Source organism: Trichoplusia ni, chromosome 20 (assembly GCF_003590095.1).
Source record: "Trichoplusia ni isolate ovarian cell line Hi5 chromosome 20, tn1, whole genome shotgun sequence".
NCBI classification, from domain to species: Eukaryota; Metazoa; Arthropoda; class Insecta; order Lepidoptera; family Noctuidae; genus Trichoplusia; species Trichoplusia ni.
In genome coordinates this window covers 2,133,880-2,205,968 of record NC_039497.1, presented here as the reverse complement: position 1 = coordinate 2,205,968, position 72,089 = coordinate 2,133,880, and the positions used below count along the sequence as shown (strand labels likewise).

At 41.7% G+C, this 72,089-nt stretch overlaps 2 protein-coding genes across 2 annotated transcripts; both read right to left on the bottom strand.

Moving 5' to 3' along the window:
- Positions 1-4,238: 4,238 nt before the first annotated feature.
- LOC113503940 (piggyBac transposable element-derived protein 2-like) lies at positions 4,239-7,273 on the bottom strand. Its single transcript, XM_026886085.1, has 3 exons — positions 7,006-7,273; positions 5,759-6,582; positions 4,239-4,250 (listed from the first exon to the last, which is right to left on the bottom strand). Exons 1-3 carry the CDS (start codon positions 7,271-7,273, stop codon positions 4,239-4,241), a joined length of 1,104 nt encoding a protein of 367 aa, XP_026741886.1.
- A 35,396-nt stretch (positions 7,274-42,669) lies between these two features.
- LOC113503939 lies at positions 42,670-53,433 on the bottom strand. Its single transcript, XM_026886084.1, has 3 exons — positions 52,155-53,433; positions 44,073-45,401; positions 42,670-42,806 (listed from the first exon to the last, which is right to left on the bottom strand). The coding sequence occupies exons 1-3, from the start codon at positions 53,431-53,433 to the stop codon at positions 42,670-42,672; spliced, it is 2,745 nt and encodes a 914-aa protein (XP_026741885.1).
- Between the last annotated feature and the right edge of the window lie 18,656 nt (positions 53,434-72,089).

Genomic DNA, 72,089 nt, shown 5'->3' with positions numbered 1-72,089 from the left:
GTGATTGTGATCAAATCTGTTACAGATAGTCTTGTATTTGGAGCCTGAGAAAGGACATAGGCTACTTTTTAACTGAAAAAAGGGGTTTACGGAAGAAATGTTTCGATATGTAAGTGGCGGGCCTACGGGCATCATTGTTTTTGCGAGGAATAAGCAAAAATTGTCACCATAGCAACTGTCATAGTGTCGTTGTTATTACATTTTTAAGTTATGACTCAAATAGTTGAGTTGATTAGATTTTTTATTATTGATTATAAGAAGTTCCAATTAGGAATGTCCGGTGAAGGATTGGATATGTAACATATAATTCCGAGTTCGAGATATATATTCAGATCCCATATCCATATTATTCGCTAATTTATATCCGATATGTCCCAATCCGCTTTCACTGAAATCCATATCCGTCCATATCCGCGGAACGTTCGACTGACATGGCGATATTGATAATATAACAATTGATTTTCCTTCATGCTTTACAGGCTTAGGACTCTCTATCAAAATCATAATTTTGATAGGCGTCTTTAAATCAACTATTATTTACAATAATTTTTAAGTTCCTATTTTTTTTGTCCTTTTTTCGTTTTTTTATTTTATTTTATGTGCATATGACTTTATTTCATAATGCTGGCTATGAATAGCAGCTCAGCTAATTTTTTCGATAATCTTGATTCAGTGACCGTGATTCAGTCATAATTAGACCCGCCTTGGAAAATGTGCGCTCGCATGGCACGGAAGTTGCCACTAAATGTAACCTCTTTAAAATATAATTATACAATATCGGATACACATGTTTCTGCTCGTGCCGCCAGACAAGAGGGTCTTCGTTGCGATTTATCAGCGGCTCTTGTATATATTTATCAATTTCCACAATTCCAGCAGCAATAGGGTTAGTTGGAATAAGCGCAACCACCTCCTGGTCAAAATCCTGCTAAATGGATGACGATGGTGAGGGCGCGGGCGTCGTCGTAGAAGTGGATGGCTGCATTACTATCGGAACGATGTTTCCCACGTTGTTAAGGCCGACCTTCTTTTTAAGGGCCGACAGTGCTCTTTCATATTTATTTATGTCCATAAATCCTCTTTGCTTGAACCTAGGATCTAAAATACTCGCTTCAGCAAATAGCATATGAGCTTCGACATCTGTTTTCTCATAAAATCATTTGTATACCTGTTTTTTCAAAGTTTCGACTAAATTTTGTGTTTGTATAGTTAATGTGGTTGTGTCGCATTTATTAAGGTGCTGTCTGAGAAGTTTACAGTAAACAATTACCTTAGAAAGGCTCACTTGTTTTTCTGTTGAGATTTCCGTAGTTACTTCATAAAATGTTATGTGCTGTTGGAGCTATAAAACTAACATTATTTATTGATGTCCATGCAACTGTGGTCAGGCATATACCATGCGCCACATCGATTTGTTGCTCAACTTCGAGAAGCATTTTTGAATAAAGTTGAGGACCTGGCTTAAGGTTTTTCTAGTAGAAGGTGAATATCTAGGATTCAGTTTATTTATGACTTTTTTAAATTCGTCACCTTCAACCAAGCGGAAGGGATGGTACTCCTTTGCAATCATTTTCACTAATTGATTATCTAATTGCGCTGCTCTAATAGGTGGGAGTGGTGTTGTATTGTGTATAAAATCTGTCATTTGGGTCATAGATGAATACACACTAGCAATATGGTATTTGGGTCTAATTACGCTTCCGGGAAGTTATTGCCAAAGCTGTTGTTGGTATAGTAGGCATTTCTTTTGGATCTCCAGGTTCTGATTGAAGATCATGTGCTGCTGCAGCAGTATTTTCTGAAGTTATTTCTATTGGAGTGATTTCCCTTACTATGGGGTTGATTGGTACTGTAGGGTGCTGACGTTTCATATGTCGGGATAAATTACCTGTATTTCCAGCCGTAATCGCGCTTTCTATCGAACAGTAATTGCACTTTGCAGTCTTATTCATATTGTCTTGAGAAAAATGATTCCAAATTACAAGTTTATCTTTTAGTCGCCTTCGCAATGAAATTCTTCGCGATCAGTTTGTTACCAAAATATAGCACAGTTCGCACAATCACTTACAGAGTATTAATTATATTTACAATTACACTACTATTTATTACAAGTTAAAAGTATTTTTAACCGCGTACCGCAAACAATAACAAACCATATATACGATCCTATGGACAACTCGCGATTCGCGAGCCGGTTTCTGGTAGACCTTACTGGGTGTTCATTCTGCTTCAACTTCTTACATGTGCCGCAGCAATTGTGGCCGTTCTCTCCATATCTACCGCACGTCCACGTCTTTGCCCGGTAATACGTTTCCCTGTGGCCCATTTGCTGGCACTTGTTGCAGCAAGTTACCCCGTCATGGTCGCCCACCTTTATGATGCCGCGTCCAATGAACACCGTTCCCTGAGCTGAGGATCTCCTCCCTAATTTCCGGGGTGACCTCGCATATCAATGTGGACCTGTTTCCTTTCGTGGTAGGTTCCCTCTGGTAAAGTTTTCTAAAGCTGCTTTCAATTTTGGTGGGGGTTCATTTCTCATTCCCATCTAGATTCTGCATTTAATCGCATATACAAACATGCACTCCACTAACATAATTTGTCGGAGTTTTGGTACTTTTTACGTATAACGCATTGCATAACGGTGTCCGAGATACCAAATTTTATTGCAATCCATAATGTACAATTACAGGTGGTAAAGATGAAATAAAATTTAGAAACACTTGTTGACCCTGTCGGGCACAGCAAAGTTTAAGTAATTGAAGAGAGGAAGAGCGCATTATTAATTTCTAATTATTTCCATTTATTTAATGTTTGTATTTTACTCTTCCATTCATTGTTTATATATTTATAATTCATTCGACATTTTTCATAACATGGTTCTGATAACTGCTTTTCTTGTACTTGTTTTCCTACGTGATAAATTTTTTTCCCTGATTTTTTTGAATCTGCTCGCTTGTTTACCAGCCTTTTTTTATGTATGAGACTTTTCTCGCCTTTATCAGTTTTAAAAGTAGACTGGCGACTTAGCTTAGTAGAAGTGGGAGTATTAACAGTTGAAAAGGAAGTCGCAGAATGTGTTGTTAGGTTTCCATGTATGTAAGTCAGTGTTGGTGCCACATTTTTTGAAACTGTGTACTCACTTTGAGAATACGTAGCAATGAAGGCGTCATTGCTATTTTCATGAGAAGATAATGATGGTTTTGATATTTTGTCGTGGTTAACAGCAACATTACTTTCAGTAGGAATTTGTACCTAAACTATAGGTTAATTAAGTATCTTCTCCTTCCGGACTAGCATCTTTCATTTAATTTTATTCTCTTATTTTGGGAACCACTTGGTAATGGAGCTATGTGAGATAATAGGATTTGGCTGGATTGTGATCCCTGGATTTTGTCTAGGAAAATCAGGAGCAAGTACTTTAGTTTCCATGACATGTTTCCTAAACAGTTTCCACCTCTGAAATTAAATTAAACAAAGTCTTTAAAATTCTTAGAGGATGAGATTATACTCACTGTACATATTCTAGGCTTATTTTGATTGATAGTAATGAATAATAAATCAAGATAGAAATTTGCACTGATTACTTACCGATATGGTCCGAGTCCAAAGTATCTTGTGTTTCTACGAAGCGCGCGGTAGAAATCTCGGCTATATCCGGGTTGATTTCAGTATCAGGGCATGAACCACCACAACCAGTGGCCATTTTGTGTTGACACTTTCTTGTTAGGGCATTTCTTTGACAGGTCATCAAATTTTGCCAAAGGCGCCTTAATTGTTCTTCTGATGCCTCTATAATTGAGATATAATAAATTAAATGAGCGATAGTAGCTTATATTGACTGCTTAGAACTTTTACTTTTTTTTGTTCATTATTTAGATACTTGTAAAACTGAAATTAAATCATAACCGTAAGTGGAGGTAATAAAAAAAAAGGATTAAAATATAAAAAGATATTTACAGACTCATTTATCATAGATGAGGCATTAAATTTCTCCGCAATATGCGTCTAAGCAGCCTTTTTCTTCGCTGCGCTTACGCCATCTGTTTTTTTCCACTATATATTTGAACTGTTTGAGTATTTCTGTTAATAGTTCTAGCACACTACATTTTTCTTCCTCCCTACATTTTTTTCTGCTCCCGGCAAGAAGATATGTATTCTCTGCTTGAGATGCGATTTGAATCTTGATTCTCTACTACTTCTCTTTGATTGATTCTCTACTCGATTCAGCTGAGTAAAGATTAAATGATGTTCTGAAATAAGAACGAGATTAGGTGATTTAACATCAAAATGGACCTAAGTTGACCTAAGAGTACTTTCTAGTTAAAAATAAAAAAAATGAACTACAACTACCTTAAGCTATTTCCAAAAATCCTTATTCGTTCTTTTTATAATTATTGGTTTTTGATTCCAGCCAAATCCTTTACAAATATGTATGTATATGTATATTTTTTTTACAAATTTTCCTTATAGCTTTCGTTGCCTATATCCAAATACTCGAACTCAGTTTCCTGAGATTGAATTTTGTCGAGAGTTTCAGCAAAAAAGCTCTACTTTTTCTTGGCGTCTAACTTAGGCCTTTATGCACTTAGCAAAGGATCCAAAGTAACAACAAGCATATTTAAAAAATACCATTCTACAATAACACACATCGTACGTACAGTTCTGTTTTTTGCGGGCATAATTTCAAAATTTTATTATCTCTGCTCCTGACCTGCTCTCCAGATTTAATAAATTGCTTTCAAAATTACAGCAAATCTCAGGTTTCATCCAAACCGGTTATAGTTGTGGTTTTATTAGGAAACTCAAAGGATTTTACCGTTCTTTGGTGGTTTTAGAGTTGAGTAGAACACGCCATATGAATGAGTTTGTATGAGTAACTCATTTCGGATTGTGAGGTGGAACTAGTGCTGCCAACTCTAAAATCTATTGGATGGTCTTCAAAAACACGATAGATTTTCCAAAATTATGTGGTAATTTATATTTACCTTGCCCGTTCAGTACTAGTGAAGGATTAGAGTTAAAATAAAACTCACATACAATATATTTATTTATGTTTCTCAATCATATCTTTAGTGGAATTATTAAAGTCAATACATTTTTTCCGTTTCGCTGTATGGCCTGCTGCGATAAAAGGTCTCCCTTGATGGTTTTCGTAAGTTTATTCGTATTTTCGTTTTAACCCTTAAATGGACGATTTTTTTTTACGTTTTAAAAAAATATATTTGTGTAATAGACATGTATTACTGTCTAGGAAAAATGAGTAAAAAAATCTAGACATGAATTTACTAATTTTTTTTTGCAATAATGTGAGTGTTGTTTATAAACTACATTGCGCATCCAATGACATTTTGCAAGTATGGCTAAAATAAGAGTGGATATTGTTTTTAAATGTGTTTATTTATTCTAAATTATGATATTTATAAAAACAATTGCTTTTTTTCGTATCACATAAAGATACACGACATTTTTGGCACATTTTGAACGTAAATCCTGAACATTTCGGGAATTTGCACCTCTGCTGCTTATCCAGCCAAACTGCCCAATGACATGTCTGATCCAATCTGACGTCTTTCAAAGGAATTGCTTGAGCTGGTCCTCGGAACTTCTTCATTACAAGTTCTCTTTGTATTGTGCTCCCACTAGGTCGACCACGTTTAGCGCCATTTGCAGGTAGACCGAATTTGCATAGGGTTTCGGCAAGTTCTAGTCTAAATGTACCCAAATTGAGAAGTTGATCATTTCCTTTTATATTATTTACCTTCTTGAACATAACCCATGAATTTATAACTGCGAGGTCCAGGAAATGATAAAATAAGCGCATGGTCCACTTGCGGCTCTTCATTGTGATGTGATAACGACCTATAAATGAATCTAATAAGTCCACGCCCCCCATGTGAGCATTGTACTCCTTGATGACTTTGGGGCATGGAATAGCAACTCTCTCTTTCTTCGATTTATCAAAGCGCGTGACTGTGGTTGCTGGTTCTGCTCCTACGTAAGTGGAAAGAAGGTTAACGGGCTTGTTATCTTTCCACACAACAGCACTTACGTCAATATCATCCACAGTCGCCACGTTTTCCTCATAGAATCCTCTGGGTACGTTCTTTTTCATTATAGTGTTTTTGTCAGGCAATTTGCAGTTTCTCAATCGGTTTACTCTTACTGTTCCCAGTGAGAAAATTCCTTCCTTAGCTAAATAGGTGACGAGAGGCACAGAAGTATAGAAGTTGTCGAAGTATATAATGTGATTCACATTGCGTGGTACCATTCTAGCTAACCTGACGACTGTATTTCCAGACTCTCCCAAATCTGGCTCACCAGGTAAGATGTTATTTTTGGAGCCCCCTCCACTGTAAACCTCAAATCTATGAGCATATCCTTGTAGACTGCAGATGAGATATAATTTGAACCCCCACTTGTGGGGTTTATTGGGCATGTATTGTTTTATGTAATGGCTCATTTTGGTTGCACACATCTGCTCGTCTATGGAAAGCCTTTGGTCTAAGGGAACCTTTCCAAACTGGCAGTTGAGCATTTCCTCAAGAGGTCTTATTTTGAATAGCCTGTCATAGTCTGGATGATCTTTGGGTAAGCATAGCGTATTGTCGGCAAAATGGAGAGTGGATCTTATTTTTTCAAATTTTTTTAACGGCATCGTATTTTTTATGTGATCATAACCAAATTTATCACTCCAGTAAGCCCTGGTGTTTGGAAATTTTATGACTGAGGTGTAAATCAGAATGCCTAGGAATTTATTTAGGATATTTTCATTTATTATTTCAGGATTGGATATTTGTTTCTGGGCCGCGTATAAGTTACTTTGTTCTACAATTTGCTTTTTTAGATCTGATGTAAAAAAAAATGAAAAAAAATCATACGGCGTGTTACAAGACATCAATGCTTCCGTTATCTGAGTTTCTCCCCTAAAAATAAGGCTGTCTTCAGCAGTAACAAGATTCCGTTTTCGCCAAACCAGAGGTCGCTTAGAAATCCCTTGTGATCTACTCTGGGGTACTGCTTCTCCGGCTTCCAAAATAGGAGGGTCTGGCATATTTTGATCGTTGTCAATTACGAGAGGAGGATCAGCATCCACTTCATCAGACTGGGCATTCTCACCTTCATCACTATTTTCAAGGTCCCGAAGAACATCTCGAGCTGTTTGATAATAGTGACCTTCATCCTCTACTTCGGAGTCCGAGCCGTCTAAGCCATCTTTTGAATCTTCAAGAGTTTCTAAATACTTTGTAATTTCGCTTTCTAGTAATCGCGGCATGCTGAAAAGCAAAATAAAAACCCTTCACCAAACATGCATTTATTTAGCAGGCAATGCGCATTGTAGTTTTCCTACAACATACCAGATTTCGCGTAATTCGACAGTAGCATCAAGTAATTTTCAATGTTTTACAACATGAACATGTAATTGAAGATATAATCAAGCAAATAAAAATATGTTATATTCTTTCATTATATTTTATTAAAGTCCGAACACAGCTTCAAAACTTAGTTTCGCGCCACTAGAAAAGTTTTCTTCAAAGTGACATTTGACATTCATTTATTTTTAATGCATAAAAATATTGGATAGTGCCAACATTAAAAAAAGTACAAAATTCGTTCAGAAATAAGAACTAGTTGTCAAAATTAACAAAAAAATAAAATAAAGATAATTTTATCTGTGATGTTTAGTATATTGTTTAAAAACAACATTGTCCATTTAAGGGTTAATGTCGTTCACTCTGCTAGACTCTTTCGCACTCGGCATTCGAGATACCTACAATAGCTAACATAAACTTTCACAACTGTTTGAAATAGGCATACTCTTCACTAACCCGTAGTTGTTCTACCTGGAAAAAATATATGATTAGGGTCTGGTTGCTATAATAATATAAACTAAGATTACTTGGAAACTTACCTGGTGCCAAAACATGTCAGGAGGTTGACTTAAATCCAAATCTTTGTGGTACTTCCGCTACTCAAGTCGACCTTAGATTTGGGGTAATTCTAGGTAGTAATGGAAATAACGTTGAAAGTGATTCTTCCTTCTCATTGGAAATCATTCTTTTTTTTAATCAAATTTTGCTATTTCTAACATAATTTCGTCGTTAGCAGAGTATGGTTTACAAACGCCTACACAAAGACAACCATCTGGTTCGTGCTAGTTTAAGAATTGTATTACATGCACATTGCACATCCGCCTCAGCAAAATACTGGAACTTTTAAACTCACTCTGTCTTTTACTACTGAATTTAAAGGAGTTGTAAATATTTCGAGCCGTATTTGCACAATTATAAGGAAGTTTTACATGTGTCACTAGCGCAAAGATGTGGGGAATGGCAAATGTATTTGATCACAATTATACCTGGACAATTGTGACAAAATCTATTTGACACTGAGTTATTTCTTCCCATCATTGTGTTGCATCCATCAGAACCGAAACATATTATATTTTCTATATTTATGTCATAATTTAAATAGAATCAATGAAAGTATGACAACGTTTTTCGGCGTTGGCAACATGTTGGCAAAACGGAGGTATCAATTTTATTCCTTGGATCGAAATACCTAACCACTACAGCTATTTTCGTTTATCAAATTTAAATCACTGATCAGGTTTTCTTTTTCAGTTTTTCCAATACAGCTATTTCTAATTCCAATATCTTTGCCTATCTTAGAATCTGGTCTAACCAAGGGGTATCGTGTTGCCCAGGTAACTGGGTTGAGGAGGTCAGATAGGCATTCGCTCCTTGTAAAACACTGGTACTTAGCTGAAACCGGTTGGATTGGTAGCCGACCCCAACATAGTTGGGAAAAGGCTAGGCCGATGATGATCTTAGAATCTGGAAACTACTTAGATAAAAAATCTGCTAAGTGATCCATGACATGAAATATTTATGCTCAGCAACGAGAGCAACGAATTTTATTTCAGAATTCTTTGAGTCGTTGGCATGAATTTAATTGCACTTACTGTAGACTGTTGTTTTTTGGCTGTCGAGGCGCTACATCTTGTTGGTGGAATTTTATAACACTCACGCGATACGGTATAACACTTACGGCGATCCAAAAGAAATGATAATCAATATAAAATAATGGATATTGGACTACAAAACTCTAGATAGTGTATTTGTTAGTTAGTCAATGCATTCAGTCCATATCTAAGCCCATAATTCCTCTAGAAAAAATATTTTTCTTGATCCTCCAGAAACGCCTCTACGGCAGTCATCACCTCGCTATCGTCCTCATTTATTTTGCTTCTAGTTTTTGGAGCTAGATCTAGCGAACAGGGTGGGTGCTCAAGCAATTCGAATCCCGTTTCTTGACTGGCAGCCATCTCAAAGGTGGCTTTGTGAGCCTGTCCTTCAGTCACTTGTCACTTGTTTGGAGTTTGGCTCGTTATTTTTATTTGATGACCTCCCGCAGTCTTTTTATTTGGTTGCGTAATAACAGCCCGTAACAGAGGCTCCCTTTTCTAGGTATTCCACAAAATTCCTTCAGCGTCCCAACAAACGGACGCCAGACCTTTCTTACTGAACTTGACACATTCAATTTCTTCGGCCTCGGTGAAGAGGCTCGTTTCCAAATGTTATTTGGTTTCCGAATCAATTGGTGGATTCAGTACCCTTACCATGAGTTTTTAGTAACCGAGCTCACTAGAGTCTGCGTAAAAAATATCCATGACAAAATATACAGCTCCCCTAGCAGTCACTTGTTAAACTAAAATCGGTAGTATGAGTTAACAATTAAAACCTATCGAGACATTCAAAACAACAAAGTAGTAACTCAAAAATATTTTGGAAAATATAAACACAACAAAGCGCTAATTATTATTTATTATCGCTGATAAAATAAAATGACATAATAATATGATGACAATAAATTTGTATGACAGAACTAACGTCAAATGGGCTTTTAATAGTACAAAGTAGCTGTTGCCCGCGAGCTTTGTCTGCGTGATTTTCAAGATGTGAAAAACTATGAAGTTTAATAATAACGATAGACGATAATTTCGTCTGTCTGTCACCTGGCTGTATCTCAGGAAGGGTGATAGCCAGACAGTTGTAATTTTCACAGTAATTTGATATTAAGAAGATGTCAAATTATTTTTGTGGACGGTACTGCTGAAGTGAGAGTTGGGATCGGTAACTGGATTTTTTATATAGTGTCATAAGACATAAGGTGTTGAAAAATTGGGCCCAGATATCTGAGGACACGGCAGTGCCCCAGACAAGTCTCGAGCAAAAGGGTCACGGCCGTAACATTCATTTCTCGAAGCGTTTCGCGGCTATTTCACCCCCCCTGTATCAGTAACACGGACAAAGCTAAGGGTTTTGATTTTCGATGACCTAGAGTAAGTATTAACACAACCTCAAAATAACATGACATTTGAACCAATAGTTTACGAGTTATAAGCGGTCAAAGTTACACCATTTTGTCACTCACTGATTCACTCACTGACCGATCATCAAAAAGCTAAGGTACTTCTAGCAAACTTAGAACCATCAAATTTGGCACCATGGTAGGTTTTTAGCTATATGTATAGGAAAAATTATAAAAACGGTAATTATTTATTTACCTTAGAAAACAAATTTATTTTGCGGTTTTACAAGAACATGGTGTATGAATTTTGAATGTATTGTTAATTTTGTTGTTTGTTTATGTACAAAAAGTTTTATTTAAGTGTATACGTTGTAAATTCGTTTTTTTTTTTTGACAGTTCACACCAATAAACGCGACATTACAGTAGAACAATATTTTGAAATAAGAATAGATAGTTTCTTGGAGGGTAACGCCCACTTAGAGTTGTGCCATTCGTAACGAATAGAATCAACACATATAATAAATATATGTATGATTGTGATGATATATTAAACCGGAATCATTTGAAATAAATATACATAAAAATACTAATGAAAACAGTTAACCGTTGCATAGCTATTATTAGGATCGAATGTATTTGCTGCAAATTAATGTATATGAATAAAGGTATACGGTATGAGCCAGTTTATGATTTCAACTTTTTTTTTGGCTTGCCGAGAGTGATTGGGCGCATTATCTATAAATATTATTGATGGCTCTTCGAGTGATAATAACATTTTACGAAACCATTTCTCATATACTTCGGAATTCATTTCCTCATGCAATGCATGTAGCAAAAAATAAAATGCGATTAAAATATGTATTAAATTGATTAAAACTTGTTCACAAGATGTTTGTTACAAAAAAATCTTTTCGAAAACGCATCATGCCATCACTATTTGATTCAGAACTCGAGGTGTCAAAAATAAAATAAACGAATGGAAACAGTATAAGTACGATTATTAATTCGAATAAGGTAAATGACATTTCAGTGATGCAGGGTTTTAGTCCCGAAAAAAATAGTGATGTGTTAGAATCGACTTTTTACAATCAAAAGTTAGTCGAGATTACATTTTTTTATTCAGTATCAAATTGCCTTAATATAAATAAAAATATTTATTTTAAGATATTAATTCAGAAGACATATACAGAAAGTAATTATATAATATTATTTGTAAAAAAAAAAAACAAACATTAAAAAATTAAAGCTAAATGCGGTGCTGGTATCAAATAAGGCATTCAAGAAAAGTCGAGCGTATCCCTACTATACGTATCTAACGGGGAAGGCTTACATTATTTAGTGGTTAGATGAAAAAGATATTCAATATCATGTGGTTTCTTAGGTTTACGCGAATGTTAGACATTGAAATAAAACTACTTTTACGGATTTTGTCACGGTTTAATTTTAGATTTTATTTCCCGACGTTTCGACACCTTTGCAGGTACTATGGTCAGGGGCAGACTGAGATGACGTTCGTCTTGACAGAAGATGTTGCTCGTTCTACCTTCATATTTAAACTAATTATTTGTGGTCCGACCTACGCAGTATTGTTAGACAACTGGCGATCAATCATTGATGTATAAAGTTTATAAGTTTGAATTTTCAAATACATATAGCTAAATGTCAGCATGTCATATTGTGACGTCCATACGTAGTTGTACACCTCAAAAGGTAAAACATATTGGGTCTGAAAAATATTGAAACATCATCATATATACACACACATGTTTCCTCAAATAAACTTTATCTTTCATATCACCATGGACTAAACATACGCGAAAGTGCATGTGCAGTTCACATTTGGATGATACCGACGTCGGTTAAGGTGTCCTGATATTATTTATTTATTATTTGAACTCCTCCAAGTAAATAATAAATAAATAGTTTTATATTTGTATCTTTTTGTGTCATGGCCAGATCAATGTTATTCTAACGTGAACAAAACTAATATATTTTTTTGGTGGGATAAAGATTATCTTTTAAAAAGTATTATCACCAAGCTATTATTTGTTTTTTGTTATGACAAATAAGTTTCCGCCGTTTTTTACAAAAAAAACCACTACCTTTTTCCATCTTTCTGGCAGCATTCGAATACCACGTCTTTTTAGCTATCCACGAATAGACCCAACTATTAGTATCTTCAAATGATGTAAAAGACTGGTCAGACAAGCCATGTTCCATCTACCGGAATAGATTATAATCAGACGGTTCCATGTCTGCTGACTGAGGCAGGCGAGGAAGCAGTTCCCAATTAAGTGTTTTAAAATAATTCTTGACCGGCACTGCTACATGCTGCTACATGTCTAGAATAGTAGTAGGCGCGTTTTTCTTTGAGTGCTCGGCTCAATCTCATTAACGGTGTCGTACGTGCGTCCTCTTCTTGTGTTTGGCTCGAATCTTCCATCAGTAGATAATTGTCTTCCACGTCAAAGTCACAGGTTTTTAACTTTTGAAACCACATACGACAACTTCTCTCGCTCAAAGCAGCTTCTACAAGTAATCGATGTACTATGGCGATATTGCTCCTGGACGAGCACAAGATCCAGCCCTATGGTTCCGGCAACCACTGGGAACTCGGTTGTGGCTGTTGATGATCCCTGGAGATTTAACTGCCCAATACGAAGCGTTGAGGGCTAGCCATACTGGGTCTCGTTGATGGCCGTCGTCTTGCCGGGTAAGTCAGCGCTGCCGTCCTGTGGTCCATCGCCTCTGGTCGCTTGAACCGCTTGCAGGTCGCGCAGCACTGAAAGCCCACTGGCATTCGGATGACTTGTGTCTGTTCTCTTCGCACTGCCCGCAAGCCATAAACTTGGTAATCGCTGATCTCTGCCCAGTCCCCTCCGATGTAGGCCTCGTCGAGCCCTACAAGATTGTCCCGGAGCTGATGGGTACACTCAAGTACCACTGTGGTTCGTCCCGAGTCTCTCCTGCCCTTCTTAAAGGCTAGCCTGCACTGCGCTAGCTTTTTAGCTAGCTTTTCCTTTGGCCATTCTAGATCATCTGCAAGGTTCACCCTATGCAGATCATGCAACAGCTCTTCCACTCTTGCTTCAGGTTCCTGATGGCAATCAGGGGCAGTCTGCCATTAGGACCTGCAGCCTTCAGGGTCGGTGGTGCAGCCGCCTTGAATTTTCGGGCCGCTTCCTCTGTGGCCGTCTGCACGACCACATCAGCGTTCCCAAACCGACTTACAGCCTGCACCTGGATGCCTTGTGTCGCCGCCTTTACCTTTACCTGCAGCTCCTTTTTGGTCTGTTCCGAGACTTAATGCTCTCGGAATTGGGGTAAAACAATTAAAAAAGTGGTGGTGCCGCCCCTCTGCTCAGCTCCTTGACCTGGAACTCGGCGGCGGCTAACCGCAGAGTAAGGTGCGCCACCACGGCGCTCAGCCTCTCCGTGTGCGCACCTATAGCCGCCACTTCGTCCTTGTTCAGGCGGGAGGTCTTCGACTTTACCACCTCCATGATGCCGCGCGTGGACGCTGTCGCTAGCCCCGCCAGTTCCTCAACTGGCGCTCCGGTAATCGGGTCCATCTCTTGACTCCTCTCCTGCGCTGCTGCTGTGGCCGCCGGCGAGGCCACCTGTTTTCGTGTCGGTTCCTGTGACAAGATGCCTCCAATCGGCGGCACTTCGCTCCTCGCCCCTTTCCGCGCCTGCACCTTGCGGCGCAGGGCCTCTTGCACCTCTTCAGGCGACGACAACGTTCTTTTACCGATCTGCTGTGACGGCTTCGGTACAGGTGTATCCATGAGGTCCATGACCTGAGGGGCAGCACTAAGTCTTTGGGGAGGCGTGCGCGCGAGTGCCAAACCCTGATTCTCGGCGCAGCTCCTCCAGCAGCTCCATTTCCTCCTCCCGCTGGCGCATGGCCTGCTCTAACAGAGCCGCCTCCGCCACCAACATCAGCCGCCAAACTGTCTCTCCGGTACCGTTCGTGTAATAAGCTCTTAAAATTTAAGAATCACTTACTTGAGCTATCACCGCCTGCGGGTTCCAACACTCGCGGCTAACTCGTGAAATTCACGGAGGCCACCACGGGGTGGGTAAATATCTCGTCAGCACACTTCGTAAACCAACCAACCACTGTCACTGTCAACGTCAATGTCAATGTCAAGGAGCCACCCCAAACGTCAGATGCAAAACACCAAACGTCAGGAGTGACAGCGTCATACACACGTCAACGTCAAAGTCTTGTCAACCCACGCCTTCTCACTCAGATTTCAATATGGCCGCGGTGCCTGACGACACTCGCCGGCCACGTCAAAACCCCACTGTACTCTATCTCACTCGTATTCCAAGATGGCCGCGGCCTCTTATGGCAAACTCCCTGGCAACGACCAATCAAAATTTGCGAAAATAAAATGAACGAGCGCACGCAACACACGCCAGTCCTCGACCGTTGTCGAGCACGAAGTAGATAGGGACAATCCCACCAACCTTCCCATGGCCCCACCGACGCTTTCGTCGAAGCCGTCGACCGAATCATGAGACGACTGCGGACTTTAGCGCTCTTGGCTTCTTGTTTCGTCCGCAGGCGATTCTTGACTTTACAAATTCTTTATTCTGTCCCTTCTTGTGCACTCTCCCCATTCTGGGACTGCTGTACCAGCGCTGGAGAGCTGCTGCTTAGCCTTCCAGACATAACAATTACGGCTTCGCCTCCCGCCCTTTGCCGATCCTCTTGCTCGAGCCCGCTCCTGATCCTGAACCAGCCGTCCGCGAAGCGACCCAGCCGCCGGAAGTTAGCTTCCGAGCTGACGAGATCGCAGTAGTAAATCGGTCCCTCCTCTTCGCGTTCGATCCCGTCCATCATCTCTCGCTTCAAGTCCGCATATATCGGGCAAGTCTATAGCACATGGTCCAAGTTTTCGTCACCTTCACCGCAGTAACATTCACTCGTCTCTTGCAGCTTCATGTCATACAGTCTCTTTCTAAAACTACCATGCCCCGTCAGGATCTGTGAGGTTTGGTAGTCCGGCTCGACCCAGGTTGCCCTGAGCCTTGCCGTCACATCCGGGAAGAATCAGTAGAGCTCGCGGCCCTTGGTCTCAGCGTCCCAGCGACGCTGCCAGTCCGCGACCGCACCCTTCCATGCCTCTGTCTTACCCTCGCGGAGTTCCTGCCGAGGCAGACCCCGCATCTCGTCGATTCTGCCAGCACGGGCAACCTCGAGGTCCGCCGGTAACACCCCTGTTAACACTGGCAGGGCCGCGGTACTTGTGGACCTATAAGCCTTCGTCAGCAGAATCAGAGCCGGCCGTTGCGCTCTCAGCAAAGCGGTGCGGACCACGTATGTGGAGACACGCCGCCACCAGCATCAGTCAGTCATGCGTGACATTTTCCCGATGCCGACCCGATGCCGACACCGATGCTACGTGCGTGTTCACTGAATGACAGACTCGCGTCGATCACCACCCCCATAACTTTGGTTGACCGCACACTTCTGACTGAGACCCCATTGAGACGTCGAGAATGACTTCGAGGGTGAGAAGCCCAGCCGATTCCGCTCACTCCATCCAGAGATGAGTCCCAGGGCGCATGAGGCCGAAGCCTCGATGCCAGCTCTTGAATTAGACTCAATGAGGATCGTAACATCATCAGCATACGCCACCAGTTTTACTCCGTTCGGGAATGGCAACCGAAGCAAGTCGTCCATCAGCAGGTTCCATAAATACGGACCCAGTACCGACCCCTGAGGACAGCCCATGGTAGCAGTCTTCGACACGACCCCCCCGCCGACAAAGAGCCCGACGCGTCGGTTGCAGAAGTACGCCGCCAGCATCCGATAGACGTTTGGCGGGCATCCCGCACCCTTTGAAACGTCCAGAAAGACAGCCTGGACGTACCGGGCCGTGGTTCCGCCGACGGTGTCCAGAATATAATTAAGCGCTGTTAACATCGACTTACCCCGAAAAAACCCGTGCTGACTCGACGACACCGCCCGCTGGAGTGCGGGGGCGCACCGCAGCATGACCCGCTCTAAAACTTTCCCAAGCACTGGTAGCAACGTCACCGGACTCACGGTACGCTTTGGGATCGGAGAGCACCCTTTTTTTTTTTTTTTTTTTTTTTTTCGGGGGGAAATCCTCATGGACTTCCTCCACCAGGGGAGAGGCGGAGGGGTGTGCCGGACTCTTACCGGCTAAAACCCCCCGGTGTGTCTCCTCGCACGTGGGCACGCGGGGCCGCGGGAGTCCAAATTCCTCCGCAGCCCCGCACTAGTGCTGGCCCGGTCAGTCCGGGCCTCGCCTCGTGCACGGGGTAGTGAGGTGTTTGCCTACCCCGTGCACCGCCTCAGAGGCGCGCGCCGACACTCGCTCGCGCCTCCGCCTCGGGTCCATGGAATAGGGGGCGGGGGGCTTCCCCGAGTCCCGCGCCCCTGAACCCATTCATGGGGGCTGGAAGAGGGCGTTGTCCGCCCTCCTCCTACGCATCGGAGAGCACCCTGTCATTACCTTTCGGCAGAATAACGAGCCTCCCATCCTTCCAAGTGTCCGGAAACGTGCCCTCTTCCACACACTCGTCAGTTCTGGGCCGGACGCACGCCAAGCGTGCTTAACCAACCATACAAGCCGTGCATCCTTACCCGACGGAACGCATGCAGCTGCCACCCTCACCGTTCGGTGGTAGGCCGATTACCGCGACGGATCATCGTCCGGGCACAAAGCCCCCACCAGGCCGAGCATGGCCCCGCGCACGTCCGGCGTGTGTCCATCTGGAAGCCTCAACCCCGCGATTAGGTTTGGAGGGGCACGGAATCTCCCACTGGCTGCACGGTAGGCCAGGCCCCATGGGTCCTCATTGCCGGACTCGGCAAGCCTCCGGAAGAACTGCAGTTGCGCCCTCTCCATCTCCCTTCTGTACTTACTGCGGCTTTCACTGAATCTCTTGCGCAAATCCTCTACCTGTGATCCTTTCACCCTCCTTGCCTTTTGCCATTCTTTCCTCGCCTTATTTTTTGAGCAAGGAATCCAGTTTTGGAGACCAGCATTCATACCCTTTCGCTTTCTTGCCGTGTCCTCTTGTTCCCAGGCACTCTTCAGCTGTACGAGTAATGATCTCTGTAAACTGCTTGCATACATCTGATGCAGGCCTCTCCCATTTGATGCTCCCCACTCGCTCGTGGATCTCAGCTTCAAAGCGTTCCCACGGAACGAACGTTCCCACGGAGCGTCCCCTCGGCGCCCCCGACGGAACGGGCTCATTATTTTCACCGCTACAAGCTTGAAATGTAATTAGCCGGTGGTCGCTGCTGCTGGCGTCGGCGTGGACCTCCTACTGGAACATCCGTACGCGCCCCGACGAAAAGGTGACATCGATGTTTGACTCCCCGTTGGCGGTGCTGAAAGTTGCTGGTTGTCCCGCCGTGTTGTGTAGTTTAATGTTCCTCGCCAACAGGAAGTCCTCCATGTGCTGCAGCCTTGCCGATACCTCCGGACCCCGCGACACATAATTCTGCAGCTCACAGTGCCACATTGGAGAGTGCGCGTTGGAGTCAGCGCCCACCAAAACCGCACGACCCCTCAGCGCGTTGAGGACTGTATCCAATTGCGCGAAGTGCACTTGGATGTCGTGCGAATACTGGAAGTAGGCGCTGACCAAGTAGATGCTGGCGCCCCCCCAGGACACGTGGCATACGGCGCAGTGGTCCATCGACAGGTGCGGCAACAGGCTGCACTGCACATCTAGTCGGGGCACGTATATGGCCGCCTTCGCGCCCGGGCCCGTCCACACGAGATAGTTGGCGCTGGCTTGCTGGACGTCATTGTATGGTTCCTGTATTAGGATGACGTCCAGTTGCCATTCCCGTGCCAACGCTGGCAACTCTCGAGTGGCCACTGCCGACCCCTGCGGTCATTAATTTGCCCTATCTTGAAGGACTTATTCATAATTGATCATTTGGACGGCCCGGGCCTCTGCATGCTGTCGGGCAGGGCACTCACTAGAGATGGAAATGATTGGTATTTAGAAATCAAGATCATATGATCATATGATTTTTTTAATCACAGTGAAATCACCTGCTAGTTTCACACCGGCTATTTTTCTCGTTGAATGATTTTCTGCTATTTATCATTGAAAATAACGAAATGAAATGACATAGTAATTGAATAATGAATATGATGTAACAGGACACGTTTGTTGTTACATTAAACTGGTGTAAAATCAACTTGTGTATTATTAGTCAATGAAATTCCCTTCATACTTTAACAGGCTTAGGACTGACAATGTAAAAACTTAAAATCCTTAGGAGGAGAATACTATTAAAAAATAAAAGCTTTTGGACTTTACATTGGCGTATTTAGAAGTTCATTGATTAATTATTATCTATATACAGCCTTCTAATCAAATATTATTTACATTGGTTTTGTACATATTTACATTTGTTACATTTTTTATTTACAATGGTCATAATTACTATTTAGAAAAACCAATTGTGAAGCACGTTTTCTACTTAGACGTGTTCTTCGATCTGACAGCATATATCCTGCTTTCGAAAACTCTCTTTCACATTGAACTGATGTGACTACAATGTGGCAATGTTCTGTAAAAATTTCTAACAAATTGGGATACACTAATGCATGTGTTTTCCACCAAGTAAGAGGACAAGACTGGCGGCTAATGACGTCTTCATTGAGATACATTTCAAGCTCGTGTTTGGCTTTGGCGACATCGTCACTTGATGGTGTGATTGCAGCAAGTGTTTTATCAATTTTTCCCCAAATTGAAAGTCTCTTCATTGCTTGTACTAGCCTAATACATCGTGAGCTGGAGGAAATGCATCCTTTTTTCTCTCCTGTATTTTTGATCGGAGTAGAGCTAAAATGTGTTCTTTAATTAGATATGCACGCCTGGATCTTTCACACTCCTCATCGTTTGGGGCCACAGATGTACCAGAATCATTTTCTAGAAATGCATGAATTTTGAAACGCGGATCTAAAAATGTACAGGTTCCCAAAAGTAGGTTGTCGTCAATGGCGCTTTTTGGGAAATAGATGGAAATATTTACTTCTAAAATGTCCAGCATTGTTTTTGCTACGCCATAAAAATCTTTTGTTTTTAATAATTTTATAACATTTCTTAAACCATAGGTTAGTACAATAGCGAGCCCGGCGGTCAAATATTTCGATCCACTCATAACTTTGGTTACCTCTTCAAATGGTTGAAGAATCATGCAGATCTGTTTGATTGCATCCTACATTTCTCCAGTAACAATCGGTAAATCAACTCTTAAATTGGGTATCACGGCCTGAAGAGCCACTTGGAGCTGTAAAAAGCGGTTCAACATATAGAACACGGAGTTCCATCGTGTGGGAACGGATTGTACCAAACGTAGTGCCTGTGCTTTTTTTTTCAAAATCTGTTTGGTACTTACTGAGGGCTTCCGTGGCAATATGACTTTTTTTAAAGTGAGCAACAATTTTATTACTGTAAATACTGGTGTGCGAACCGCTAAATGCTCGCAGTGCAATAGAATAGATTTTAGTTTGATGTCTACTATAAAATGGGCCGTAACAGCTAAATATGCGTCCATTGTAGAAGATGTCCAACAGTCTGTCGTAACGCAAAACTTTTTACCTTTTTGTATTAGCTCACCTATAGCAGTTTTACATTCTTGGTATCGGCTAGGTATCAAAGTGGATGATATTAATTTTCGATTCGGCAAATCATACCTAGGATTAAGTGCCTTGACAAATTCTCGAAACCTCTATCCTGTACTATAGAAAATGGTTGAAAATCTAAAGCTATCATTTTAACCAAATTTTCGTCAATTTTTTTTACCCGCTGGTCCAATTTTCGAGGAACATAGACGGTAATTGGCCGTTGCCTTTTTGTTACATGGTGTAATGGTGATGCTGATGATGTTGATGGATCAGTAACTGCTGGGGCAAGACTGTCTTCTGTCGGCTGACGAGCCAGCGCTGTAATTACAGCAGGAGCAGACCTTGAAGCATCTTCTAAATTTTGTTCAGTAACTGGTGGCCGTAGTTCTTCATTTTGAACCGGTCTTCTTGCAGTTGAACCGCTGGTATCCAGCAAATTTGTGTAAGCACTAATATGTTTTGCTTGAAAATGTCTTTTTAAATTAGTAATGGATGTTTTATATGATTTTTTTTTCCAAATCCAATTATTTACACAATACACAACCCACCACCACGTTAATCCTAAACAAAAAATCCTTAAGAAACTTAATTAATGCCTACAAAATAGTAATAATAGTAATAAATAAAAACTTTCAAAAATATCGCAAAATACGCCGCGAGTCGCAATATATGTCATACGACAACAGGCACGCGCTTCTGATATATTAAGACTGAGGATGTCCGCCCGCACAGGTGAAATGTCATTTTATTTCGTTTGTTCCTTCCGCTAAAAATCATATGAAAGGTTAAATAAAATTGAAATTCAATCACGACCTTATAATAATCGACTTAATGTATAATTTTGAATGTAAACATTGATTGCGACGCGGGTCGCAGGTCAATCGGACGCACTATTCGCACGCAGGGATAATGCGTCGGCCGTCCCGCTCACTCCTCGTTGCTCGCGCTCGTAGATTGTCGTGCATCATCGGTGCGCCGCGATCGCTCCGCGCGATTTCATTCGCATATTGGTGACAAATCATTATCGCTGTGATTTCAAATGACAATAGCAGTGATGACATATGAAAACTAAATCATATGATTTTTCACTGCTTCAGCTTCTTGCATGTGGCACAGCAACGCTCCACGGCTTGGCACTCTCCAGATTTGTGGCCATCTTCGCCGCATTTGCCGCACGTCCATGCCTTTGCCCGACAGTACTTTTCTGGGTGCCCCATCTGCTGACATCTGTTGCAGCAGGTGACTCCAACGTGGTCCTACACTTCTATAATGTCCCAGCCTATGGAAAGGGTTCCAAGGCTGAGAAGCTCCTTTCTTACGCCTGGGGTCACCTCGCAGATCCAGGTGGACCTGTCCCCTTTCTTCCAGGTCTTCTGGAACAGTTTCCGTATGCTGCCCTCTATTTTTGTGGGCGTCCATATCTCGCTCCCTTCTAAGCTTCCATAATGCCCCTAAAGTCTGATTTTTAATTAGACGATATTGACTGACGTTAACTGTGTTGTCAGTTTTTGATGAAATAAAAATAGTGTTGTAACAAAGTGAATGATTGAAAAACCTCTTGAGTGAATGAAATTGCTTCGACTGTCTGTTTTTAACATTAATGAAAACATTGCGAGGAAAATTGTAAGACAGTCCTATTTTCAATACATCGTGTTGTAGAAACTATACATGTATGAAATATGTCAATTATAGGTAGGTTGAAATGAAACATAGGTGTGAAAATAAAAAAAACATCGCTTATTAAATAATTTGTGTTTATTCAGAATCAGAAAAACATGAATCACTGTCACTTTCAGTGACATTAATTATAAATCTGTCAGAAACACTGTCGATCAAGTGGTCGAGACCAAACATTTTATCTTCTTCTTTAATTATATGAGACACGCAGCTACTCCATTTTTCGGGGGTGATACGTTGAAGTCCTTCTTCAAAGATTTTTTTTACTTCTGTCTTTTTGAATGTTTTGTTTTTACTTGCAACGTATCCTTTAGCCTGCGCCCATACCAACTCAATGGGATTGAGCTCGCAGTGGTATGGGGGCAGACGTAAAACAGTTATCCCATGCTGCGCTGCCATCTCGTCCAGAACATACATATCTATTAGAGGAGCTTTAACCATTGTTGCTTCGAAAGAAATATTTTTTCTCGTTAGCCACTCTTGTATTCTATGTTTAGACCAAGACATTGTAGGCAGCGATTCTAATTTATTGGAGTGGTAGGGGGCATTATCCATTTTTACTACTGAATTCGGTTTTAGCTTAGGCAAGACCCCCCTAAACCACTTCTCGAAAGAATCAGCATTCATCTCTTGATGGTAATCTTTATTTTTTTTTTCGATTCAAATATTAATAGGCTGTCTTCTACGAAGCCTTCTGTCCCGCCTATAAGGCCGATTATTAACCTTTTGCCCTTCCCTGAAGGCTGTTTAAGGCCAGTGGTCAAGCCATCTAGAAAGGCCTGGCGGGACGACAGCACTGTCTAGTCAACCCATGCCTTTTTCGGTACATGACCTTCAAAATAGTGAAAAATATCAATTAATTATTGAAAGTACAATATAATGTGAAGAAAACAGAAAATTGTAATTACCTTCGTTGATCCAGGATTCATCTTGGTAATAAATATACCTTTCTTCGTTTCGATACTCTTTTATTTTTTGAAGGTATCGCTGGCGCCATAAAATGATGTCTTGTCTATCAATTAAGATACTTTTTCTTGATTTTGTCACATATTTGAAATTTAAATGTTTCATGACATTTCTTAACGTAGTCCAAGAAAAATTGGGCAAATCTGGGTCTTCATTGACAAGCTTAAGAATCTGTATTGTAATAAAAAAAAACGTTTTTGAGTAAGGAAATGTAATACTTTGGTTTAACAAAGAACATTATCGTGGACACAATCAAGTTTAAGTTACCTTTTTAATGATGGATGGCTCATTCGCATAAAAAAGATGTTGTACTTTTCGCCTTATAGCGGCAAAAGTAAAATCATCTAATTTATCTTTAAAACTGTGTTTCGGTCCACGTTTCTCGGGAGACTTAAATCGTTCATTTTCTTTGTATTCTTTCAATACACTGTATACTGAGGTCACACTAATTCCTAAAATATCAGCTGTTGTAGAAACACATTCTTTTTTTTCGGGAGCCTCAATAGGTAAAAGCGATTCAGCTTTCTCCTCAAATACATGCTTGTAGACGTTTTGTACCATTAGCTTTTCGGTAACGCTTAAAGCAATCCGTGGCCTCTTTTGTCTTGGAGACAAGCTTTTTCTTGACGTGCTTTGTTGAGGATCCATATCGTTTACACAAAACAATATTGCAACAAAAAACACCACAATAACCACAAACACAACGTAACAAAAACAATAACTAAACAGCGTGAGCGCAGAAAAAACATTCGGGCTATCAGACCGGAGGTTAGAAGCCGAATGACAAACAAAATGGAGACCGACGCGCGCGGCTTTGATCTGCTTTGGCATTAGTTGCCGCGCGCCGCGCTTAGTAATAACCCGTCAAAAACTGATTGTTAAAACATTAAACAACAATAACATACAACTAGTAACTTATATCACAGCACTTTTATGTAAAATATAAATATAATAATATTACTTTATAGTATGAATTGATTAAGTATTCACACACATTGTTCATTCATCTGATTGACCGAGAACTGAACGCATCACTATTACTTTAAATATGGCAACATTATTTTACCAAGGGACATTAGCTACTGTCAGTCAGTCAGTATCGTCTAATTAAAAATCCGACTGTAGTATAGCTCGTTGCCAACCCCGCCAGCCTGCTCGGGGTGGTGTCATCTTCCAATTTCAGGGTCGGGAGATTCTGCTCTACCTTTTCCTTTTCTTGCCCATCCTCCACCTGTGCCCGTCGCGCTTGCACCCGTCTTCACACGGCCTCCTGCACTTCCTCCGGTGATGATAGTACTCTCTTTGCCGTCGTTTGTGTCTCTGCCGGAGGCTCGTCCCTCGAGGCAGGTCCTGCGCTGAAACGGCTTTGCGGAGTCCTTGCCAGTGGTCTTCTAGGAGCGAAGCCCGTCGTGAACTCCTCCTTTCTTCGCATCTCCTCCTCGAGTAGTTCCACGGTCGGATCCACGTCCTGCTCCATTGCTCCGTCCATTCTCCCAGTCAGGTCCGTCACAACAGGTATCTGTTCGTGTATTAATAACCTAGAGTATGCAAGGAAGGCTACTTACCGGTGTTAGCCAATGGCAACACACAACACGCACACTCAGATTAAAAACTAGGCGTCCAAATCGCAAGTGTCACTGTCACTATCACGTCTACGAGCTGCCAACGTCAGCTGGCCGATGGGCGGGGGGGTCTATGACACGTACGCTTCGCCTACACTCGCGCTGTTCGTCCGTCCTCGACCGTTGTCGAGCGCGAAGTAGATAGGGACAAACCCACCTCCACCTCATGGTCCTTCCTACCCTCCTGGGCATACGGACCGAATCACGGAGTCGCTACCCCGGTACTTGCCACTGGCTCTTTCCCTGGGTGCAGTTCCTGACTCCTACAAATTCTCTATTTCCGTCCCTTCTCAGTATCACTTCTCCCCATTCTGGGGCGTGTAACGAACAAACCACAGCTCTTCGCGCTCGAACAGTTCCTTTTTTATGTTTCCAGTTCCTTTCGCTTCTTAAGCCATTTATGAGCGAATGCGCTTAGCCTTCTATAGCCTTCCTTGCTGGTCACCATCTCTTGATGGTAAACTGGTCCAACCTCTTTTCTGCACCAGTCATTGAGCATCTGCCTCCTCTCCTCTGCGTAAAGCTCGCAGTGCCACAGCACGTGATCCCTGGTCTCCTCCGGACTTCCACAGTAACATGTCACATAGTGACATCGCGTGGAGTCTTTTTCGGAAACAACCATATCCGTTCAAGTTTGGCCGGTAAAATTAGCATGCTGCACGTTCTAGCTAGCATCGTCAATGATGACCCCTAAAAGTCTGGTGTGCGTGACATGCGCGATCGAAGCAGCCTCCATGCGAACTGTCGGGGGACGTTTAAACTTACCCTTCATGGTAAGGGTCTGAGACTTAGCCGGTGAAAAGCTAAGGCGGTTCCGCCTTCCCCAAGCGGAAACCGCGTCCAGGGTCGACTGAGAATTTCTCTCAATCGCTGCCCGTGATGGGGCTTCAATAATAATCGTGATGTCGTCAGCGTATGCTACCATACTGACGCCTAGTGGCATCGGTAGTCTGAGGATGTCATCCAGCAGGAGGTTCCAGAGCGTCGGGCCAAGTACGGATCCCTGGGGGCATCCCACAGTGGAAATCTTCCACACCGCCTTTTCGCCCATGAACATTTCAGTACGTCTGTTGGTAAAGTAACTAAGGCATCCGCCTTGCTTAGCCTTGACCAGAATCATGGGCCACCACGCGTTGTCGAAGGCCTAACTTGTCGAAGGTCTAACAATACTAACTGAACATAATTCTCCGCGGTGCTCGTAACTCGGTCCAGTATCGCATTAAGCGCCGTGACTGTCGATTTCCCACGCGAAAACACGTTCGAACACCATGCTGTGCTGATGAGATGTTCCTATACAAGCAAGGAGCGCACGATATAATTATGCGTACCAGAATCTTCCCCAAAATTGGGAGTAGCGTAACCGGTCTATACGCCTTGGGGTCCGAGAGCGGTCTGTCCTTGCCCTTTGGCAATACTACTAGCCTCCCTATCTTCCAAACATCCGGAAACACGCCTTCACTCAAACATGCGCTGTACATAAACAGCATCTCTCTTCCGCTGACCTTCCACGCATGTTTGATGATTCGGGCAGTGAGTCCATCCAGTCCCGGTGCAGTGTTCGGCAATGTCCTAATTATCCACTCCAGCGCCTCGCGGCTGGGTGCCTCCGAGTCCCTGCCTGTAGGGGCGAGCGCCGCTGCTATTCTGACCTGCCGGTGGTATGCAGAATCCTTGGTGAGGTCATCGTCGGGGCACAGAGTCCTGAGGAGTCCAATCCTGGTCTCCTCTCCGGTGCAGGTGAATCCCTCCCTGAGCTCCACGCCGTGCATTACGTTGCGAGGGTATTCTTCCTGATGCGGCTCTATACGCCAGCCCCCATGGGTCGTCGTTACCTGACTCTGCGATCTTCCGATAGTGGGCGAGTTAGGTTTCTTTCATGACCGACTTATAAGTTCCGGCGTTCCTCCTCGACGTCTCCACCCAGTCTCCTTGACTGTTGCCAGGCACGACGAGCGTTGTAGACGGCACGACGTAGCGCTTCTAAATCTCGTGACCACCACTCATATCCACCGGCGTCTCTCTGACAGCGTTCGCCTTAACAATCCTCCGCAGTACGAGTGAGAATATTTGTGTACTCGTTACAGATGACTGATGCAGGCTTCCAAGTCCTCAGTTTTCCCATCCTTTGATGCAATACGTTCCTGAACCTTTTCCAGTCCACCCCACGTTCGCGGTAGGACACTCTAGTAGTGCATTGTTCCTGAGCATTGCCTCCTGTCCACGCATTGCTATCGCCAATCTCGAAGGTGATCAACTGGTGGTCGCTGATGCTAGCACCTTCGTGAACTCTCCATTCGGTTACTGGTACTCCACGTGTAGTCAGCGTCAAATCAACGTTGGAATATCCGTTCGGTCCATGAAACGTCGGCGGTTGAGCTTCTACATTCTGGATTATAAGTCCGCGACCCAGTATAAGGCTTTCCATCTGGGTCTTCCTGTATTCAGTGTCGGGGCCCCTACCAACGTATTGTCGACGTCGACATACCATCCCTATTTTTACTGCATAACTCTGTCTCCTAACTAAATAGTCTGTTGTGTTGCGATCGTGTGTTGTGACACCCTGGTTACTGGTGTTGGGTTCCCTTATCAGCACGTAGGTTCCAAGATAGTGCGCTGTGCGTCGGTTGATTTTGGGAGGCTGTGGGTCCAGGCATTCCAACTCCCTCTAGAAGCGCAGAAATCTCCTACGATGTTCGCAGGCTTCTGTTATGGAGCTTGGTGTACCGGGGATCCCTGCCCGGTAGTCTGCGACCTGCTCTGCAGGAGTACGAGAGCCGCTAATCCATATAGCAGACAGCCCCTACATAGTGGACTACCTACATTGATTTTGAAAAGGTGTTTGTTGAGTGTAATGTGCCCGGTCAGCGAGCCCACCACCTGCAAACACTTGCTCTAGTTTATCACATGTTTCTTCTAAAATTATAATCACTATTACAAACAATATAATTTAACCATACTGGTACAAATTGTGATAAATAGTTGATAATAGATGTCCTAGGTACCTAGGGGTTGTATATGAACACTCTTTGTCTGGATCTGGAACATTATATTTTAAAGATATGTTATGCAACACACAACACGGTATAATAATTTGTGCACATTTTTCTGGCTGATACTATAATGTCACACATTGCCTAAAAGTATTTTCTATCCAACTCTTGCAGTAGTGTGTAGTGTATTGAAGGCTTCTTCAGTAGATCTGTGGGCTGGGTTAGAATAAGGTGTCATCAACCATGGCTTTTTAGGATAACCAGAGTAACCTGTCAAATAATAATATCGTGTATTTTAAGCTATTGCATAGCTTCTATCGCAGGCCGTGAGCGCGGGGACTAAATCCAAAAATTCCGTAACGAAAAAACCTCACGCTCCCCACTCCGACGGGCACGGAGGTGTGGCTTGAAGGCCGTGCATCGTCTAACGTCGTGTCAGTTCGGCAGTCTTCGACACGGTTAATATTTTGTTATTAACATTTTGACGTCTGACGTCTAACTAAACTATAGCACTGTTTTAAATACACTGTTTAATATTGTTTAAAATATTTTTTATTATTTTACAATACATGTGGGTTTTATTATCTTACAGTAGCTGTTGCTTATTCAGGAATATTTATCATTGAAACTATAGGTTTATGATAACTAAAATAAGAAACATAAGTTTGTGACTTAAAATCCTCTAAATACCTAGAAAATACTGCGTCAATGGTGGTCCCATATTTCGTTGTGGATTATTATTCATTTTTAAATTCAATGTTTTTGATAAAAAAGTGTAACTTGAATTAATATCAAAGAAAAAGAAATATTGTATGAATAAAATAAAAATAAAAAATAAATAATTATAATTGCATAAGTTGATACAGAATGCTATTCAATAGCTTTACCGCGGCAGTCCCCGAGTGCCACACGTATTTTTTATTAATTCTTGCACTAAATCCAGGCGTCTGAACTAAAAGCTTTTCAATTTCATTATGCCTGTGTAAAGATTGTACATAATTGCTAATGCTACTATTTTCCCAAATAAAAGAATCGTGGGTTGCACTCCAAACTTATTATTAACTGATAAAATTTAACAGCTCACAATAAATGTCTAAACAACTTTTTCCTTTGCAGATTTTTAAAATATAGGATCTTGAAACCATAATCATATTTATCGCTAAGAGCAAAAACGGAACGTCAAGTTCACAATAGATATCTATGATTTGAAATAAACTATATGCTCAACTTTTCTTTTCTATATACCTTTGTTTAATAGCATCTCTTTTTTGTTTTCTTGTTGGAAACTTAATAAACGTTTTTTAAATGTTGAGATGGTTTAATGCTCTTGTAACTTCTTCAATATAAACACCAATAGCTTCCTGTGAAAAATTACATGCTTTGCCTGTAAGTCGCTGATAACCACCGCATGCACATGCATATAATAGTAACGAATTATAAATGCAGTAGATGTGATTCTATTCGTATTATGTTCTATAGAATTCCAATTACACTTACCTTGGATTCCAATGACACTCTATGTCTGGATTTCAAATCAATGTAATTCTGTAAAAAAACACAAATTCTCAAAAGCCTCTTTATTCAGCCTCATATCAGCATTTCGCTTTTATGTGTTCAAGAGGATTTCCAAATTTCTTCCTCTTGTCAGCTTGAAACATTCCATGTTCCGCTCGTTCATCTTGATAAGCAGCCGCCGTTAAAACATTCCATGATAAATAATTTCTTGCCTTCCTAATTCTCACAAGAAATACTCAAAACTAAACAATTGCTTTAAACCTTTCAACTTTAGGTAATCGAATTTAAATATAAATAATACTAGCTGTTTCCCGCGACTTCGTCCACGTGATCGATTGTACCTTCGCTCCTATTAGTCGCACCGCGGCAGCGTGATGTTATATAGCCTATAGCCTTCCTTGATAAAAGGTCTATTCAACACAAAAATATTTTTTTAATTCGAACCAGTAGATCCTGGGATTAGCGCGTTCAAACAAACAAACAAACTCTTCAGCTTTATATATAAGTACTAGTAGTTCCTAAGATTAGCGTGTTCAAACAAACAAACAAACAAACTCTTCAGCTTTATACATATATTAGTATAGATATGATAGATAGATTTATTATATCGTCATAGTAGTCGACTTCATGATAATGGGGTAAAGGCCTTGCAAAATCATTGTTGCTAAAAAAACTTATCATTTCGTCCTTATTTGCAGAAAACTGTTAAAACGAGAATGCGGAGTTACATTGCTTTGGCCTCGCAGCAAAGCAATCTTTTGTTCTGAGTACCTGTTGGTCTCCTTACAAAGTTGGTCAATGAAGGTCATGTTGAACATCTAGTCAAATATGTCAAGGGCTCGAGTGTAGTCTCTCACGTCAAAAGTAGGTTCTGAAAGTCCATGATGGCGAAAGCGTAACAATCATCGGGCATACAATGTCGCGAATTCCAAGGTCATTAGACTCATCCTCCCTTTGTAACTATTCCACTTAATATGGTGTCAAGTCACTGTCACATATGGGTTTTATCGCAGCATTACGGTCGTGAACAGTCTGGAGGAGACAATCGTTGTATTCAATACGTATGTCGTCATCGCTGTCACAAATCTCTTCCCATCGTCGTCTCGTCAGTTGCAACCACTTAGTCATCATCTTTTCGAATTTTTCTTCTACAAAACCTAGAATAAAAATGTATGACACATATTTTATGACTAGCTGTTGCCCGCGACTTCGTCCCCGTGGGCAGAAGATATAAGTTATGATTTATACCTATATATATATTTATAACTTTGTGAATCTCTTAAAGATTAGATACTTACCTGTAAAGATAGTTTTAAGTTGGTGAACTAAAAAAAAAAAAAAAAAATTTTATGGTGCCCACAAAGCTAGATAGCACCAATAGTAGAAAATGGGAGGAATTCAAGAATGGGTTACTACTTTAGAGCAATTCAATGATTTCTTGCGTAACAGGGCAGATGTCTTGGAAACAACACAGGCCCAAACTTTAAATAAAAATGATAATTTTAAACCACATGGTTCTAGAGAACAAAGGTATCCGAATGCTAAATCTTTTGCTAGTTCTATGAGTAGCAAAAATACTTTCAAAAAGTCATGTGATATTTGCAATGAAAATCATCATTTGTATACCTGTTCAAGGTTTAATGATATGTCATATGAAGATAGGTACGATACAGCCTTAAAGTTAAAATTATGTCTCAACTGTCTGCGTAGTGGACATACTGCCAAACATTGCTTTCTAAAAGGTTCCTGTAAATATTGCCATAAGAAACATAATAGTTTGTTACATAAAGATGCTACTGTAGGATGTAGTACTAGTAGTTCTACAAATAAGAATAACTCAACATCAAATACATTGTCCGCAACACTTTCAGCTGTTACCACAAGTCAAGTATTATTGTGTACAGCAATGGTTGAAATTGTTAATCCTGTAAATAATCTTTCTTACCATGCTCGAGCTCTCTTAGATACAAGTAGCCAATTATCATTTATTACAAAGCAATTAAAATTTAAATTAGGATTAAAGGCAGAATATACAGAACCAATACACATTGCTGGTATAGGTAATGTGAAGTGTGACATTTCTGAGCGTTATAATTTAAAATTATTATCTTTTACTAATAAACCTATATAGATAACTAGTAGTTTACCAACACTAAATGTTGATGCGGAAAGCTTGGGGCTGCCGGCTAACATAACACTTGCAGACCCTGGGTTCCATAGTCCCTCTGACATAGACATATTGTTAGGGGCAGACGTTTTTTGGGAAATAATGGGTACCCAACAAATAAGGTTAGGTAAGCATAAGCCTATATTACAAAACTCCAAGCTAGGCTGGCTGGTGTCTGGACCTATAGGCATAATAGGACAGTCTAATTTGTCACACTCATATGTACTCATATGAACCCTAATATTAAAAAACAATATGTAGAATTTATTAAAGAATATTTAGATTTAGGTCATTTGCAAGAAATAGAGCGCCCAAAGTTCGGGAATTACTTACCCCATCATGCAGTATTGCGTGAAAAAAGTGAAACAACTAAGCTTAGGGTAGTTTTTGATGCCTCTGTGAAGACAACCTCTGGAGAATCACTAAATGATATCCAGATAGTAGGGCCAGTAATGCAAAATGATTTATTTAATATTATGGTAAGATTTCGCACTCATAAATTTGTTTTAACTGAAGATGTATAGACAAATTTCCCTTGATGAGTCACAACGCCATTTACAGTTAATTTTGTGGAGGGAAGACACATCTCTACCACTCAAGGTTTTGCAATTAAACACTTTGACATATGGCACAGCGTCAGCACCTTTTCTAAGTACTAGATGTCTTATGCAATTAGCTGAAGAATGTTCAGATGTGTCTATTGCTAATATAATGAAAAATGATTTCTATTATGATGACCTAAGTACTGGAGCATCTTCAGAAAAAGAATTATTCAAAATCTTTAAGTCAGTGACTGAAATATTAAGTTCAGCATCATTCCCATTGCGTAAAATACGCACTAATTGTCCTAATATATTTGAAAATGATGTTAATAATGATACATTAAATTTAACAAAACAGTCTTGTGTTCTAGGTTTAAATTGGTCACCTACAGATGATTTGTTTACATTTCCAATCGATATAAAAATTGATACATTAAATATAACAAAGCGAACAATAATATCAACAACTTGTAAAATTTTTGACCCTTTAGGTGTTTTATGTGCCTGTATTATTATTGCAAAAATAATATTGCAACAATTATGGAGTGCTAATCTAGACTGGGATGATCAAGTACCTGATAATATTAAGAATTCATGGCTAAAATTTACAAGAAACCTTGCCGAAATGTCAAACATAAACTTAGATAGAAATGTTATCTGTGATTCACCAATATCAATAGAGTTGCATTGTTTTGTAGATGCGTCACAAAATGCGTATAGTGCTTGCGTTTATTTAAGGACAACTAATCATAATAAATAAAATTACATTTAAGCTTCTGTGTGCTAAGGCTCGCGTGGCACCATTGAAGCCAACCACCATACCTCGTTTGGAGCTCTATGGTGCCTTACTCGGAGCCAGACTATGTGTGAAGGTATTACAGTCACTATATTGTAACATTAGCAGTAAAACTATATGGACAGATTCAATGGTAGTTCTTGGTTGGCTCAAAACTCAATATAAACAACTCAATCCTTTTGTACGAAACAGGGTAAATGAAATTAATGAATGTACAGCAGACTATTCGTGGCGTGGGAGGGACCTTCATTTCTTAGAAGGGATCCAAGTGAGTGGCCTCAGCCTGGTGTACAAAATTTAGAATTACCAGAGTTAAATGTAGTAGTTACTTGCATAGAAACTAATTTCTTAAATTTTAGAAGTTATTCGAATTTTACTAAACCAAAAAGAATTTTAGCCTATGTTCATAGATTTGTTAATAATTTCATTTGTAAATATGGTAAAAATAAAACTCATAATAGACTAACAGGATATCTTAGCACAGATGAGATTTGCAATGCATTAAAAACATTGGTTAGGTGTTGCCAAGTGCAATCGTTTTCAAGTGAAATTAACACAATAAAAATGAATAAAGAGCTTCATCATAAGTCCAAATTGATGCCACTCAATCCATTTCTAGACTCAGAAGTAATACTTAGAGTGGGTGGTCGCATACAAAATACTAATTTCAGTTTTGATAAAAGGCACCCTATTATACTTGATGCCAAACATAATTTTACTAAGCTACTAATGAGACATGAACATATAAGACTAATCCATGCCGGACCACAATTACTTTTATCTTCTATTAGAGAAGAATATTGGCCTATATGTGGTAGGAACTTAGCTCGTAGTATATTAAAAAAGTATAGTATGTATACGTTTTAGGGGAAAAACATTACAACCTAACGGGTAACCTTCCTAATGTAAGGACAAGTGTTACTTTTCCTTTTATTCGTGTGGAACAGATTTTGCAGGTCCATTCATGATTGCAAGTAAAAAAGGTAGAGGCAATCGTGTAACAAAATGTTACCTATGTCTATTTGTATGTCTTTCAACGAAAGCTGTTCATTTGGAACTTGTTAGTGACCTTACTACTGAAGCTTTTTTAATGTGTCTAAGGAGATTCGTTTCAAGAAGGGGAAGGCCTTATGAAATTTACTCAGATAATGGAAAAAACATTTGTAGGGGCTAACAATGAATTGGGTAGAGTAATTAAGTCCAGTCGCGAAGCTGTGACAGAGTATGGCAGCACTGAAGGCATTCAATTTAAATTTATTCCTACATATTCGCCGCATTTTGGGGGTATTTGGGAAGCTGGGGTAAAATCCGCTAAACATCACCTTAAAAGAGTAGCTGGCAACGCCGCCCTAACATTTGAGGAACTCGCTACGTTGTTCACGCAGATAGAAGCGATACTTAATTCACGTCCCCTATCTCCCCTATCTTCAGACCCTTCCGATTTCCTTCCTCTTACTCCTGGGCACTTCCTGATTGGGCGGCCGCTTACATCGGTGCCGACCCTACCTATTAACAAGATGAGAACCAACAGATACGAGCGCATAGAGCTGCTGCGGCAGCATTTTTGGGAGCGATGGCGCCGCGAATATTTAGCAGAGCTCCAACAAAGGACCAAGTGGCGGAGACCTGATCAAGACCTGAAGGTTGGCGATTTGGTAATAGTCAAGGAAGATAACTTGCCACCATTATGTTGGAGATTAGGTCGTATATCACAACTCCATCAAGGAGAAGATGTCGTCAGCAGAGTGGCTGACATCCTTACACCAAAGGGGACCATCAAGAGGGCGGTCCACAAATTTTGCGCCATACCGGACGACGACTGAGGCTGCAACTGTTGATAGCTGCGCTATCAAGGCGCAGGAGGATGTTGACGCGCACACCGTTTGTGCGCGTTTCCGAACGCAGCAATTTGAAGGGGCGCGTGAAGGACGACATCGCCGCGCGCGCCGCCATCGACCCTTTTCGCCACGACACCGACGCGACCACACGTCTTACTATTAAGCATTTTTGTATAATTGTGTTAAAGAATACACGCCTAATTTTGTACTACAGTCTCGTTTTATTCACAGGGCTCTATTTTCGATTGCGTGAAACCTAGACGCAGCATCTCTCGGTCAAATTCTGTAAACCAAGCATTCGAAGCTTGCTTGAGACCATACAACGACCTATTTAATTTGCATACCTTAGCCTCCTGACCTTTGGTGATGTACCTACAGGTTGCACATCATATAAATATCTTCCTTTAGTTTGCCGTAAAGGAAAGCAGTCGTCACGTCCCAATGATCTATGTCCCAATCATTATTCTACAGCTATAATGAGAATAAAAATCGCAAAGTCGAGCTCCTAACCACAGGGGAATAAGTTCTCTAACTTACACGCCCACAATTGACCTACCATACCTCACGCGCTGACTTTCCATTATAGAGGTGAGCGAAGCACGAAGGCTCTAATAGGAGACAGATGGTAGTTCGTGCCTTTCGGCCGGCTTCTTTGAGATCTGGCGTGACCACCTCGGCTTCTACCAGCCACCCACCAGATTTTGCATTCTAAGTAATTTTAAACTTGGAATTTCCAAACCTGTAGCACCTTCAAGTTTTTTTGATTCCGCAAATGGAACCTGAAGCCGAGTTTTGTTCGTCTGCAATCATTGAAATTTTCTACCTTCTTTTTACTAATCGAACACTTTTACAGGGATTCTGGGTCCATAACCTATTGGTAAACGCTGTGAGTGCCGATTATATTATAATAATATCGCAACAACGAAAACACATCCGTCCGTCACAGACATTTATTTGGAACAACTTCATATATAAAATACTAGCTGTTGCCCGCGACTTCGTCTGCGTGGTTAGAAGATATAAGTTATGACTTTTTCTTCGCTCCTATTGGTCGCAGCGTGATGAAACCTTCCTCGATGAATGGTCTATTCAACACAAAAATATTTTTTCAATTTGAACCAGTAGTTCCTGAGATTAGCGCGTTCAAACAAACAACCAAACAAACAAACCTTTCAGCTTTATATATTAGTAAGTTGTTGCCCGCGACTTCGTCTGCGTGGTTAGAAGATATAAGTTATGACTTTTTCTTCGCTCCTATTGGTCGCAGCGTGATGATATATAGCCTAAAACCTCTCTCGATGAATGGTCTATTCAACACAAAAATATTTTTTCAATTTGAACCAGTAGTTCCTGAGATTAGCGCGTTCAAACAAACAAACAAACAAACTCTTCAGCTTTATATATTAGTATATAGATGCCAACCAGTGGCGTGCACAGAGATTTGAGTCAGGGTAGGCAAAAAGAAACGGCCAAGTGCGATTCTGATTCGCGACTCTCATAGTTGGTACAAAATGTAAAAAAAGGTTACCCATCAAATTCACGACCGTAACAAATGATGCTTAACCTCGATTTCTTGGTGATCTATGAAACTGTTTACTCTCTAAATAACTATCAACGTTCATGCCTACAGCCGAAAGACAGACGGACAGAAGGCCAGCCGGATTTAAAATGTTGTGCGGTAAACTTTGTAGTTACCTACCTAGTGTACCTAGCCAACGTATTTGAATATTAAACTTTTACAGCTATCTTTTCGTCAGATCATTTATCATTGAATCGCAGGTAGTCAATAACGTATACATTTCTTTAAACTTTTTTCTATTGACAACATACCTATCGTAATATTGTAACCACGTACGTAAACACGAAAATAACCTTTTCGTTGAAGTAGGTACCAAGCGGGAATCTTACCAAGAAATCGTGTCAAAGGTACTAAATAGATATATTTCTGGCTTTTTTTTGCAAATAAGTTTAGATAAGTGAAGTAAATCTAAGTATAGTTTAAAATAAATGGGTAGGGAAACAGAACAAGCGATTTCTCTGTATCTACGAGCAACTCGTTAGATTTAAATCATTATGTTTTCTACGTATTGTTTTGAACGATTGACTCACCTTTCTTAATTTATTAGATGTCTTGCGTAGTTTTATCTATTTCAAACACTTGTTTTTATGTCTTGCGTAGTTTTATCTATTTCAAACACTTGTTTTTATCACAGAAAAATAGATTTAAAATCGCACTTTTTGTGTTATGAGCACACGCCGCTTGAAAGTTCACAATTATTAATAAATTTTTCACTCTTTTATCGACTTACATCAAATAACTTAAAAACCAACGACCCAGAAAACGAATTATGACAAATGAAAACAAAAATGCATCGAAAAATATTGCGGCTCACTTTACGATAATCACTGTCAAAACATAACCACAGATAACCGCTCATGTCATCCGCTGTCTTTGTCGTGCAAAGGCAGTGTCTATTTTATCACACACACTAACAAAACGCAGACTATTTTGACATTGTGTGACAAATATGTATAGGAAAACAGACATAGACACATTGTCATGACTACGAGTCTGTCACACGCACACATGCTTAAAGTACCTACGTCACTGAGACATCGAGTTGAAGTGTCTTTCCAACGGGAAAACGGTGCCAGCGGCGGCGCACTTCGGCAAAAAAGTGTACTAATTTTGAAATATTGATAATCCTCCCTTGATAGATTATGTTACAACGTGTAATAGATAGATGGCGCTGATACGTAACGTACTACGTACGTAGTAATTACGTACCTATAATATCTGAATTTCTCAGGGTAGGCAGTGTCTTTTTGTCTCTATCTTCGCTACGTTTCATCGATTTTTAATTTCTCGCGCGGAGATTTTAATATTACGATAACTCATTACCTATTCACTTTTTTGGTGTAGTGTAAAAGGCAATTTTGTTCTATATTACATGTATAATATATCTAACTTATTTATTTGGATAAGGATTAATACTGTATTGTTAAAAATAGGTTCGTAAATAACCCATAATTTTACTGTATTAAGAAAACACATAAAAATGGTTATTGTGGGTTATCCTTGGAAGATAGACATATACCACCGCGGACTTTTTTGTAGATTTATTAAAGAGGTACAAACCCGCCATACATAGTTTTGTTGTAACTCAAAAGGTTTTGGCAGCGTTCTCGAGGAAAGCTCTCGAATGGCTTAATTTTTTCCGACATGTTTAACTAATATCGTTGTAATATTGTCAGTTTACACAAAACCTAAACTTATTATACACTAAAACCTTCCTCAAGAATTGCTCTATCTATTGTTGAAAACTGCATCAAAATCCGTTGCGTAGTTTTAAAGATTTAAGCGTTCATAGGGACATACAACATGACACATGACAGAAAAAGCGACTTTGTTTTATACTATGTAGTGATGATTTTACGTCATCATGTGACAGATTACAAACAACGGCCAGTAAGAGCCTATAAGTATTATGCGACCTCCAACAATAAGCGATCGTTTTCGACATGTAAACATGGCTAGCTACTTATTCTATTCTACAGTATCAAACGCCGTGGCGTTAACGTTTGTAGAAATCTATTCTATACGAAACTCATCTAGAACTGCTAGGCCTGCAGGGACCTCCTTCGGGGATCGATAAAATCACGGCCTACATGGTTAAGCGTGTGGTTGAGGCATTGGCAAGTGTGTGGAAGAGTGTACGTTTTCAAACACATGGCAGGCTCGTTGTTTTGCGGAAGGGAATGACAGGGAGCTTTCCTGAAGCGTACCGTCTGGTGACCTTGCTACCAGTGCTAGGGAAAATATTAGACTCGGTCATGCTGCGGTGCGCACCCGCGCTCCAGCGGGTGGTGTCATCTAGACTGCTCGGGTTTTCTCGAGGTAGGTCGACGCAAACAGCTCTCAATCTCAGCAACACCCTGGACATCGTCGGCGGAACTAAGGCACGGTACGTCTAGTCTGTCTTCTGGCTGATGGCGTATGATGAGGAAGTTACTATACTCATTGAAGCCAACTCAAGATAGAAAACAAGAATGAAAAAGTGTTTTATTGCGACCTTGAACGCATACATAACACAACAGACTAATATAACATAAAAAAAAGATATAACAAAAAAGAAAAAAATATATGTATATAAAAAACAAACATGAGGGGGTAGTATGCGTAACAATCTCGCAATACGGCCCTCGCTCAGCATAATGCTGCGACCTAATGCGGAAAAAGTCACAGCGCTGATTTTCAGCGATAGCCTAAACTAACAGTGTGACGTCAAAAGGGTACAAACATAAATAAATAAAATACATATGTAGTCAAATTCTATGTACGCCGGAGGACGTTTTAAAAATACAAGTTTTGATTAAAGAACGTTTATTCCCGAACACTGATCAGCTAAGACTAACTTAATTCTACTTAAAATCTAATACATTCAACTGTCCAGGCTGGTGGTCCGTTCTCGCAACCCACCATTTAACATGATCCAAACACATGAAACTAATGTATGTCTTAATGCGAACTGAATATATAAAAATAATGTGCATTGTAACTGATCCCCACATAATGCATTAAAATACTGATGTTTGTACTTTATTGTGGGAACCTCTATGCATTACTCCTCCGTCCTTAAGAGCGAAGTTCTCTTCGATTGACGGAGATGAACTTCGATTACATAATGTTATAATCATAAAGCGATATTTATATAAAACAATGCATGACACAATTAAGAGTATGGCGTAAAGTACTATTGTCCATATTCCAACACTTTTCACTAAGGTAATTTGGCTTTCATTTTCACTATTTTCACTAATTTCACTATTTACACTTTTCTTCAGAATAAACGATAATAACTTCAAATCTGTCAAGTCCACTCCTTCCAGGTTTGTGGGTTTTACGTGTGGTAATTCTGGTAAAGTTACCGTCGGTAAGTTGATTATTGGTAACTTGGAATAGACGACGTTCTCTCTAGTCATTTGATGTTGTTTAAGTTAAATGTTCTGTATCCTTATTTCACACGTATCATCTAAGGTAAGTATATAGGTGCCTTGAATCTTTTGATGAAACATTTCACCACCGCACTGTCTTGTAAGTAAAGTTTCCTGTTTGCTGTAGATAATCCATCTGTTTAGTTGTATTGGTATAGCCTTAACGTTTTCTATCTGTATAGAAAGTTGTTCACACGATGTTATGTTGTCTCTATACGTTATTAACTCTGTGATGCAAGTATCTTCCACCGAATAAGGTGTGTTATCTTCAATGCATAGATACTATTCTCGTCGATCTCCTGACACGGACTGGTAAGCAATCTGATCTTCAACCCTTTCGCTAATAGGTAAGGATATTTAGGTAAAATGACAAAGGTGTGGTTTTGGTGTAATATAGGTAGGGTATAAAGTTTATAATAGATATAAGTGTCTTTCTTAACTAACGGTATTTCTAAAAGATAAGTGATTTGATTTCCTTTAATGTAATAGTTCGCTCTATCTTAACTAAATTCTCTAAACTAGGGAAGTATACTAACCTTTCAATTTTATTTATATCTAGTAATAATGGTAATAATCTATCTGTCTCTATTACAGATTGGTGTAAAATTCCTAATCTACTTAATACTAAACTAGTTTCAATCTCATTAAATTTAGTATGTATTGTTCTAAAGTTATTAATCAATAAGTGGTAAGTGTTGTTTAGAAATGTTATTTAAATTATTTGTAAAATTACTAATATCTGAACTAATTTGAATGAGGTTATTATTTATCTTAAATGTGGAATTTGCTAACGTTTGCACCATTTTAGTGATCAAAGTTAGTCGTTTATAATCGTTAATCTGTTTCGATTTTATTTCACTTATTACTTTATCATATTTAATGGCATCTTCGTTATCGAGATTTCCGGTAATTATTTTAATTATTGAACCTAAGGGGTTCAGAATTCCTCGTTTAATTCTAATGGAGGGGGTTACTTGTTTAAACTTTTCTAATGTTAAATTCTTTAAGTACTCAGTTTGAGTTGCTATATTTATAAAGTTATATGTAAATTCCTTATCAAAATGATTAACTAATTTATCTAATTCGGAATACCGTAAAATGTTATCTTCTAAATGCTCTACGATAGGTTTGAAGTCTAATATCTTTACGATAGTCCATTTGTCGTCGCTGATGACAGCAATCCCATTTTTCACGGGCAGGATTCCCGGATTATTTTGTATTGGCTGAAGTTGAAAGGCCTGGAGTCCCGTCATCGTTGTTAGTGCCAGGGCGAATGGGATGAGCCTGCGAAGGGCGTTTAATATTTTTTAATGGAGTTTTAGTATCCCTATTTTTTATTTTAATGGGGACTATATTCCTACACATTTCGTCTGTTACTACGGCTTCTATGTAGCGCGGTTTATCCTTGCTACTTCGCTTATTAATGTCCTTCGTGAAAATTGTATCTCCCGGTAATATTTTAATTTCCGATTCGCCACCTTTCCTATTAATGTTCTTTTCCTTTTCTTTAACTGCCTGTTCCGATAAGTAGTTATATAAGTATTTCGTGCGTTGTGCGTGTTCTTTAATTAATTGTTGAACATATTGTTTATTAAAGTCGTTATCAAATGCATGCCTAGAGTCTGTGTGCCCTAATAGTACTTCGAAAGGGGTCATACCAGTTGTTGAGTGTATAGAGTGATTATAGGCCATGATGGCGTAAGTCATTACGGAGGCCGCATCCGTATATTTATGTTCATATTTGGCTAACCTATACATCTCTATTATCGTAGAGTGAAACCTTTCAATGAGTCCCATCGAATTCGGGTTATTAGGGGTACCAATGTGTAAATCTATTTTATAGAATGCCATCAGTTCTTTCATAAGAGTGTTATTAAACTCAGATCCGGCATCGGCACTAATTTTGGATGGTATCCCGTAAAAAGAGAAATATTTGATTAATGCCCTGACTACTTCCGGGGTTGATCTATTAGGTATTTCGAGCGCTTGGCCTATTTTACTAAATGCATCTATTACTGTTAAATAATAGTGACCTTCTATGGTAAATAAATCAATAAAAATTTCCTCTAATGGTTTATTTTGCGTTTGTGTTAATATGAGTTTCGGTTTTATCGGATTTCTGTCGTATTTCATTTTTTTACATGCTTCGCATGAATTTATAATGCTAGATATTGTTTGATGCATATTGTGCCAGAAATAGTTTCGTTTAATGTGCATAATCGTCTCTTTAATACCTCTATGACATGTTTTACCTACGTGATATTTTTCTACGATTTCTCTTTGTGTGTTCTCATCGTCTACAAATACTACCCGTTTTGTACACTCAAAGAATTGTACTAATTCTTTCTTAAATAAGAAGATTACTGCTTCTATAAACTGTTTCCTATGTTCCTCGTTTTCAAAGTATATAAAATATTTGGTTTTATTTTTTATATAACCTTTTAAAAATTCCTTAACTAAATCAGGCCGATTTAATGGCATATGGACCTCTAAAATGCGCTGTTTATCTCGCGACAATGATTTAACTGCTAACTTATCAAACGACCATGAATAAACTAATATTTGATTGGGTTTTGTATCTATGGCTTCCTGTAGAATTGGTATACCATTGGACTCGGTATCCTGCGCTGAATGAATTGTTTCGGATTTCGTACATTTTTCTGAAGCTGTTAAAGTTGAACTAGAACTACGTATAGAGTATGGAGACTTAGGTCTTCTATTTATACTCTTATTTGAGCTGGAATCCGAATCTAAATTAATTATTTGCTCTTGTTGATTTAGGTTTTCTATATCTTCCGTTAATTGCTGGACGTATTTATTTAAATTTTCATTTTTATCTACAGTAGCCCGCGTTGACATTTGATCATCATCCAAAGCGTTCACTTTAATTCGCGATAGCGCGTCTGCGTTACAATTAAGCTTACCACTTTTGTGTACTATATCGAAGTTATATTCGGATAATCTTAAGCGCCAACGTGTAAGCTTACTATTTGTTTCCTTAAGAGAATTAAGCCATGCTAAAGGCTTATGATCCGTGACTATTATAAACCTTTTGCCATATAGGTAAGGGCGAAAATGTTTAACAGCCCAAACGATAGCTAGTAATTCCTTTTCTGTGACACTATATCGGGTCTCTGCGTCATTGAGTGTTCTACTCGCGTATGCAATAGGTTTATCGTTTCCTAAGGAGCCTTGCGATAGTACTGCTCCCAGTGCGAACTCCGATGCCTCCGTCGTTAGTATAAAAGGTTTATCATGATCGGGATATTGTAAAATAGGAGAATTAGTAATTAATTCCTTACACTTTTCGAATGCTTCTATATATTTTTCGTCGCTTAGTGGCATACGCTTAGTCGCTTAGTGGCTTATTGGCATTTCTTTTTTAAACGTGCTGTCATTGGTTGCGTGATTTTCGCGAAGTCTTTAATAAATCGTCTATAATATCCTATAAGGCCTAAAAAGCTTTTAATTTCGGTTGTAGTCCGGGGTAATGGATAGTTTAATATGACTTTAATTTTATCGTTATTTGGTTTTAAACCCTCGGGCGTGATTGTATGGCCTACATACAATACTTCTTTACGTATGAATTCTGACTAATAAGTCAGAATTCATACGTAAAGTCCAATCAGATATAAATCCAATAGTCCAATTAGATATAATTGGACTTTAAGGTTGGTTTTACGTAATCTATCAAATATTATTCTTAATTTTTCTATGTGTTCTTGAAGGCTAGAACTATATACTACTAGCTGACCCGGCGAACTTCGTACCGCCTTAGCGTAGCTTTGATGCACTACTTTATTTTGTATAGTTGACCTATCTTAGGTATGAGTACCTATTCAATTTAAACTGGAATCTATAATATCCTCCATGTATAAATTAATCCCTATTTCCCTGGTCTCGCCATATCTGAAAAGGACCTAATTTTATTAAATACAAAACAAAATATATATTTTCATAATAGTGTTTAGAGAATAGTTGTTCTGCCAACATTCTGTGCATTTCCATCAGCAGTAATGGCATCCCGAAGATGAATGTATTCCTCGGAACGGAGTTTTGCCTGGTTCAACCTGATAAATGTCAATCGTTCAGTTTCAACTTTCACATTTTATAATTTTTTGAAAATAATACAAATAGTAAACCTATACAAATTTCGCATATCCTATTATAACTGAATGCAGCTCTGTGGGGATTAAACACAACATTTCTATGTTGATTTCGATTCCGTTGAAGTTCATTTCGCGCTTCGCGTTGCTCATCAGTTTGATTTGCTCGTAGATTTCTTTGACTTGCCGTATTTTGAGTTCTGCGGCCTAAATTTGTACGTCTAGTTGGTGGCATTGTTAAAAACTGAAAATAAAAAGCTCTCATATATTTTCTGTATAACCAAATTGTAATATTATGTAGTCACCAAAAGTTACCAAAAATCGATATGAAGCTGTCAACTTACCGTAATTAACAAACAAAAAACTTCTTAGTCTTTATAACAAAACAAACTTTATCAAAAACTTAGAAAGCGGTTATGGATGTGATGCCACAGATTACCACAGTTTTTTTTTTTAACTGGCTTGGCTGTTCAGCCATTCGCCAATGACGCCAATGTCAAGTTAGGGAAACAGATACTACCACAGATTACTAAATAGGATCTGTGAAATTTGTATAGGTTTACTATTTGTATTATTTTCAAAAAAATATAAAATAGTGCAATAGAATTTAATTAAGTAACCACGTTTCCGAACAAACGATGCTCTTTTAATATAGTCTATGGCTGTGAATGACGTTGACATTTGTAAAAAAAAAAAATGACATTCGTAACGCGCGTTTTTTAAAATATGCAAAATTAAATGTATACTTTTCAATATTTCTGAGAGATTTTCTTAATATTTTTTTCCGTAAGAACCATCCTTGGACTTCCACAAACATTTAAAAAAAAGAATTATCGAAATCGGTTCAGCCGTTCACACGTGATGCCATGACAACGCGAAACGGGTTTCATTTTTATATATATAGATTATATCATCCAAGTAGACCAAACAATGTATACCCTGTAGTCCGCGTAATACGTTGTCCATCGCGCGTTGGAATGTCGCCGGTGCGGTCTTTAATCCGAACGGCATCCTAGTAAATTCATAATGACCTGCTTGGGTACTAAACGCAGTTTTCTGTTTATCTTCTTCTGCCATTTCCAATTGATGATAGCCACTTGCTAAATCTAGGGTTGAGAAATAACAACTCTTCCCTAGCTTATCAAATAAGTCATTAATGTTTGGCAGGGGATATTTGTCGTCTATTGTTATCTCATTAAGTTTTCGGAAGTCTATTACTAACCTATATTTTCTTTCGTTTGTGGCATCCAGTTTTTTTGGTACTAGGTGTACAGGGGCACTCCATGGAGAGTGTGACTCTTTGATAATATTATCTTTAAGCATCTTATCTACTTGCCTATTAATTTCTTCATTTATTACATGTGGTTGTCTATAAGGCCTAATAAAAATGGGATCTTCATTTACAGTCCGGATGTGATGTTTAACTTCGTTTGAAAAACTTAACGGTATTTTTTCCGAATAGAATATATCTTTATATTCTTTACATAAGTTTTGTATTTTCGTTCGTTCTTCGTTATTCATGTGATCTAATCTTAGTTTACTTAAATTTTCCGTTAATATTTGATCTATCTCTAAGTCATTATTTATTGTATTAAGAACTATTTTTTCGCTATTATATTTTGTTACTTTAAAGGGTTTAGTAATTACGATTGATACTTCTTTATCCAAGGTGTTCTGAATAACCGTGGTTGCAATACCGTCTATACAGTTTACTAAAGCGCTAGGCATTCTAACACCGTTGCAAAAAGATACATAATTTAATATAGCGTCGCCATTATTTAAGTTAGTTGGGACCCTTACGCGTTGTTCACATCTAGGTGGTATTATTAATTCCGTAGGTACGTTATAGATCATAGGAATTTGCGTATTTTTTGTGTATAATATATTATTTTCCATGTCTATCATAGATCCTAATTTTTTCAATAAATCGCTACCAATTAATCCGTCACATTTTCCATCTACATCATATTTATAGAATTTGTGTGTTTGTTCCGAATTAAATATGGGAAATAAAGGGATTATCATTACCTCATCGTGTCTACTAGACGCGTGGGTACTATGTACTTCAAATGGTTCATAATAAGTGCAATTAGCAAAATATTTATCGGCTTTAGCTGGGCTAATAAAGGATCTACTACTTCCAGTATCTATCATAAATTTAGAGTCAATTTCCGGTATTATAATGTGAGGTAAATTTAATTTAGGATTATAATTTAATTGTATTACCTCTGGTTCTGATCGCGAACAGTAATATGAAAATTTTCAATGCTATGATTTTCCTCTAAGTTATTAACCTCACAATATTCTTCATAATTTTCGGGGCTTTCTTCCTCGTTAAAGTATGAGTTTTCAGGCTCATAGTTTTCTGATTCCGATTCATTTTCGTTCATATTAAAGAGCTCATTTATTTTAAAACCTTGAGGTTTAGGTTGTGGGGCGGTACGCATGCTTACATCCGTAGATATTTTTTGTTGTAGATTTTGCGGACGATATCCGAATTGATTATGATTTAAATTGGGTCGGTATCCAAATTGTTGCGGGTTTTGGTTTAATTGCGGTCGGTATCCGAATTGTTGAGCATTTTGATTGAATTGAGGGCGATATCCGAATTGTTGAGCATTTTGGTTGAGTTGAGGGCGATATCCGAATTGTTGCGGAGGGTTATTGGGCTTAAAACCTATTTGGGGGGTCGGAGTTAGTTGTGGTTTAAATGTTGCATGCTGCTGTGTCTGCATTTGAGGTTGCAGACTTTGGCTGATTCCATATTTAAATTGGGGCTGTGGTATATTAGTAGGAAATGATGTTTGTGGTCTCATCTGAAGATTATTAGGCATTTTTGTCATTTTATTCCTTGTATTATATTGATATAAGAAATTAACTTCCTCCAAGACGATACTTAAAGCCTCCTCTAGTGTACTACAACCTTTTAGTCTTACAATCCTTAATAAGTCTTCAGTGAGATTGTAAAGAAATACGTTCATTGACATGTTGTCGTATATAATCACCTTGCTATTTCGGAGATTCACATCTTCTATTAAATTAACTTTAGCAATCAACGTACTTCTTACATGTTGTATTCGATTACAAATATCTAGATAAGATTCGCCATTATTTATTTTTAAGGTCTCTAGTTCAATTGCGATACATTCCTCGGATCTAGGATCACCAAAATGTTGCTCCAATGCCCTTTTTAGTACGGGCCAGCTCTCTAAGTCTTGTCGTTCACTTATCAAAGCTGCCGCTCTACCTACTAGCTTAGAAGTAATTACATGAAACACGTACAGGTCTTGATCGGTGTTCCCTCTTATCCTACAGCAATTAATAACATATTCACATTTCCTAATGAACAAATTTAGTAGCTTTTCGTCACCGTCGAATTTGGGGATGACGCTAGCAATTTCCTTGGGAATCTTAGCAATATTTTCCATATTTATATATTAATAAACAATTAAGATCTAACTTTAGTCAAGATTTTAAACGAATTTATACTAAATTAATAACTTATTTCTAACTGTCTTTAGAAATCTAATAGATTTTTTCTATGTTTTGAAATAATCTATCGCGATATCTAGACACTTAACTCTATTTGGAATAAGATAGGGATAGAAAGGAATAGCTATTTGGGTCTACTCACAGACTGCCCATGTCTCTCCGATGAGTCCCGCTGTCTCGTGCCGCCTCGCCTTCCGATGTACCTTCGACTAATTTATTTGGTTCGCGAATTTCCGTTTAATTCGTTAAACGAACGTTGAATTCTCACTGATTTTTAGTGAAAAACTACGCGGAAATCCTACCGGCTGCGCCAGTCAAATTCTATGTACGCCGGAGGACGTTTTAAAAATACAAGTTTTGATTAAAGAACGTTTATTCCCGAACACTGATCAGCTAAGACTAACTTAATTCTACTTAAAATCTAATACATTCAACTGTCCAGGCTGGTGGTCCGTTCTCGCAACCCACCATTTAACATGATCCAAACACATGAAACTAATGTATGTCTTAATGCGAACTGAATATATAAAAATAATGTGCATTGTAACTGATCCCCACATAATGCATTAAAATACTGATGTTTGTACTTTATTGTGGGAACCTCTATGCATTACTAGATACCTTGATTGGCAAAGTTGTCTTGTTTGACGGTAATAATTGTTTGTTTACATTTGAGTTTGAGTGTTATTTCTGTAGTGATTTATATGTAAATTCGTGTTTAAAAGCGATTAATATCAACTATTATGAAGGATTTAGTATGATTAAGTGTTCATCGGCGGGGAAAACGTAAATTCTTTAATCATAACAGATCTAACCACACAACAGCCTGCTAAAGATTTGTGTTACCTATTTATCAAACAATCAATAAAAAGCACTTATAGGTCTGTAAACAAAACTTGATATTTGTTCTTTTTCAAACAATAATAATAGTTGATGTTGTAATAATCATTATAAATAATTTAAAAACAAAAGACCCGCCTGCATGGATAACTACAATTAAAAATCAACTGAAAAGACTGAAACAAGATAAAAATTCAATGATAAGGTATTTAAAAAAGCAATGATTAGGTAGGTACTTAAAACTAGAAACGTAAATTGAAACACTACAAAACCTATGTACCTACGTATTGTACACTTAGAAATATCAGCACGGTAGTCTTTCAATTGAAATAAATCAAATGAAATTAAGTGCTTCTATATGATAAATTATTATCTCTTTGCGCATGCCTCCGACTGCAATTCTGTTTATACTGTTGCAAAAAGCTGTTTGATTGACAGGTCCAAAAATCCTATCGATGTTCTCGTCGGTGCGGATTCTATGCGTGGAGTCGCCTGGGCCCTTCCTAGCCAGTATGCGGCCTTGAAAACTGGAGAATTTAAAAAAGTGCTCGTAAAAGATCTACCAAAATTAGGATGAACCAAATGAAGGTAAAGATTTTGTTCTTACTCTTGTGTGGTGGTGTTTATGAACCACAGGATGTGATAGATATTATCTTTATTAAAATATTAGTGGTGCCCCGTGGTTTCACCCGTGTGAATACTGAGGTCCCGTTTCCAGTGCATTTTTCTCACCGTTACAACCAACCCTGAACATCAACAAACATAAAAAAAGAATTGGGCAAATTGGTCCAGGCCTTATTGAGTTATGCACTTACCAACACATTTAGCGATTCATATTTATGTATATACTATCTGACCCAGCAAACGTTGTTTTGCCGAATATATTTTTTCTAGATGTATGTATTTTTAATGCCACATTATAAAAATGTAAAAACAAAAAAAATCGTCCAAAAAATAAAATATTTTTTTAGTGTGGGCAACCCTTGTCACTTAGGGGTATGAAAAATAGATGTTGTTCTATTCTCAGTCCTACCCAATATGTATACAAAATTTTATAAGAATCGGTCGAACCGTTTCGGAGGAGTACGGTAACTAACATCGTGACACGGGAATTTTATATATTAGACTAGCTGACACCCAGCAAACATTGTGTTGCCTAATAAATTATTTCTAGTTGTATGTATTTTTTAATGGCACATTATAAAAAAATAAAAACAAACAAAATATATATTTTTTGTGTAAGCGATAACTTAGGGGTATGAAAAATAGATGTTGTTCTATTCTCAGACCTACCCAATATGTATACAAAATTACATAAAAATCGTTCGAACCGGTTCGGAGGAGTACGGTAACTAACATCGTGACACGGGAATTTTATATATTAGATTAGAAGACTAGCTCACCCGGCAGACTTCGTACTGCCAAATATAGCCTGTCAAAATGATTTGTAATGTGTAATTTTTTTGTTCCTACATATTTTATAGTCGGGGCAAAAAATTCACCTGAACAGATCCGTCACCCTGGTGATAGGGCGTTGTGAATAAGAAATATAATTAAATAAAACATATATAAGCATTTTAAAATAAGTAATCTCTTTATTGTTAATCAAATGAATCTTAATCAATCAAACAAAAATCAGTTTTATTTTCATTGTAGTGCTTTGTGATATACGATTTTTTTTGTTTGATTATCTGGAGCACAGACAAACAAATCTGATGGTTTTCCAACACGGGAACAGGTAACATACAATTGACCATGAGAGAAACATGGGTGTTCCAGATGAATACCACAAACACTTAATGATTGCCCCTGGGACTTGTTAATGGTCATAGTAAAAGCAAACCGAACTGGAAACTGTAGTCGTATAAAGTCAAACGGCACATCATTCGGAATCATAGGGATGCGCGGTATGAGTACGTCTTCTCCTTTATACTTTCCTTTCAGTATAGTTGCTTCTATCACGTTGTTTAGTAATTTTTTTTATCGCTAACCGTGTGCCGTTGCAAAGTCGCGGTTGGTTGATTTTTCGCAACATTATAACTACCGATCCAACCTTTAGTTGAAGATTGTGAGGTGGCAATCCTGGCAAATCCAGCGAGTTTAAAAATTCTGGTGGATAGTTCACTACATCATCTTGGTTAGTAGCCGAAATAACTGATTTATATATCCTCGATTCGCCTGTAATTTGTTCTTGTATTTTTAAATTTAATTCATTTACATCTATGTTTTTGCAGCCAATATAGGTCGTTCGCTCAACCAATCATGGTTTCTGTAATTTTGAGAAACATCTGGAAACACCTTCTGAATAAGTTCATCTTTTGATCGAGTTAGCTGACAAAAACTTTGAGGAATGTTAATGCAGCCAGTCAACATGTCTATAGGAAATTTGCCATTACCAATGTCAATGAGTTGTTTAGAGAAAATGTTTCCAAATTGGTCATTTTGTAACTCGACACGCTTATTCTTGCTTAAATGAAGTACTTTGACATATTTCCACAAATTGGAGGACTTTAGACATGCATTGATTTCATCAGCTGGTGTTGATCGTGGAATCACTGGCAATGTTTGACGAAAATCTTCTGCTAATAAAATCATTGCACCACCAAATAGGTTATGATTGCTGCTTATATCTTTTAATGTTCTGTCTAATGCCTCCAAAGATTTTTTATGTGCGCTGTTGCCAATTTTGGGGAAGATTCTTAAACGCATAATTATATCGTGCGCTCCTTGCTTGTATAGGAACATCTCATCAGCACAGCATGGTTTTTCGCGTGGGAAATCTACAGTCACGGCGCTTAACGCGATACTGGACCGAGTTACGAGCACCGCGGAGAATTATGTTCAGTTAGTATTGTCAGATATCTCGGGGGCCTTCGACAACGCGTGGTGGCCCATGATTCTGGTCAAGGCTAAGCAAGGCGGATGCCCGCCAAATATTTACAAAATTCTGGTAAGTTACTTTACCAACAGACGTACTTCAATGTTCATGGGCGGCCAGGCGGTGTGGAAGATTTCCACTATGGGATGCCCCCAGGGATCTGTACTAGGCCCGACGCTCTGGAACCTCCTTTTTTTTATGGGACTAGCCCGCCACACATGCCCGTCATTGCAACTCCTGTAAGCCAGGATCTACAATGAAACCAACGAAAACCACCGAAACACTTAAGTTCGGTGTGTCCCAGGGGGAACAATTAACTGCCTTGGAACCCGCTACGAAATTAATCAGAAATAGTAAAAAGGAGGAGTAAGAAAAAAAATATTCCACTTCCCTCCATAGCAAGCAAGGGAGGCAAAGGAAGAAATATAGCTAAATGTAGCAAAGAAAAGATATTGACAACTGAGTTAGGCACAGTTATCAGGCACCATGGATATAAATTATAATTTAATGTTAGTTATTTTGATTCCAATAATAGGTATGACAAAAACGTCTGAAAGCACGAAAATTTGCTCTGGTTGCAACGAGGTCCTCATAGTAAACAACACCAGATGTCGGCTGCAAACTATCTAATAAGATGTTACGTTCGTGCTGCCATAGACCACACTCCCACAGAATATGATGTGCAGTTTGCTCGTATTCACTGTTTGCTGTTGAACACTGACATAATGGTGAAACGACAAGTTTAAATGAAAATAATTTGCTTTTAAAGTTACCATGACCTGTAAGGACCTGGGCTACACAATGATCAATCTCCATCCAAGTCCTCTCCAGCCGCTCATGAACGGACGGAAAAAACTGGTAGAGGTGACGGCCCTTAATAGACGTTTCCCATCTAACCTGCCATTCCACCATCAGTTCCTCGGAGACGTCCGTTCGCGTTTTAAATAATCTATCTATCTTTCTACGCTCACGATACAGCAAGAAGTCGTTTTTCAAAAATTCTCTAGTGGAATAATATATAGCCGCGCGTCGTTGCATTTCGAGATCAACCGGTAAAACGCCTGCTAGGACGGGCAGAGCTTCATTACTTACAGTGCGATAGGCCTTACACAAGAATATCAACGCCAACCGTTGGCTTTGAAGCAGTTTACGTCTTGCAGCGCCTATTGTGGCCCTATCGGCCCACACCGGCGACCCGTAACAAATACATCCCAGGTATGTTGCTGCGTAGATGATCTTCAAGGTGTTAAATGAAAGTCCCCAAGTTGACGTGGAAATCCTTGACAAGGCATAAAAGTTATTTTTTGCTTTTTCTCCGATTAATTTTATGTGCTCAATAAATGTAAAGTTTCTCTCTAAAACAAGACCGAGATAACATTAACTGAGATTCCATTAAATTTAATGCTGGGAGACGATTTTAGATTCCCTTTGAGAAGCAATTAAAACGTTTTGTGTGGTGCAAAAGTCAGGCGGTTTCGTTTTCCCCAATTAGATATTAGACACAAACTTGTATTAGCTAAATTTTCGAGCCCGGCTCGGGTATTCGATTTAATGAGCAGTAGGCCGTCATCCGCGTAACCCGTAAGTGGGCAGCCGTGAGGTAAAGGAATCGCGAGAAAGTCATCGAATCCTAAATTCCATAGGTAAGGGCCTAACACCGATCCTTGAAGACATCCCAAGGTCAATGCCTTCGACACAGAATGATGACCAAGTTTAAGTTTGGCTGATCCATGTAAAAAATAGGAATAAATTAGTCGATAGATGTTACTACAGCAACCGCGTGATTTTAATTTAAGTAGTATCATTGGCCACCATGCGTTGTCGAAGGCACCGGAGATATCCAAGAAAACACCCAAGACGTAGTTCTCGTCTGACAAATGCACCAGTCTCCTAACCGAGATTGCCGCGTCTACAGTTGATTTCCCTATTGTAAATCCGAATTGATTTTTGTGGAATTTTGGTCCGTCCGGCAGTAATCGTGGGACAATAAGGCGCTCCAGTAATTTACCCAAAGATGGTAGCAGGGTAATAGGTCGATAAGATTTAGGGTCGTCCGTCGCCTTATCGCCACTTTTCGGGATAATTCTAATAAAGCCCTGACGCCATACACGAGGGAAAACGCCTTCAGCAATACATTTGTTGAATACCGTTAAGATACAATCGCCCGATACCTTCCATGCCTCCTTTATCACTCTGTTAGAGATTTTGTCTTCTCCAGAGGCTTTATTAAGAGACAGTGATCCAACAACAGTGATAAACTCGGCAGCAGATGGAAGGTCTGACATTGGAGATGTAGGAACATCGGTAGCGAATGCTCTTATTTGCTGGTGATAATCGTCGTCGGTGTTTTGGTGGTCATCCGGTATAAGAGCGTTTAGAAGTGCTTCCGTGGTCTCCTCGATCCCAACGGTGTGTATGTTATTAATTTTGATGTTATGTATAAATGCGAGGTTTAATGATCTATTAGCCTTGAACTCGTGGTATAAAGGAGACCACGGGCCCTCCTTATCCAGTTTTTCGACAACTTTACGTAATAAATTACCCTTAGATTTTTCAATGGCAGCTCTATAACGCGACCGTGCGATTCGAAAGGAACTCAAAGCAGCAATAAACACATGTCCGGTTATTTGACGTTTCTTAAGAACATTAAGTGTTTTACGCGACTTTCGGTACAGTTTGCGTTGTTCAGTGAGGTAGCCGCTCCACCAGTCACATCTGCGTATATTGGTCATAGATCCGCGACCAATGGCTACATCAGCACAGTAAGTGAAAGTTGCTGACAGAATCTCAGCACTCTCTTCCGCTGACAGGCCGTTACGAGTGAAGTCTTTGGCATGACATGCAAAACAGGTACGAAAGAAGTCCCAATCAGCATTCTTTGTTTTATATCTATAGTCACCGTTGACGAAATTACCATGAGAACCTCGCGCCACGCCTGACGCAAATTCGTACACAATCAGGCGGTGGTCACTACAAGACGCGTCTGGAAGGACACGCCACTTATCTAAGCGGACGTCTGCACTTGAAAGTGTGACGTCAATAGAAGATTCGCCCATTTGGCTGCAAAAAGTAGGTGGTGCTTCAGGGGTGTTGTGAATTGATTAATTCATTTCAGCGAAGAAATCCTCGACAGCACATCGTCGATCAGTATCGGTAGCCCTAACTTTGCCATACCATAACGATGACGACGCATTAACGTCTGCGCCTATAATAATCTTACAGCCGGCAAGCGACCGCAAGACATGGCGAAGATGGTGTATGTGAGGAGCAACAGGGTCAGAGTATTGAAAATAACAGCTCACAACGTAGATTTTAAAAGACGCAGTTGAGACCTCCGCTACGGCACAGTGTGACGTCATAAGATCTTGCGTCGAAGTTACCGTGAGGTTACTTTTACGCGAAACGTAAATTCCGGCTCGTGCCTTGCTATTCAGCTGCACGACTTTATTACGCAAACTAGCATTTTGATATTGTTCTTGTATTAAGATAACGTTTAGTCTATGGTCTACTATAAGTTGTTCTAGTTCCGACGTCGCAACCCTATCGTTATGGAGATTTAACTGCCCTATAATAAGCCTATCCATGATTTTAATAATTGGTACTTAGAATCAGCTGTTCGAGTTTGTTTTTATAAGTCGGACAATCCTGAGACCCGGTACGATGGTCACACGGTTTCTTGTAACGTTTGCACGCTACACAAACAGGTTTAAATTCAGGCTTATCCTTCTCAAGGCAGTCCGTCGTCTCATGCGCTCCAGCACAGTTGGCGCAGGTGGGAGTTTTATTTGTGCAATACTTCCTGACGTGCCCGTATTCCTGACAGTGATTGCAACGCACCAATTCTAAAACGTCTACAAAACGACAAGGAGCCCAGTCTATAAACAATTTCTCCTTGGTGGCTACGACGGCAACATGCCGTATCGCGGAATCAATTTCTATGCCTATCCATTTACGGCCGTGATTAACCATACGCCGACGAATTACGCGAGTATTTTTAATAAAATCGTCTTCGGTAACCTTTAGTTCGCCCTTAATGTTTTGACGGTAAAAGCTGTCAAAAAAGTTTTGTCCTCCATACAGGCAGGGACATCCTTGACTAATATACGGAACCTCCTGCTGGATGACATCCTCAGACTACCGATGCCAGTAGGCGTCAGTATGGTAGCATACGCTGACGACATCACGATCATTGTTGAAGCCCCATCACGGGCAGCAATTGAGAGAAATTCTCAGTCGGCCCTGGACGCGGTTTCCGCTTGGGGAAGGCGGAACCGCCTTAGCTTTTCACCGGCTAAGTCTCAGACCTTTACCATGAAGGGTGAGTTTAAACGTCCCCCGACAGTACGTATGGAGGGTGCTTCGATCGCGCATGTCACGCACACCAGACTCTTAGAGGTCATCACTGACGATGCTAGCTCCTACGTGCAGCATGCTAATTTTACCGGCCAAAAGGCCGTGAACTGCTTCGGAAAGGTGTTGAGAGTATCGGCATCGACCTGGGGCATCCGATACCGCGCCCTACGAGTCCTGTTTTCAGGAACTTATGTGGCAACGCTGACCTATGCTGCTGCCGTATGGTGGCGACGCTCGACCCATTATGCTGTACGTAGCGCATTATTGCGCACGCAGCGCCCGGCACTGGTGTTGCTGACGAAGGCCTATAGGTTGGTTAGCACGGCGGCACAACCCGTCCTTGCGGGGGTGCTTCCAGCTGACCTAGAGGTAACGCGTGCAGGACGAATCGAGCAGGAGGGTTTCCGGTTGGGAAGAAAGGAGCGCGACGAGCTGAAACGCAAGGTGAGAGCGGAGGTCGTTTCCTAATGACAGGAGCGATGGGACTCCAGCACGAACGGGAGGGAGCTTTACAACTTCCTTCCGGACGTGTCAGTCAGTGCGACTGTCTTGCGGCTGGGTGGAACCAGATTACGTCACGTCGCAACTTTTGAACGGATATGGTTGTTTCCGTAAAAGACTCGACGCGACGTCACTATGTGCCACGCCGACATGTTACTGTGGAAGTCCGGAGGAGACCAGGGATCACGTGCTGTGGCACTGCGAGCTTTACGCAGAGGAGAGGAGGCAGATGCTCAATGACTGGTGCAGAAAAGAGGTTGGACCAGTTTACCATCAAGAGATGGTGACCAGCAAGGAAGGCTTTAGAAGGCTGAGCGCATTCGCTCATAAATGGCTTAAGAAGCGAAAGGAACTGGAAACATAAAAAAGGAACTGTTCGAGCGCGAAGAGCTGTGGTTTGTTCGTTACACGCCCCAGAATGGAGAGAAGTGATACTGAGAAGGGACGGAAATAGAGAATTTGTAGGAGTCAGGAACCGCACCCAGGGAAAGAGCCAGTGGCAAGTACCGGAGTAGCGTCTCCGAGATTCGGTTCGTATGCCCAGGAGGGTAGTGTGTGTGGAGGTGGGTTTGTCGCTATCTACTTCGCGCTCGACAACGGTCGAGGACGGATGGACGGCGCAAGTGTAGGCGAAGCGTGCGTGTCATAGACCCCCCCCCCCCCGCCCATCGGCCAACTGACGTTGGCAGCTCGGTGATGTGATAGTGACAGTGACACTTGCGATTTGGACGCCTAGTTTTTAATCTGTGTGTGCGTGTTGTGTGTTGCCATCGGCTAACACCAGTAAGTACCCCCCCTTACCTACTCTAGGTTATTAATACAAGGACGGAGCAATGGAGCAGGACGTGGATCCAACCGTGAAACTACTCGAGGAGGAGATGCAAAGAAAGGACCTGCGCCGTGAGTCGGGCTTCGCTCCTAGAAGACAACTGGCAAGGACTCTGCCAAGCCGTTTCAGCGCAGGACCTGCTTCGAGGGACGAGCCTCCGGCAGAGACACAAACGACGGAAAAGAGAGTACTATCATCACCGGAGGAAGTGCAGGAGGCCGTGTGAAGACGGGTGCAAGCGCGACGGGCACAGGTGGAGGATGGGCAAGAAAAGGAAAAGGTAGAGCAGAATCTCCCGACCCTGAAATTGGAAGACGACACCACCCCGAGCAGGCTGGCGGGGCTGGCAACGAGCTATACTAGAGGCATTATGGAAGCAGTGCGGGCAAAGTCGTCGAAATTAAACAAGGACGAGATCGCGGCCATCGCATGAATACAGAAAGGCTCAGCGCGATTATTACGCACCTCGTCGTGCGCCTGGCGACGCAGAAGAGCTGCGAGGGACCTGCCCCGCCGCCTCCGATGCGCCACACTCCGAGCAGTCCGCCGACGGCGCCGTATGCTATGCTACGGCGCTCAAACTGGGCAAGCGGACGCTGCCGATACCCATCCCGCCGTGCCCGGGACCGACTGTGGCCTTCTACCCGGCCGAAGACCAGAAATCAGTAATTAAAACCGCGGAGGAGACTTACAAGGTTCTGCGCTCGGCCATGGACCTGTCCAGGCTGGGCGTTAAGCTAAGCGCGGTCAGGAAAGTCGGCAACGCCGGGGTGATGGTGCAGACCACGTCGGACGCAGCGGCGGAGAGAATACGCCAGACACTGCCTTCAACGCTAAGGCCGGGGGCGCCGGTGACTCGCCTCCCTTTTATATCGCTGGCCGGCTTCGACAAGGACACTACACCTGAGGTCTTCAAGAAGAAGCTCGCTTAACAGAACTTAGAAGGGAGCGAGACATGGACCCCCACAAAAATAGAGGGCAGCATACGGAAACTGTACCAGAGGACCTGGAAGAAAGGAGACAGGTCCACCTGGATCTGCGAGATGACCCCAGGCCTAAGAAAGGCGCTTCTCAGCCTTGGAACCCTTTCCATAAGCTGGGACATTATAGAAGTGGAGGACCACGTTGGGGTCACCTGCTGCAACAGATGTTCGCAGATGGGGCACCCAGAAAAGTACTGTCGGGCAAAGGCATGGACGTGCGGCAAATGCGGCGAAGATGGCCACAAATCTGGAGAGTGCCAAGCCGAGGAGCGTTGCTGTGCCACATGCAAGAAGCTGAAGCAAAGGGGCGCAGCAACGCACAGGACCAATGCGCGTGAGTGCCCTGCCCGACATCATGCAGAGGCCCGGGCCGTCCAAATGATCAATTATGAATAGGTCCCTCAAGATAGGACAAATTAATGCGCAGGGGTCGGCAGTGGACACCCGAGAGCTGCCAGCTTTGGCACGGGAATGGCAACTGGATGTCATCCTAATACAGGAACCATACAATGACGTCCAGCAAGCCAGCGCCAACTATCTCGTGTGGACGGGCCCGGGCGCGAAGGCGGCCATATACGTGCCCCGACTAGATGTGCAGTGCAGCCTGCTGCCGCACCTGTCGATGGACCACTGCGCCGTATGCCACGTGTCCTGGGGGGGCCCAGTATTCGCACGACATCCAAGTGCACCTCGCGCAATTGGGGACAGTCCTCAAAGCGCTGAGGGGTCGTGCGGTTTTGGTGGGCGCTGACACCAACGCGCACTCTTCAATGTGGCACTGTGAGCTGCGGAATTACGTGTCGCGGGGTCCGGAGGTATCGGCAAGGCTGCAGCACATGGAGGACATCCTGTTGGCGAGGAACATTAAACTACACAACACGGCGGGACAACCAGCAACTTTCAGCTCCGCCAACGGGGAGTCAAACATCGATGTCACCTTTTCGTCGGGGCGCGTACGTGTGTCCTAGTGGGAGGTCCACGCCGACGCCAGCAGCAGCGACCACCGGCTATTTACATTTCAAGCTTGTAGCGGTGAAAATAATGAGCCCGTTCCGGCGGCCGAGCCGTCGGGGGCGCCGAGGAGGTTTCGTGACCGTGGGATGGATTGGGAACGCTTTGAAGCTGAAATCCACGAGCGAGTGGGGAGCGTCAAATGGGAGAGGCCTGCATCAGATGTATGCAAGCAGTTTACAGAGATCATTACTCGTACAGCTGAAGAGTGCTTGGGAACAAGAGGAATGGCAAGTCAAAATAAGGCGAGGAAAGGATGGCAAAGGGCAAGGAGGGTGAAAGGATTACAGGAAGAGGATTTGCGCAAGAGATTCAGTGAAATCCGCAGAAAGTAAAGAAGGGAGGAGGAGAGGGTGCAACTGGAGTTCTTCCGGAGGCTTGCCGAGTCCGGCAATGAGGACCCATGGGGCCTGGTCTACCGTGCAGCCAGTGGGAGATTCCGTGCCCCTCCAAACCTAATCGCGGGGTTGACGGGTAAGGATGCGCGACGTCCATCAGTTCAGGTGGTGGAGGGCATAGTCAGGGGCCTCCCTTACACAGCCCCGGGGATCGATGGAATCACGGCCTGTATGGTTAAGCACACTTGCCGGCCCAGAACTGACGAGTGTGCTTGGGAAGTGTGTGGAAGAGGGCACGTTTCCGGACACTTGGAGGGATGGGAAGCTCGTTGTTCTGCCGAAAGGTAATGACAGGGAGCTCTCCGATCCCAAAGCAAAGCGTACTGTTACGGGGCGGGATGATGGAGACTTTTTAAAAAAGAACACTTTTGTTTGAACTAGAAGAAAATAGCAATTTATTCTGATTTAAAAAATACACGTATTTTGGAATATGTGTCCACATCGAAGTTATCACCCGATCTATCGTCTCATACCAACGGAAATGCTGACGAATCTTTGTATTTGCGTTTAACAACTGAAGCCGTGTCAGCAGTTTACTTCATATTGGTCAAAGATTAGTAAAATATTAACCCCCCCCCCCCCCCCGATTACATTGATCATCACGAGAGAAAGTGATGAGAAATTTACGACGAGGCTTCGATATGGACATCACAATGTTTAAACTTAGCCACTAATTACATCGAAGGATATAGAAAAATACGATTAACGTAATATTTGACAAAACTAATTACCTAAATTTCCTAATTAAGATACTACAATAATGAAGAAGTAACAGATGTCGGGGAAAAAACAGCCAGGCTAAAGTGGGAGTGGGCTGGTCACGTCGCGCGAATGCAGCCTGACCGTTGGGCAAAAATCGTCACACACTGGACGCCGGAGGGAGGACATCGGCAACGAGGCCGTCCGCGACGAAGGTGGTGTGACGATCTAGTCAAATACGCGGGGCGCACGTGGCCGGAACTTGCACAAAATAGAGAAGTGTGCAAGAGTAAGGGGGAGGCCTTTGCCCAGCAGTGGGATCTAAAACAGGCTACATAAAAAAAAAAAAAAATGATGACTGTTGCAACAATTTTAAGATGAACAAATCATTACTCCAAGTTCCTCTTGTAAAACAAAATGAGTTTAATAGCTTTGATTCCTTATTAAAAGCAAGCGCTCATCTTAATGATTTTGAAAACCAGTTAAATAAAATTGAACAGCCTTCTCACATAGATAAATACGGCACTCATTATATTTCAATGACATATGTACTTTCAATATTATTCTTTATTTATTTATTGTTTAAAGTCCGTAGATACGTATTGCCTAGGCCTTCAAGTTGTTGTATAAAAATACGAGATAGATGATAATTTCTGAACGTTATTGTTGTGTTGTAGTTTTAAAGAATTCAGTGAATTTAGACAATCGTTTCTTACCTGGGACGAAACCGCAGAGTCACAATATTTGGAAACTTGATTGAATAAAATTTCGACATTTTCTAGGTGTGGTTGTATATGACTAAGATTTATATAAGTTACTAGCTGACCCAGCAAACGTTGTTTTGCCGATTTTTTTTTCTAGTTGTAGGTATTTTTAATGCCACATCATAAAAAAAAAAACAAACAATTTCGTCCAAAAAAAAATTTGTGTGAGCAACCCTTATCACTTAGGGGTATGAAAAATAGATGTTGTTCTATTCTCAGACCTACCCAATATGTATACAAAATTTCATAAAAATCGGTCGAACCGTTTCGGAGGAGTACGGTAACTAACATCGTGACACGGAAATTTTATATATTAGATAACGTTCCCATGGTCGTTGGTAAATCTTACGTCTAACAATTGATCGAAATACAAGCCAGGACTGTTTACGATTTGCGTGATGAATTGGTCCGCGTAGGCAGACATCGAATATCTGAAAACAAATAGATTTACAAAGTATGTTACTTGCGTATTGTTATAAGAAGGCTGGCTTGATTTCGTCATAATGATGACGAACATGCTTGCGTTCAATTTGTAAAGTGACCGTGTGGTTTCCGTTTATTTTAATTATTTTATAGGGGCCTTTCCAGACTGGCGATAGCGCTTGGTTTTGTTTATGGTGACACCGAATATATACCATATCACCGACATTATAAGTTATAGGACGTGAATGGGAGTCATAGTAATGTTTAGATCGTTCTTTGGATTGTTGGATATTTTGCAGCGCTTTTTGTCGACTATAATATAATCGGTGATTGAGAGCGCGTACATAATCTGTATAATTATTATTTTCGAGACTATCAATAGATTTCGGATTGTATGGTTTATGACCAAATATAAGTTCGAATGGAGCAAAACCCGTTGTGGAATGCACGTTGGAGTTGTATGCTAACATGGCCGTATTTAAATATAAGTCCCAAGTGTGTGAGTTTTCGTTTACATAAGAACGTAAGTTTTAAGGGTTGAATGACTTCGTTCTAGTGCACCGCACGTTTGAGGGTGGTAAGGGGACGCAAATATATGTTTAATTCCGAAGAGCTTCTCTAATTGTTTGAACTCTTCTGAGCAAAAGTTGGTGCCTTGATCTGTTACGATAGTTCGCGGTATTCCTAAATGAGAGATGAAATGTACTAGACGCTGCGCGGTTTCCTGAGCAGAGCAGGTCTGTCAAGGATAAGCGTGAGAGTATTTCGTTAGGTCATCTTGCAGGGTTAGAATAAATTTGTATTGATCGATTCTGGATTCTGGAAGTGGACCTACAATGTCTAAGAATAATTTTTCGTTTGGTCTAGTGGCCGTTGACGTAATAATCATTGGAGCTTTATTAGAATGGCGTAAGGGTTTGTTGATTTGACAAGACTTGCAATTTTTTACATATGTTTCAATGTCTTGTCGCATGTTTTTCCACCAATATAACGACTTTAGCCTTTCATACATTCGAGCGATACCAGGGTGTCCGGCGGAAGCTGCGTCGTGGTTATCTTTTAGAATACGAGGAACTTCGCCGGGAGTTGGAAATATGATGTTATTATGATAAATATGAATCTTGACACCGGTGTTATGAAATAGAAATCCAATAATATTGTAAATTTTAGTGAAATATAGTTTTACTAGCTTTTGCCCGCGACTTCGTTCGCGTGGAACAGTGACTTCCGGCAGATTTTTGGTTTTACTCACATAGTTCCCGATCTCGCGGGATTTTTGAGAAGTTCCCGCTCCCGCAGGATTTTTGGGATAAAAACTATCCTATGTCCTTTCTCGAGTTCCAAACTGTCTGAACCAAATTTCATCCAAATCGGTTCAGTAGTTTAGGCGTGACGGAAAGACAGATAGACAGAGTTATTATCGCATTTTTAGCATGGGTAGTTTTGCCCGCGACTTCGTCCGTAAATTTACTTTGAGCAGAAAGTTTTTAACCCACTGCAAAAAAAGGAGGAGGTTCTCAATTTAGAATTTACGAAACAGGACCAATCCACATAAACGACCATACAACCGACAATACAATTTTACCACGACGGTACCGAAGCGCTCGGCCGATACCCAACCAAATGCGTGTAACGAAACCATAGCGCGATCTATTTCGATCCCAACGCCATCTATCGACCATAGTGACAACTCGGATTATTTATCTATACTCCGTTCGGGCATTTTCTTTGTACTAAAAGTAGTATTATATTTTTTATATGTTATTTTATTATTTTTTTCATACCTTTTTACTATTTATTTACTTTTTTCCGATGAATTAAAACAACATGAACCGAACTCGTGTAACGATCGACACCATTGCGCGTAGTACTAATAGAATTATCTATACTCCGTTAGAGCATTTTCTTTGTAGTAAAACTTTTATTATATTAATATTATTTTTTTACACCTTTTTACTGTTTATTTACATTTTTCTGATGGATTTTCCGATGAATTAAAACAATAACATGAACCGAACACGTGTAATGACACCATTGCGCGATTAACGCCATCTATCTACGGAGCATAGGAACAGCTCGACATTTGACCAATAGATGGCACTATTATATAGTATGTCCGTAATAAATTTTATTTTTTATTTTTATTTTTTGTAATAAAAACTATCCTATGTCCTTTCTCAAGTTTCAAACTATGTCTGTACCAAATTTCACACAAATCGGTTCAGTAGTTTAGGCGTGAAGAAAAGACAGACAGACAGACAGAAAGACAGACAGACAGACAGACAGAGTTACTTTCGCATTTATAATATTAGTTTGGATAAAGGGATCTTGAAAATCGGAAATGGCGAATTCTTTCTCTTCTGAATACCACGTAGTGATCATGTCTCTATAATCTCTAAGCATATTAAAAATGTCTTTATAATTGTATTCATCGTCATGATGCACGCGTAAGAATAAATGCGTAAATGTATGTTTTTCGTTAGCTGTACTTTGAAACGTATATAGTTCTCGTTCTACGGTTCTAATGTCAGGCATATCATCATTTTTAGATAATTGTATGATTTCGGAACAATATGGAATTGAGTCATAGTAAGTCGATTGCGGAAGGGTAAGCGATCATTTTACACTTTGCTTTTAGTAGTGATTCATTATGTTCCTCAATTAATGTGTCGTAAGAGGTATTTTGATTTTGAGAAATTTTTAGATAATTTTCGTATGTCTCGGATGTAGAAGGGCTTTCGGGATCTATCGCGAGTATCGGGTTACAAGATAAGGAATCTGCATTACAGTTAACTTTACCCTTTTTATATATAATCTCGTAATCAAACTCCTCAAGTTTTAAGCGCCAACGAACTAAACTGGAGCTAGGATCTTTGCAGTTAAATAACCACTGTAGTGGTTTGTGATCGGTTACAATTTGGAATTTACGGCCAAATAAACAGGGACGGAAAACTTTTGTACCAAAAATAAAAGCAAGGCATTCTTTTTCAGTTGTAGAATAGTTGCCCTCAGCCTTATTTAGGGTTCTAGATGCGTAAGCTATGGGAAGATCTTTATTTATCTCGTCCTGGGATAGAATAGCAGAAACAGCATAGTTAGATGCGTCTGTAGTAAGTAGAAATGGGTTCGTGAAGTCGGGATATTGAAGTATTGGAGCCGTTGTGATATTGTTGTTCGGTAAGCCACGAGAATTTAACATCTTTCTTTTAGAGACTAGTAAGGGGTTTTGTAATATGTGAAAAATTATCAGTGAAGGGTCGGTAGTATCCGACTAGGCCTAGGAATGATTTAGCATTTGGAGAGGACGGGTCCGAGTCTGTCGGATTGCCAATTTGGATTCAGGGCGAGGCGGTCCACAGTGGACGCCATTAAAGTAGTACAAGAGTTCGCCACGGATGCGGTGGCACGGGGGGGCGTGGCGGTGGCTGTTTCACTTGACATCGCCAACGCCTTCAATTCGCTGCCGCATCAGTGCATAGAGTCGGCGCTCCGATACCACGGGGTGCCACTCTATCTCCAGCGAGTCGTGGCGGACTACCTGTCCGGGTGTATTCTACTCACAATAAAATGAGGATCTGGGGTAGCATAACTTTGTAGCACGAAGCGGAGCACTGAAGACAGATGAACCGGAGGATCAAGAGCTCAGACGATGTAGACCTTTCTCAGGTCTTCAGGAACAAGCAGTTGCGACTTGATGGCGGCGACTTTGATTCGTACCGAATCAGATATAGTACCAGGATCTAATAACCACAAGAAGTTTGGTATAGTCCGGTTTGATACAGCGGATACAGAGAGTTCGACACAGTGGAGTTCGACAGGACTGTCCGATTCCAATCAACGTAGAGAGTTTTAGATTTTATGATGAAGTTCACAGTTTTTGCACACACACTCAATAAGTTCACAGCTTTGCTTTTTAATGTGGTAGGAATTTGTAGATTTTAGTTGAGATACGGCAACGTGGACACGTGTTTTAGATTTCGATACGCGAAAGTCTACCACACCATCCCACTTCTGACACCACTGTTACGGGGCGGGATGATGGAGACTTTTTAAAAAAGAACACTTTTGTTTGAACTAGAAGAAAATAGCAATTTATTCTGATTTAGAAAATACACTTATTTTGGAATATGTGTCCACATCGAAGTTATCACCCGATCTGTCGTCTAATACCAACGGAAATGCTGACGAAACTTTGTATTTGCGTCATTACTTGGAAATGAAGTAAACAACTGAAGCCGTGTCAGCAGTTTACTTCATATTGGTCAAAGATTAGTAAAATATTATAACAGTACCGTGAGTCCGGTGACGTTGCTACCAGTGCTTGAGAAAGTTTTAGAGCGGGTCATGCTGCGGTGCGCCCCCGCACTCCAGCGGGCGGTGTCGTCGAGTCAGCACGGGTTTTCTCGGGGTAAGTCGATGTTAACAGCGCTTTATAATATTCTGGACACCGTCGGCGGAACCACGGCACGGTACGTCCAGGCTGTCTTTCTGGACGTTTCAAAGGGTGCGGGATGCCCGCCAAACGTCTATCGGATGCTGGCGGCGTACTTCTGCAACCGACGCGTCGTGCTCTTTGTCGGCGGGGGGGTCGTGTCGAAGACTGCTACCATGGGCTGTCCTCAGGGGTCGGTACTGGGTCCGTATTTATGGAACCTGCTGATGGACGACTTGCTTCGGTTGCCTTTCCCGGACGAAATAAAACTGGTGGCGTACGCTGATGATGTTACGATCCTCATTGAGTCTAATTCAAGAGCCGGCATCGAGGTTTCGGCCTCACGCGCCCTGGGACTCATCTCTGGATGGAGTGAGCGGAATCGGCTGGGCTTCTCAGCCTCGAAATCATTCTCGACGTCTCAATGGGGTCTCAGTCAGAAGTGTGCGGTCAACCAAAGTTCTGGGGGTGGTATCGACGCGAGTCTGTCATTCAGTGAACACGCACGTAGCATCGGCGAACGTGCGTCGTCGGGACTGGGGAAAATGTCACGCATGACTGCCACTTCGTGGGGCATGCGGAACAGGGCCCTTAAGGTCCTGTACAGGGGAATTTTTACCCCTATAGTGACATACGCGGCGGGATGCTGGTGGCGGCGTGTCTCCACATACGTGGTCCGCACCGCTTTGCTGAGAGCGAAACGGCCAGCTCTGATTCTGCTGACGAAGGCTTATAGGTACACTAGTACCGCGGCTCTGTCAGTGTTAGCAGGGCACAGTGTGTTATGGGACCCATAATTTGGACATGATTGTTTTCGGGCAGACACCGACAGTTACCATGATTACAAAGGCAAGAGTAGAACTCCTGGGTGATAGTTTTGTTTAGTTTAGGAGATATTTCTCTTTAAAGATTACACTTTTTTTTGGCCGAAATTTAGAAATATAATTTTAGTAAAAAAAGTATCATAGATACAGAAGATTGTGAAAAGCCTTTTGATAGAGCTATGAAAGCCCATTCACCAAACTCCGCGAGGGTAAGACAGAGGCATGGAAGGGTGCGGTCGCGGACTGGCAGCGTCGCTGGGACGCTGAGACCAAGGGCCGCGAGCTCTACTGATACTTCCCGGATGTGACGGCAAGGCTCAGGGCAACCTGGGTCGAGCCGGACTACCAAACCTCACAGATCCTGACGGGGCATGGTAGTTTTAGAAAGAGACTGTATGACATGAAGCTGCAAGAGACGAGTGAATGTTACTGCGGTGAAGGTGACGAAAACTTGGACCATGTGCTATGGACTTGCCCGATATATGCGGACTTGAAGCGAGAGATGATGGACGGGATCGAACGCGAAGAGGAGGGACCGATTTCGTCAGCTCGGAAGCTAACTTCCGGTGGCTGGGTCGCTTCGCGCACGGCTGGTTCAAGATCAGGAGCGGGCTCGAGCAAGAGGATCGGCAAAGGAGGCGAAGCCGTATTAGTGTTGAACGGAAGGGTAAGCAGCTGCTCTCCATCGCTGGAACAGCAGTCCCAGAATGGGGAGAGTGCAGCAGAAGGGACAGGATAAAGAATTTGTAGAGTCAAGAATCGCCTGCGGACGAAACAAGAAGCCAAGAGCGCTATAAGTCCGCAACCGTCTCATGATTCGGCCCATATCACGAATTCGTCGGTGGGGCCATGGGAAGGTTGGTGGTATTGTCCCTATCTACTTCGTGCTCGACAACGGTCGAGGACTGACGTGTGTTGCGTGCGCTCGTCCATTTTATTTTCGCGAATTTTGATTGGTCGTTGCCGATTATCGGTACTTCCTTGTCTCGCAGAGGGAGTTTGCCGTAAGAAGCCGCGGTCATCTTGGAATTCGAGTGAGATAGAGTACAGTGGGGTTTTGACGTGGTCGGCGAGTATCGGTGGCTCCTTGTCAGGCACCGCGGCCATATTGAAATCTGAGTGAGTAGGCGTGGGTTGACAAGACTTTGACGTTGACGTGTGTTTGACGCTGTCACTCCTGACGTTTGGTGTTTTGCATCTGACGTTTGGGGTGGCTCGTTGATATTGACATTGACGTTGACAGTGACAGTGGTTGGTTGGTTTACGAAGTGTGCTGACGCGATATTCACCCACCCCGTCACCCGTGGTTGCCTTCGTGAATTTCACGAGTTAGCCGCGAGTGTTGGAACCCGCAGGCGGTGATAGCTCAAGTAAGTGATTCTAAAATTTTAAGAGCTTATTACACGAACGGTACCGGAGAGACAGTTTGAGCTGGTGTTGGTGGCGGAGGCGGCTCTGTTAGAGCAGGCCATGCGCCAGCGGGAGGAAGAAATGGAGCTGCTCGAGGAGCTGCGCCGAGAATCAGGGTTTGGCACTCGATCTCGCGCGCACGCCTCCCCAAAGATTTAGTGCCGCCCCTCAGGTCATGGACCTGATGGATACGCCTGTGCCGGAGCCGTCACAGAAGATGGGTAAGAGGACGCTGTCGTCACCTGAAGAGGTGCAAGAGGCCCTGCGCCGCAAGGTGCAGGCGCACAAAGGAGCGAGGAACGAGGTGCTGCCGATTGGAGGTATCTTGACCCAGGAATCGACCCTAAAACAGGTGGCCTCGCCGGCGGCAACAGAAGCAGCGCAGGAGAGGAGTCCAGACAGAGCGCCAGTTGAGGAACTGGCGGGGCTAACGACAGCGTCCACGCGCGGCATCAAGGAGGTGGAAAACTCGAAGACCTCCCGCCTTAACAAAGACGAAGTGGCGGCTATAGGTGCGCACACGGAGAGGCTGAGCACCGTGGTGGCGCACCTTACTCTGCGGTTAGCCGCCGCCGAGTTCAAAGGAGCTGAGCTGAGGGGCGGCACGGCCAGCACGACCAACGTTCAACTTGTAATGTGTTTTTTTTTCAATTATTATTTATTTATTTTAAATCATACAATTTTTCTTACCATTCTAACTCGCCAAACTTGAAGGTTTGAAGGCGATTTCTTCTGACTTATGTGAGGGTAGCGGAACGTTACAACTTTTCGAACATGCTGCCGTATCCATCAATTTATAACACTTTAACACGTCAAAGCTACTTGTATATATCTCGTTGATATATCTTTTGGGTGCAAATTATGATGAATCTCTACTAGAGATAGTTCGTTGTGTAACTTCGATCGAAGTTTGGAACTAACATAAGTACTTGGGAAAGGACTAGGGTGAGGATGACAAAAGTAATTGAGGCTGTGACTAATGTCTTCGTTTTCAGTTAACTCATGATTCTGTTCTATAGCTGTTGCCCGCGACTTCGTCCCCGTGGATAGAAGATATAAGTTATGATTTATACCTGCCCTGTTTTTCCACATTTTCCATTGTATCTTCGCACCTATTAATCGCAGCGGGATGGTATAAAGCCTTCCTCGATGAATGGTCCATTCAATACAAAAATACTTTTTCAGATTGAACCAGTAATTCCTGAGATTAGCGCGTTCAAACAAACAAACAAATAAACTCTTCAGCTTTATATATTAGTAAATATACAGATGAAAAAAACTAGTGTCATAGATACATCTGTATGTCTTCTTCAAAGGGGTTTTTAGACTGACATGATGTTTCAATACCCTAAGGAATTTAATCCTTTTGTCGCGGGGGTTTGACAAACATTCAGGTCACATGCACTAAGACACCTAGACTCAGGACAAGCATCCGTGGATCACACAAATGCTTGTCTTGCACGGGGATCGAACACGCGGCACGTCGTGCACAGTTGGTTTTTTTGGCGTGGTGTCCTCAACCACTGCTATGCGCGCAGTACGGCTTTAAAACTTTGCTTCAATATTCTTGTTTGTTGAAAATAATGAAATTCGTGCTCAGTCTTTTAATTTTCGGTATTTTGATTTGAAAGAGAGGTTTCGCTTCAGTACACCCCGGCCAGTATTCCTACGGAACCGGGAACTACCGCGCGTTGCGCGTTGTTAACTAAACTGTCTTCGCGGACGGAGTCGTAAGCAGCTGCTAGTTTCAAGCAATAACTGAGCAAGGGCGAGTCGGATTGGCCCCACGAGTTCTGTACGTAAGATAATGTGCACATCGAGCTTATTTTATACTTGATAACTTTTGAAAATGTTTCAATTTGAAAAATGCCGCCGCTATTTTTAGGGACCTCCTTATTTTTCTGAATTAAAAGACGTACTAATTAGTGACTGACAACAAAGTGATCTTTTACGGATTTGCTCGGGAGGTTCAGAACCCTAAAACGAACATCGAACACATTTTATATATCGTCGTGCGCCGCGGTCCAATTGTTCCTCGTTAAAATATTTAAAGTGTACTCATTCCGATTACGAGGCCTCGTAAGAGTCCCGTATCGTTATTTTTCGTCACTACCTCCCCGTGCCGGGAGTGGGTAATTTGCGCGCCTGCTGCCTTCCTTGGATGTGGTAGCCGTTTCTCGGGCTCCCTCTCCGGAATCGAACCCTGATTCCCCGTTACCCGTGACAACCATTGTAGTCGCAGAAACTACCATCGAAAGTTGATAAGGCAGACATTTGAAAGATGCGTCGCCGGTACTGGACCATGCGATCGGCAAAAGTTATCCAGATTCATCAAAATTAACGACTTCAGACACATGGCCATCCGTCGATTAGTTTTGATCTAATAAAAGCACTCATCCCATCACTGGTCAGAGTTCTGATTGCATGTATTAGCTCTAGAATTACCACAGTTATCCAAGTAACTGAGTAAGATCTAAGGAACCAAAACTGATATATTGAGCCATTCGCGGTATCGCCTTAATACGGCTTGCACTGAGACATGCATGGCTTAATCTTTGAGACAAGCATATAACTACTGGCAGGATCAACCAGGGAGCTTCATTCATATGAAAGACGTTCTCGTTCGTTTCGATTTTCGAGTGCGGTGGTACACACGTATACCGTCCTCTCTCTATATCGAAACTTACGAGAAATCCTCATTCCCGCGCGTCGACGGATTAACGCAGACGCTTGTACGGGCGAGCTCGTATAATAATTGAGACGAATATTGTTTTCGACGACGACGACTACGATGCCTATAAGGGTACAATATAATGAAAAAACCCCGATGGTGAACGTTCGTATCGAGACACGATTTCATTCACTTTAATTATAATCTCGGTTAACATAATAAAATACGTCAAACAACGATTTAATTGCCCGGATTGTACAGAGTCCGTATTCACTATATTCAATGTTTAGTTTTTATATGTAATCATATAATAATGTGTTTATAGAACAACACTACATATTTACACAAAAATAAATAATCGTGATTGAACTCGCAAACATGCTCCCCACTCGCTCGTGGATCTCAGCTTCGAAGCGTTCCCAATCCATCCCACGGTCACGAAACCTCCTCGGCGCCCCCGACGGCTCGGCCGCCGGAACGGGCTCATTATTTTCGACGCTGCCCGCTCTAAATGTGATCAGCCGGTGGTCACTGCTGCTGGCGTCGACGTGGACCTTCCACTGGGACACCCGTACGCGCCCCGACGAAAAGGTCACATCGATGTTAGACTCCCCGTTGGCGACTTCCCCGTTTCCTCGCCATCAGGAAGTCTTCCATGTGCTGCCGCCGATAGGTGCGGCAGCAGGCTGCACTGCACATCTAGTCGGGGCACGTATATGGCCGCCTTCGCGCCCGGGCCCGTCCACACAAGATAGTAGGCACTGGCTTGCTGGACGTCATTGTATGGTTCCTGTATTAGGATGACGTCCAGTTGCCATTCTCGTGCCAACGCTGGCAGCTCTCGGTTGGCCACTACCGACCCCTGCGCATTAATTTGCCCTATCTTTAGGGACCTATCCATAGTTTATCATCTGGACGGCCCGGGCCTCTGCATGCTGTCGGGCTGGGCACTCGCGCGCGTTGGTCCTTTGCGTTGCTGCACCCCTCTGCTCCAGCTTCTTGCATGTGGCACAGCAACGCTCCACGGCTTGGCACTCTCCTGATTTGCGGTCATCTTCGCCGCATTTGCCGCACGTCCATGCCTTTGCCCGACAGTACTTTTCTGGGTGCCCCATCTGCTGACATTTGTTGCAGCATGTGACCCCAACGTGGTCCTCTACTTCTATTATATTCCAGCCTATTGAAAGGGTTTCAAGGCTGAGCCGATCCTTTCGTAAGCTTGGGATCACTTCGCAGATCCAGGTGGACCTGTCCCCTTTCTTCCAGGTCCTCTGGTACACCTTCCGGATGCTGCCCTCTATTTTCGTGGGGGTCCATATGTCGCTCCCTTCTAAGTTTTGTTCGACCAGCTTCTTCTTGAACGTTTCCGGTGTTGTTTCCTTATCGATACCGGCCGATATGAGCGGGAGGCGAGTCACCGGCGCCCCCGGCCTAAGCGTTGAGGGTAGTGCCTGGCGAATCCTCTCCGCCGCTGCGTCCGACGTGGTCTGCACCATCACCCCGGCGTTGCCGACTTTTCTAACTGCACTTATCTTTACGCCCAGCCTGGACGGGTCCATGACCGAACGCAGAACCTTTTTGGTGTCCTCCGCGGTTTTTATCACCGATTCACCGGTCCTCCGCCGGGTAGATGGCCACAGTCGGTCCCGGGCACGGCGGGATGGGCATCGGCTGCGTCCGCTTGCCCAGTTTGAGCGCTGTTGCATAAGGCGCCGTCGGCGGACTGCTCGGACTTTGGCGCATCTGAGGCGGCTGGGCAGGTCCCTCGCAGCTCTTCTGCGTCGCCAGGCGCACGACCAGGTGCGTAATGATCGCACTGAGCCTTTCTGTATGGCATGCAATGGCCGCGATCTCGTCCTTGTTCAGCTTCGAAGACTTTGCCCGCACTGCTTCCATGATACCCCTGGTGTGGCTTGTTGCTAGACCCGCCAGCCTGCTCGGGGTGGTGTCGTCTTCCAATTCCGGGAGATTCTGTTCCACCTTATCCTTCTCCGGTCCATCCTCTACCTGTGCCCGTCGTGCCTGCACCCGTCTTCGCACGGCCTCCTGCACTTCCTCCGGCGACGATAATACCCGCTTTGCCGTCGTTGGTGGAAACCCGTCGTGAAGCCCGACTCACGGCGCAGGTCCTCCAGGGCTTGCAGCTCCTCCTCCTTCCTTCGCATCTCGTCTTCGAGCAGCTCCACGGTCGGGTCCACGTCCTGCTCCATAGCTCCGTCCGTTCTCCCAGTCCGGTCCGTCACAATAGGTATCCGTTCGTGTATTAAGGTAACCTAGAGTAGGTAAGGGGGTACTTACCGGTGTAAGCCGATGGCAACACAGAACCCGCACACACAACTTAAAACTAGGCGTTCAAATCGCAAGTGTCACTGTCACTTTCACTATCAACGACACCAAGCTGCCAACGTCAGCTG

Coding starts and splice junctions, on each gene's coding strand:
- LOC113503939 (XM_026886084.1), bottom strand. CDS start 53,433: ATGGGCGAATCTTCTATTGACGTCACACTTTCAAGTGCAGACGTCCGC. Junction 45,402..52,154: donor ACTTAAATTAAAATCACGCG/GTTGCTGTAGTA, acceptor GTTCGCGATCAG/AACCAGAGGTAATACAATTA. Junction 42,807..44,072: donor GGTCTACTTGGATGATATAA/TCTATATATATA, acceptor CGGGTCAGCTAG/TAGTATATAGTTCTAGCCTT.
- LOC113503940 (XM_026886085.1), bottom strand. CDS start 7,273: ATGCCGCGATTACTAGAAAGCGAAATTACAAAGTATTTAGAAACTCTT. Junction 6,583..7,005: donor CGGAGAAGCAGTACCCCAGA/GTAGATCACAAG, acceptor GCTTACCCAAAG/ATCATCCAGACTATGACAGG.